Source organism: Cololabis saira, chromosome 13 (assembly GCF_033807715.1).
Source record: "Cololabis saira isolate AMF1-May2022 chromosome 13, fColSai1.1, whole genome shotgun sequence".
In the NCBI taxonomy this organism is placed as follows: domain Eukaryota; kingdom Metazoa; phylum Chordata; class Actinopteri; order Beloniformes; family Belonidae; genus Cololabis; species Cololabis saira.
The window spans coordinates 30005181-30077269 of NC_084599.1; the positions used below are offsets into that span (position 1 = coordinate 30005181).

The following is a 72089-nucleotide window of genomic DNA, read 5'->3' on the forward strand; positions in this document are numbered from 1 at the left end:
ATGTACATGCACCGTCCGCAACCTTCACACAACTAAAAATGAGTTTTTAGTGTTGCTGAAGTGCTGTGCAACCCATAAATACCTTATCTAATTCAAAATGATAGTTTTTTTTATATTTATTTTAATAAAACTATGTTTTCTTGGTGAACTCATTGTTGACACTTGTTAATGGTGTCAGACATCTTTTGGACTTGTGGGCTGGAAAGAGCTCCTTTTCTGTCATGAAGCATTGCCCAAAGCTTCTTTGCCAAAGCAGATGAGAAAGGAAGCATTTGATCTCCCCTTACCTCACATTTGAGAGAGTTAAACTTGAATGCTTCCTAAATACTTCCAGGTGATCTGATAAGATGGGCCCATCATGACCACATCAGCCCCTTTTCTAGCGTGGAAATTGTGAACCACCAACCGCAACAACAATTCTCTACATCACAGCAGCGGCTGTGCTGGAACCCTGCTGTCGGCTGCCACGGGGTGACAGGTTGCACCTCACATTTCTGTTTACTGCGCTGCATGCATCAAACACTGAAGTGTGTCTACACAACGATATATCTTCAGGGTTTTACCCCTTTCCTCTTTCTCATTAATAATAATAACCATGGCATTTTTAAATTATAGTGAATCATTTAGGCGTTATATGGTGACATAACAACACATACTGACAAAGCCACACGGTAATTTAAACTTCTGGAAACCTTTCAAGAGCAGGGGGACCCATTCTCGGAGGAGAGAAATATTTGTCACCAGCACATTATAAACACTGTTTTGCCATAATTGCTGCCCAGAGAGAGTGTGAAGTGGAGAGAACCTTGTTTGTTAGAGCGTTAACGTCCCCCAGGGGCCCTTTTCCCTCCCTGCGAGCGTCTTTAGAAAGCAAGCACGCAGCAGGGAGTTCCAAGACTAAATGCAAACAAGTCCATGCATCATTATTCAGGACTTCCTCCGGGTTTTTTTCATTTCATTTTAGAGGAAACAATGTCCAACATTTCTACCTTGAACATACTGAGTTGACTTTTTTTCTTCACCTTTTAGATACAGTCCGTATATCGGGCCTCATTTTTCTCCCTCTGTGTTGAATCAGAATATGCAAGAGTTCAGCTTTGCAAGAACTCATACAGCGAACCATCAGAACATCCTTCAGCTTGCGTGGCTACAAAGGATGAATGCTCTGGAAGTGTTCAAGGCCAAATTGAGAGATGAGAGAAATCTGTTGATTTGCTAATGGAGCAGGGCCGGCGGAGAATATGCCGTACCCTTTGAACAAAACACTCCTGATCTGACCTCTTTTTTTCTATAGACATGGCTTCTGTTCACAATTTTCCCTTTCCTTTTTTTTCCCCACACATACATATGTAGTCATCACTTTTAACCCAAATGTTCCAATTCTTCCGCTTCTTCAGTTGTTGCATCCTCAGCTCCTCTGAAGATGGAAGGACAAGCACATTGTACGCCCAAGGCAAATTTCCTTCAGGCGACAAAATTACATTTGGATACAAAACAGGCGCGCACGCTCCAAGTCTACATTTGTACGCGCGCGTCCTCTCACTGGTATACATTTTAGCATTCACATGCAGACAGACACTCGTGCAAATGGATGTGTTCAGAAAAGCTTGCAAATTCCACAACAATCCAAAAGGATTTGGGTTAATTTAGTAAATACAGGGTCAAAGCCACCACGAGAGCTGAGAGAAGGTGAGGGGAGTCTGCAAAAGCTTCAGTCTCACAGTGTGTTTTATTATGTGCACACGCACGTGTGTGTGAGGAAGAATCGCTGACTGGGTGAAGCGGAGAGTCCTGGAAGCAGCAGCAGCAGTCTAAACCCAGCCACACTCTCCAGAGATAGCGCTTCTTTCTCATTTGCTCTGGCCCTATTTTAATAATAGCTGTGCATAAGTAATTTCTAAAAGGCCAGGCAGGCACACTGGCATGGGTGGGGGGAAATTAAACTCATTTTATCTGTGAGCAGGTGGATTCCTATTTATCATTAACATGCATAGAATTTGCACAATGTTATTTCTTGCTGCTGCTACTGATGGCACGTCATCCAAATAATGTCAGAGGAGGGTCTCTGCCTTTTTTTTTTTCTTTTTTTTTTTTTGCTTATGCTGGAGTGAAATTCATAGATAAAGGTACTATGGCTTTTTTTTCTTGCAATTTTCTGCAAACGGAAACTAATTCTGGGAAGCTTCTTATTACAGTGCAGGCTCATTTGGTTTGCATTAAAAGAGGGACAGGAGCGACATTAGGATTTCTGCCAGATTTCCAGGAGATGCTTCAACATTCGCTCTTATATCATTAGTAACGCCCCACCCCCTCCCCTTCTTACAGAAGCCCTTTTCCTCTTTTAACTGGCATTAAACAATCTCAACTCATTATTGGCCCAATAATAAAACTGGAATATATTTGACTTCCTGATTTAGATCCTATCAAAATATTGGAATGTAAATGTGCAATTTTGAATGCATGATATGGAGGTTTAATCATTGCAGGATATTCCTCGTGTTATTTTAGCATAATTCATCTGCAGGATTATTTGTGATTTATTTAAAACTAGGATTGTGCTTTTTCATTTGTTTTGGATTGTTAATCTTTTTAGTACAGCATATTTACTGTTTGTAGCTGATCTCATTTTAAACCATTGACTTTGATATTTGCCTAAATGCTGCATTATTTAAGCGTGTAAAATGCGGTCTTATGTCATATGTTTATTGGAGCTGTCTTCAGATCTCTGCTAACTCTATTTGAGTTTGAAAAGTGGCACTTTAAAGTCTCAGTTTTGTCTGCTCAGCAGTCAAGAACACCACATTTGTCAGTTGAGTGTGATTTTAAAGAACTCACCATCAAATTATGACATTTATAATGCAGCAACAAGAAGTTTTTTTTTACAATTAATTGATAAACTTGCTGATCTAATCTCATCTTGTTTCTTGTTTTCTTTTTTTCCCAGACATTGTGCATAATAATCATAGACACATCAAATCAAAGTTAATTCTGACATTTAGCTAAAGAGCAAACATAATTTAACTTTTCATCTCCTCCTGTCACCTCTGCATCTGCGTTATTGTCATGTTGTGGAACAACATTGCGCGCCTCGCTTTACAGATGGGGATCATGGGAGATGCGTGTGCAGGAGGGATTAGACTCTCTGTGACCAGTCATTCACACCAGTGTTTACGGTGGCGAAGAGCGAGATGATGACGTTTGTCCCTGTCTCCTTTTCTCTCTCCTGACAAATAACAGCATGGCAGCTCATGGCAGCTCTGCAGCTCCTGACAGTCAGCCAAGCAGCCAAGCAGGCAGGCAGTCAGCCATTGTTTTGTAATGTGTTTCACTCTGCCAGCGCTGATCCTTTGCTAAGGTACTTACCACGCCATTGTTGTCTAAGTATGCTATTTTCTGGCTGGGCACCTCCACTATAGAATAGGGTGCTTTCCCCCTTTCTTTCTTTCTATTTTTTTTTTTTTTTTTCAAAAGAGAGGTTTGTTACAGTCACCGTCATACTAATCCTGGTGTGTGATATGTATATGTGTCAACACAGAGCAGAGAGGGGGAGAGAGGAGTCTTAACCCAGGAGAGAAATGGTGTGAATGGCAGAGGCAGATAGACAGACAAGTCCCATTCAGTCCCTGCTGTCCTCAGTGACACCAAATTACTGTTTATTAAAAGAAGACGAGCAACATGATGAGAATACTTTGGGAGTGTGATGTTTGATGTGCCACAAATGTGTACAGGCCCTATGTGTTTCAACAGAAATACTCACCGAACAGATCAACAGTGAACGTCAGACGGAGAGCGTAAAGGTGGACTCTGCTGCATGTTTGTAAACAGTAAGATATTTGGGGAAATATTGACCAGTTTGCTTCCTTGTGTAGATTTAGATTAGAACTTTGATACCACACACAAACATGATGTTAGTTTGGCACAAAAACTGGACACCAAGAGGAGAAGCCTGTCCATCTTGGCACAAAGCTCGTATTAATTGTTGAATTTAAATATTGTGTATAAATAAGAATGTAGACGAGTGCTGAATCACTTCTTTAACCAGAAACTTGTGTTATGCAACTGAATCTGTTCTGATCCACAACACCTTTTTTGCATTCCTCTGGTGATGTCAGAATTCCCCAAAGTATCAAGTAAGTCCTAAAATTTAGGAAAACAAGTGTAAAATGAAAGCAAATAATGCTTGACAGCATGTGGGTTCAGCACAGACTTGGAATAATAACAGATGATACTGTGATTTTCTTTTAGTGAAGTGTTTAGTTCAATGATGAATTTATGATGTCCTTAATAATGGTCCAAATGAGTCTTCAAACATAGCCTGAAAAAAAAAATCTAATTTCCAGATATAACACAAAGTCATCTCAGGGTCTTGCATTTGATAATATTAGCACCATTTCTTTCTGTTATGTGAAAAATCTACAAGCAATCTCCATTTTAATTAATCACCTTTCTAAAAACCTTTTATTTTCTCCTTTCTGGTTTGGTCTCCGTATTTCCCTTAGCCATCACGATGGTGGAACAGAAAATCTGTGGGAGCATTAATAAGCCTAATATAGAAATACATTTGAACCTTGGTCCTCCGCTAAGTAGATTATAAACATTTATTATTACATGTTATCGTAATATCCTGCACAGCATATTGCAAAACTTCTGTGGGCCAGTTTTTCTCCCTGTGCAGTGGAAGATCATAGTTAATTCAGCAGCGTTATGGTAATGCAGAGGTCCCTATCAGACCCAGCATCACACATACTAACAAGCTTAGTATAAGCCCGGCCTAGAATGGTATGAGGTTTGAATTTCTGGAACCAGCCCGGTCGCTGCAGCCAAATCTCACTTCAGCAGAAACCAGAGGGGTGATTCCTCTGCTTAAAAAATTAGTGCTAGTGCATATATTTTTCTGCAAGGAAAGGAGGTTTGATACCTCGTGAGGCAAAAATGCACTGTATGTAGAAAAAATATATATTTTAAGGATGGCAAAAATCGTCTTGAGAGGGCTAATCAGCTGGCAACTCTGAAAAGCCTCTAAGGTGCATTAAGAGATTTATACTCAGCGGAGAGGTAAAGCCTCACAACATTGTTGACTCATTTAAAGATGCCAACATCTCAACTTTGTGCACTGTTAACAAATGCACACATGTTAAGTTGGTGTACTCTGCACTTCTCCTGTCTCTGTAAATCGCAGTGTATCTGCCATAAGCATGTTATGCCCCAGGGCTCATCAGTACCATGTGATCCCAGGCAGAGCTGCCACTAAGAGACAACATGCTAAATCCTGTTTGTGAGACTTGACTGTGCTCAGCGCTCAGACTAATCTAACCACCCTCAACCTCCAGCACGAGGAGAGGAGCATCTGTCGATGCAGAGGGGAGCGGAACGGGGAAGAGGAAGAATGGAGGAGCTGGGAAACAGTCACACTTATCTTCATCCTCAGTTTAAGACAAGAGGGTAATTTGCAAATAGGAATAAAGGAGAGGATGTTTGCAATGCTTTGGAACTGCAATAACAGGAATATGATTCAAACTCAGTGCTGGCGTTCATGGAAGCACATGTGTTTTGTAGGAACAAAATTTAAATAATTAAACGTGAAAATGGATTATCTACTATTACTTCAATGCCAACTGCACAAGACAGCAAGACGGTTTTCATTTCTGATCTTCCAAGTGTCGGAACCTGCGCCTGCCAGATCCCTGCACAGGCTCCTGCAACCTTTCAGACCTGGAGCGACACACATCACATCAACATTGTGACCACATGTGAACTATCATTATTGATAAAAAAACGAACATAAGTAATGTTTCCTTTTACTTTATCTTTCTGGCACATACATTAGAGGGTTTTATGGAAAGGATTCTATTTGTGTCCTTTTTTTATGTAATTTTTATTATTTTCTTTTTTACTTTTATTAATTAATTTATTTTTCAAAAATAAAAGCCTTAGTTTTGAATGGGTTTAACTGCCAAATGAGTGGCACCTGTGAGTGCACATTAAAAATATTATATACATCTCTTAATGCACCTTTTACAGTCTTTTATCTTATAGTCTTTTGAAATGGAATCAACTCAGTCACACAATTGAGATTCATCAGGGCGCCAACACCTTATATATTCATAACTTCCTTTTTATTGCATTTTAAGACATGGTTATTGCCATTACTGCAGGGGCATAAACACCACCGAGGTCGAGAACACAGTGGCTATTTTCTGCTCATTCAGGTATTTGAAATAATATGAAATAATGTTTTCCAAAGTATAAGACAGCCGGATTCCCCTCATATTATATTATATTTTTGGTTCTCATACACAATCCCCATCTGAATCAAAACACATAAATATAAACAGAGCACAAAATGTCTTTTTCAAGCCATTTATTAGATTCTGTGTTAAATAAATATGTTTGCAGTAAAATATTTAAATGAATCATTCTTCAAAGCTAATGAACACAAACTACCTCTTTAAACAATAATCATGACAACACCCTATTACATTATGTCATTGTCTACATATATATTTTTTTTCTTTCAGTTTGGTTCAAAGAGCTTCTCCTGTAAATCTTTGAGTGCAAAAAACTTTGTCTATAGATACTGTACTTCATGCTGCATTACTTTGCTTTTTATCTTCTCTGTTTTCACAAAAGTTTCAGTTTTATTCAAGAAACTAAACAAAAAGCAAATGAGCATGACGGTCACTTGACTTTATCACTGGCAGAAAAATAAGAGGAGGATGAAGAAGAACTGGGGCTGACATGAAGTTAATATTTATCTCACTTTTATTCTCTTTCAGCTGTCTGTCTTTCCTTACTGCTCCTCGCTGTCCGTCTGTCTCCTCCTCTCTGTCTGTGTCTTTTCTTTCTCTCCAAATGATAATTCAGAACATCACAGATTTGGCACTTGTAGCAGGTCTCGGAGAAAAATTAATTAATGCAAACTCCAAGTGCTATCGAAATTATACATTTGGAGAGCGCGCAGATACAGAGAAAGAGAAGGAGAGAGATGTGAGGACGTTCTGGTCTCATTAAGAGAGCAGGCAGAGTGGAATTAGTCTGAATATAATGACAGGCCACACTATCTCATGTAAAAACAGCCCTGTTTTCCTCTCTCATTCATTGGCACTAGTAATTAGTTTTGGCCCTAAAACTGTCACCCTTTACTCTGTAAAAGGCAGATGTGATTTGAGGTGCAATTTAATCTTGCTTTAATGAAGAACTAATGGACGCATTGCAAATTACTTTCCCCCCCACACATCCTCGCTTCCCCTCCCTATGATTGAACATGGGCTGGGAAAAAAAAAAAAAAAAAATCTATTTCCTGCTTTTGAAAAGATCAAGAGTATCTTTGATAATGGTGAGAGCGTCACCGGCAGCTTCATTGCAGAGAGCCAACAAGCTCTTTTAGGGAGAATCACAATTCAGTGGAGAGGAGGCCACAATTAGCGACAAAGCAGGGCGAGTGCTGCGGGGCCTGAGCAGGCAGGAAGCCTCTCGGTGCACCAGGGTCCTTGTTAGGAACAGGCCCTGGAGGTGTCACACGCGAACAATGAGCTTTGATAAATTACCTCTTAGAAAAAGAAAAAAGGTGGACAACTAATTTTCAATTACACCTATAATGTATTACCAATTGGAGAGAGAAATTGGACATGTGTGGAGGAGAACAAACAGTCATATTCTCAATACTCCTCTTCCTGTTTGTGGTAGTGGCACTTTTCTGAAGGTCTGTGATGTCCAGAGTGTATTAGCTAGAAATTACAAGGTGTTTAAAATGGCAGCTTGCTGGTGATTTACCTTCACAGATACAGAAAAGGAAACACGGGGAGGAGCGAATAAACATCTCCTCCAAATGATATCAGGCCATTAACTTTTGATTTTTGTCGAAGGATAATCACGGACATAAAGACAAAATTTCCAATTTGTTGTTTTTTTTGGTTTTTTTTCCAAAGAATTTTGCACGGGCCTTTTTGAGAAGAGAGAGAAGAGGAGAGTTTGAAGTGGTGTGAACATGTGTGTGTGTGTGTGTGTGTGTGTGTTTGTGTGTGAGTGTGTGTGAACTGCCTGCCTGCAACTCTCTAAACCACTTAAGCGACACTGTGTTTCAAACTGGCATCGCTAACGGATGATGTTGTAGAGAATATATCAAGGCCAAATAATAGTCCTTGAAATGGGTGAAAGGGGATGTGAGAACTGAGGAGGGTCAGACATGTGGAACATGTGTATCTGTCGTTCTGTGTGTGTGTGTGCATGTATTTTACTACAGGCAGAGCAAAGCAGAATGCCTAATGGGAGTGGGCTTAACTCCTGCACACAGCCCCGCTACATATCTGATTACTGGAACCAGTAATTTTCTTTCCTTAAATAAGGAAGAAATTGGATAGGATGAATGAAATTTGGCTGTCATATTGCAATGATGGTGCAGCAGGGAGATTATGTGTTTCACATAATCGTTCATCATTTCCCAACCAGTGTTCGGGCTTAGCATAATGGAATTGGTAAACTGGTTTAAATCAGAACGTGAGGACAGACTATCAGGCAGACTGTGAGGGTGTGTGGTAATGTCTTCAGTGCAAGCGGAATATTTCCAGCATGGAGCTACACACACACACACATGCACACATGCACACACACACACACACACACACACACACACACACACACACACACACACACACACACACACACACACACACACACACACACACACACACACACACACACACACACACACACATGGAGTCCTACAAACACAACTGGGACATGTCATCTTCACCTCTGCTTCCTCACAGTATCAGAACACTGCAAAACGTGTTATGCAGTGTTCTGTTGTTACTGCTTTTCTTTATGTACCAAACCTGTTTACACTTGCACTGTTTTATTAATTTACATAGAAATTCATTGTCACTGTAATATTTTATTCAGTAGTGAACATTTTGGCAACTAAGCCATAGCTGCTGCGATGGAATTAAACAGAAACGTGTTATTCAATATAAACAATTTAACATAATTATATGAATATATAACACCCCATTAGTGATATTTTTGGTGGACTATTGACATTTGTGTTTCATTTACTGTTAAAATATCATAATGACTTTATTTTAATTGAGCATGACTGTTATTCCTTGCTTATTTATTTATTTTATTAACTTGTCTCTTCACTGGATTGTATTTGGGCACAGTGGGGAATTTAGAAGAAATAAATGTCACTGTTCCTTTTGTTTTCTTGCATGTGCACTGCTGTAAAGGCTCATAATAGAATAAAGATGAAAGAAAGGAAGAAAGTCATAATCATCATGGATATGTTTTAAATACATGTTTGTGTTTGTACGCTGTTTAATAATCTGATAAATATGTGCTGATTATTCTGTTATTTCATAGTAAAATGTAACAAGGCTTTTGTTCATCGTCACTACGCTAACCATACTCTTAAATGACGCCCACAAAATACTTAACTAAACTTCAGTTAATTTAGTTACTGTAATTAAACCAAATATTTAGTTAATGTAACTAATTATCAGATGTTCCAAGAGCACCGCACTCACTTTGAGAAAATATTTACTGCTGTATCCGTCGCTGTTTCCTATTTAATCTAAGAATTTTGGTTGTAGTTCTGGATAAATATTGTTTTATTATTTTATTATTTTATTTGAATGATTCCTTTGGGACTAGGTTTTCATTAGGAAATATTATAGTGCATGAATTCAGGTAAAGCCATGCCAAGTATTTCTTGTAAAGAATCAATCCGTTTTCATGACTGAGCAAAAGTTGTCATCGCATTTAGAACTTCATTTTATATATAAATGAAGACAGATAATAAAGATATGGCAAATATTTAGTTTAAACTATTGAACTGAAGAGTTCAGATTATTCCTTGTATAAATTCCAGGTATGAGTGCATTCTGTATGTTTACAGACCTGAATTTAACTTGATTTTTCTCACTGAGTCACTTAAATAATTTTGTCATGAAGCGCTGCAGTGCATCTCTGGTGGAGTCTGTTGGTGGTACCATAATGAATAAAATACCTGCTCTGTGAGCATTTCTACCCCCCTGAGAGTATCTATTGGCCACTAGGTGTCACAGTGGCTGTTTGAAAAAGAGGAGCCACCGCTTGCTTCCTGTTTGACTGTAATGAATTGTCTAATGCATTTGCCTTCCAAGCCTGAACAGTTTAAAAAAAAAAACTCAACATATTCCAACACATGTAAAAGATTGTGAATTTATTTTGCCTGTTGGGAGTCTAAATAAATGTCTCTAAGCCTGGCCCAGACTCACAACAGCATCCTGGGGGGCCAGCTGGAAAGCAACACCACCGGCACCCCACAGGCTCCAGGCCCCCTTGATCCACCACACTGGAAATATAGCATCATTCTCCTTTGACTCCCATGTTAAAATGTCCAACTTTACAGAAGAAATGAACATATTTACAACCTGGTTCAAAAAACACCAAACTTCACATCCATGACAACTGTGAGAGAGGGATTTTTCTTTTCTTTTTTTTTGTACCACATCAGGTTTATTATAAAGAAATATATTTCTGTCAACCTCTGAAAATAACGGCCAAAGTCATATTTTTCTCAAGTTTTTTAAATAACAAAAACAACTGAAGAAAATATTTGGTTTAGTTATTTCTGTTTTCTAATAAAACTTGAGAAAAATATAACTTATGCCATCATTTTTAGAGGGGGATGAATGGGGCACAGACTTGTGGTTGGCTGTCGTATTAACCGCTGGCAAACCATCATCATTTCCTCATCAGTCATCATCATGCTACAAAGCTTAGCAAAGCAATCAGCAGTTTGTACTGACCCAGTGTCGGCTAAATGCAGCGGCCATTTCTGATTGGGATGCTGAAATGTCAAACGGGATATTCTAAAGCAAATGTTTGCCAGCAGCTCTGCGGCTCCTCCGGCATGGATCGCCTGAAAGAGCTGGTAACCACGGCTAACTTTCGTTGCATAAAGTGAGTGTGTTGTAGTCAGCTTTCTGAGCCTGTTTGTTCTGTTTATTTCAACCTGATCTCACAAAAATCCGTGAAATGCCCACGACCCTCTTACCACTATTTTCCGTGGTACCAACACGGAAAGTGGTATAATTCCGTGTGAGCACCACGGATATTGTACCATGCAAAGTCAATGGGATCCGTGGTCGTGATATATACACGGATTATGACATTATTATTATTTATATATTATTCTTTGTTATAGTGGCTAAATTATGCATTTTTGTCGCGCAAGGTACTGTTTGTTACTGTCAGTTTGTAAAAGCATGTTTTTAACGCTGTTTTAAGAAGAAACAGGCGATATTTAAAGTTTCTCCCCTTTCGTCAACCACAGGGGATGATGATGATGATGATGATGATGCCATCTTAACCCTAAACCGGAAGGAGGTTACCAGAACTTTTTTTTTTTTTTTTTTTTAATTTTTTAAGATATGTTTGCATAACTTAAACACACAGAAATGTATTAGCACTATGATATATTATAAATTTGATCATCCATTTTAACTGTCAGTTTGTAAAAACACGTTTTTAACGCTGCTTTAGCAGTGTTTTATTGAGGTTTTAATGGGAGCACCACGGACTGTGAAGTCTGAAAGATCTGTTTTTACGTTATGCCACTGAACGCAACTCTTTCTGTCGGCGAAATAGAGCAGCAGGACAAAACGTTAATACTGCGGGTATACTGAACTAAATGCTCTTGTTTGGAAGTCACACCATATTAAAACAAATTATAAACCACAAATAACACTTCATAGAAACAAAATAGATCGAGGGATGAGGTCTGAAAGATCTGTTTTGAAACGTTGCTTAATACGTTACGGCATTGAACACAACCCTTCCTGTCGGCGAGATAGGCAGCAGGACAAAACGTTAAAATAGCACTAATAAATGCATATATTGATCTTTTCCATCACATACATCTACTCACAATATAAATATACATTTTATGGTCACACTTTGTCTGTTGAAAAATGAGCGGATATATGATTTCTGAACCCTAATGTCAACATCTTAACCCTAAACCGGAAGGAGGTTACAGAACTACAATTTGTGCCAAGTTACAATACACAGCATTGTGCTACGTCATAGCTTTTGTAGTTCCAATGAATTAGCGCTTATAAAACTGTGATCACGAACTTTGTAAGCTTATTATATGTTTTTAAGGGTGGGGAGCACGCCTGTCTGGTCTGATTTTGACTTTTGTATTGGTAAGAGGGTGAAATCATGTTTTTTATAGGTTTTGACCCTATTCAGTGGCGCCCCCTATTGGACTACTGTCGGGCATGATAGTAGAGGTGCAGAGCTTTCCAAAACTGTTCACCTCATGTCTCTAGCATATTTTTTTGTTGAACTACAGGCCTTCAAAAGTGTCACAGGTACAAGGTTCAAAGGGCACACCTGGGGAGCAGGAATTGCCCACAAATCTCATATTGACATATGTTGCTCCTGAGGTCAAGACCTTTCCAACGATGTCTTCACTGTTGTCCTACGACAAAGTTTGATTTTCTTGTTGGTACACATCATGGATGTTTGACTTGTATATTCAGACACCTATTTAAGGGCCAAGCTGGAAACAATCAGTCAAAATCTTTTAACGAGTATTTTGTGGCCAGATTTCTTTAAGATATTGATGATAGTATTATACACAGTCATACTATTCAATTTGGACCAGTTCTGAGTTTATTTTCCCCTTTAAATACTGATTGTTTCACCTTTTGAAAATTTCCCATTAACTTAACATGGCTATTTATAGACCCTTTATTTTTCTTCTTCTTCTTACTATTATCATTATTATCATTATTATTATTATTAGTTGTAGTAGTAGTAGTATACGGTAATTATTATGCTCGGGCAACCAAAAATATCCATCCAAAACAGATGACGTTGGAGCACTAGTATTCAGACTTGAATTATTAGCCATAAAAATAAAAAAAAAATGAATTCGGGGGCATCTGTCACGTGATCAGGATCCCCCCTCGTCACTCTATGACGTAGAGGGGACGCCCAGGGAATCCCCTGTGGTTGACGAAAGGGGAGAAACTTTAAATATCGCCTGTTTCTTCTTAAAACAGCGTTAAAAACATGCTTTTACAAACTGACAGTAAAAAACAGTACCTTGCGCGACAAAAACGCATAATTTAGCCACTATAACAAAGAATAATATATAAATAATAATAATGTCATAATCCGTGTAGATATATCATGACCACGGAACCCATTTCCTTTGCATAGTACTATATCCGCGGTGCTCCCATTAAAACCTCAATAAAACACTGCAAAAACAGCGTTAAAAACGTGTTTTTACAAACTGACAGTAACAAACAGTACCTTGCGCGACAAAAACGCATAATTTAGCCACTATAACAAAGAATAATATATAAATAATAATAATGTCATAATCCGTGTATATATCACGATCACGCATCCCATTGAATTTGCATAGTACTATATCCGTGGTGCTCCCATTAAAACCTCAATAAAACACTGCAAAAACAGCGTTAAAAACGTGTTTTTACAAAACAACAGTAACAAACAGTACCTTGCGCGACAAAAACGCATAATTTAGCCACTATAACAAAGAATAATATATAAATAATAATAATGTCATAATCCGTGTATATATCACGACCACGTATCCCATTGAATTTGCATAGTACTATATCCGTGGTGTTCCCATTAAAACCTCAATAAAACACTGCTGAAACAGCGTTAAAAACATGTTTTTACAAACTGACAGTAACAAACAGTACCTTGCGCGACAAAAACGCATAATTTAGCCACTATAACAAAGAATAATATATAAATAATAATAATGTCATAATCCGTGTATATATCACGACCACGGATCCCATTGACTTTGCATGGTACAATATCCGTGGTGCTCACACGGAATTATACCACTTTCCGTGTTGGGACCACGGAAAATAGTGGTAAGAGGTCGTGGGCATTTCACGGATTTTTGTGAGATCAGGTTGGTTTATTTTCAACATAGAGCCATGCAGAACTGTAGTGGTGCGTCTCCAGTGTCAAAGAAGGGAACAGGCTGGCCAACTCAAAACACATCTAAACTTCTCAATCTGATGATTTATTATCATTTTTCCAAATCAAATCCACAAAAGTCTCACTTTTTTTGAGAGCATAATTTCAAGGCTTAAACCCCCAGAGTCAAAACTACATTACTTATACGCAAAAGGTCACATTCAACTAACTAGACTCAGACTGCACCATTATCTAAAAACAGCTCAATGTACACAACACTTCATCAAACTGTAGAAAAAAATTGTGCTCTAAAATTAATCTACATGTTCATATACTTTTCCAAATAAGAGTAAATCAAATATTTTGACATTTCAAAAGAAATTCAACTAAAAACAAAGATGACTACACTAAAGAAAAACCCTCAATTTTTACTCAATAAGTCAATCAATGACAACAACATTCCCATCAAAACACCCATCAAATGTTTTCTATGGGTCAAAAGTCTGGACTCCAGGCAGGCCAGTGCTTTACCCAGACTATGTCATGTGAGTCCATGCTCATGTGATGGATACCTTATGTGGATTACCAGTGGCTTACTGAAATATGAAGAGCCTTCGCTGAAAAAGATGTTGTCTAGATGGGAGAAATATGTTGCTCTAATACCTCTATGTACTTTTCAGCATTGATGGTCCCTTGCCGGATGTGTAACTGCTGCACATAGCCACTAAAGCCAACTCATAGCATCAGAGATGCAGGCTTTTCAAACTAAGTGCTGATAACAAGCTGGACGGTCCCTCCCCTCTGTATAGTCTGCAGAACATGGCGTCTATGGTTACAAAAGGAATTTCAAAATGGATTTTCTATTTCGCCTCAGACCATTTGAAATACGCTTTGGCCCAGTCAAGATGGCAGTTTTTCTGGATCATGCTCATATATGATTTCCTCTTTGCATATAGATAGCGCTTTAAGCTGCTTTTGTGGATTGCACTGCAAGATGTGTTCACAGAGAGTGTTTTCTGGAAGTGTTTCTGAGCCCATGTAATGATTTTCAGTAGAATCATGTTTGTTTTTAATGCAGTATAGGACCTAAAGATCACAAACATTCAGTTTTGACCTTTGACCTTTTCCCCCTGCACACAGAGATTCCTCCCGAGTCTCTGAATCTTTTATATTATTCACTGTATATAATAATAATAATGATAATAGATTTTATTTATAGAGCACTCTTCATTCAGGGAATCTCAGAGAGATGGTGACCTTTTAAAATTTCTCTTCGAAGCTATTATTATTATTATTGTTAATATTATTATTAATTATTATTATTATTAGGCAAGGCAAGGCAAGTTTATTTGTATAGCACAATTTAAACACAAGGTAATTCAAAGTGCTTTACATCAACATTAAAAGCAGCAAGACACATTAAACAATATCTATCTTATGGATATCTGAAAAGCGGATATGTTTTGCAAATGGTCAAATTAGTGGTTTCTTTTTTTCTTTGTTTTGTTTTATTTCAAACCAACCAATTTGACAACAAATCGGGTACAAACAGAATAGCAATGTGCGTCGACAGCAATAATCTTACCGAACTCCTCAATTAAAAAAAAAAAACCCAACACATTCAAACACGTTCAAATTCTGGGACTGAATGCAGTGAAAACGATCCTAGTTTCAATGTAGGTCCCGACCAGGTCCCGACCAGGTCCCGACCAGGTCCCGACCAGGTCCCGACCAGATAGATAGAAAAATAGATCTTTATTTTCATTATCACCATGTACAACGAAATTAAAAGTGCTCTCCAGTCAGCGCATCATATAAAAAAATAAAACAACTGAAAAATAAATCAATAAAATGAAATAAAAACAAATAAGATAAATATATATATATATAGACACATTCACCCCTCCACTAGGGCTGGGCGATATGGACCAAAAGTCATATCTCGATATTTTCTAGCTGAATGGCGATACTCGATACATATCGATATTTTTTCTGTGACATAATTGAGGTTTCCCCCAAAGCATTATAGCATAGCATCTCTGTTAGCTTCATTTTTTTCAGTTTTTCAGTTTTAATACAAAGCCACGTGCCAAATGTCACACAGGTACCTTTATTAACAGAGGTCTGCACAATATCAAAATGTATAAAACAAATGAAATAAACATAAACTGCCTGCATATATAGAATAAAATGCTTCTTGAATAAAATAAAACAAATATCCTGCATAACAATTAAATTAAAATACACTGTGCTATTAATACAATGTAGACAGTAACAGGCAGACTTTTCCACTGAGGTTGACAGTTGTGCAAATAAAACATTTGTGCAAATCTCAAATAAAACATGTAAACAGATATTGCATCTCTTTGAGCAAATCTCAAATAATTACAACAAGTCAACTACTGTACATTTTACAGATTTTGTGCCAGGAAAACTAACCTGTCAACACTGTCAGGTTTCAGCACACAAAGGTACTTTTTTGCCAGCTCGAGGGGTCAGCGTTGATGTACAGTCAATTTGTTGCAAAATAAGCTATATCGATATAAACGATATTGTCTCGTACCATATCGCGATTTGAAAATGTGTATCGATATATATTAACAGAGGTGTCAAAAGTATTCACATTCATTACTCAGGTAGAAGTATAGATACTAGAGTTTAAAAATACTCCTGTAGAAGTGAAGTATCAACTCAAGTTTTTTACTCAAGTAAAAGTATAAAAGTACTGGTTTCAAAACTACTTAAAGCATAAAAGTAAAAGTAATGTAAGGGGGAAAAAAGCCATTAAGGACAAAAGCCATTGAAAATGAATGCATCTTAGTATAATGCAAATATATTAAAGAACCATATATGTGTACTATTGAGCATTAACATGTGTTTCAGAGAGCAGAAGATATGATGACTAGTTGCCTATATAAGTATTGTAATGGTGCAAAAAGTCAAACTTCAGAGGCATGTTATCATTTATCCTAACCTTTATTGGAATGTACATCCAAGTTTAGTTGCAGGAATCTGAGGGAACGGATGTAAGAACAAAACTGGACAAGAACATCTGTGCCACAACCACAACCAAATTCACTCAATCCGGATGGAGCAATTTAACTGGATAGTTTTTTTTTAAAGGCCGAAATGAAATAGAGTAACAAGGCTGTTTTTTAAAATGTAAGGAGTAAAAAGTACAGATAATTGCGTGAAAATGTAAGGAGTAAAAGTAAAAAGTCGTCTGAAAAATAATTACTCCAGTGAAGTATAGATAACCAAAATTTCTACTTAAGTAAGGTAACAAAGTATTTGTACTTCGTTACTTGACTCTGTATATTAAAATCTCGATATTTCCGCCCAGCCCTGCATACACCAACACCAGCAAACCATATGCTCAGCGTGGGATGGCTCCTGGTAGCCGACAGAGTACAGTTTCTTGCATTGATTTTGGTGTACACAAGATACATTACACCTCCAAAATACCCTTGTACTTGTCTAAATACTTTCAAAATGTAAAAGATGTTCACCACCATAACACTAGAGGCAGCTCCACAAATCACTTTCAGCCCAGGGTTAACTCCAAGAAAGGTTCAAATTCGTTTGCATCCTATACTACCAACATGTGGAATTCCTTACGGACAGCCATAAAAGAGAGCAAATCCCTAATCTCCTTCAAGTCTGCCCTAAAAAGCCACCTACAGGAGGCTGCTACTCGTAACTGGGAATAATCAAAGCCTGTACTGCACATCCCGCTGTTCCTTCTGATTATTGTTTCTTGTTTTTGTTTTTGTTTTTTTGTTTTGTTTTCTGCTTTTGTTTTGTATTACCTAGCTTATTCTATTTGTCTCATCACCTTTTTAGTCTCTCTCGGTGCAAAATAACAGTAATTCCCCCCTTTTCTTTTTTTTTACAATCTTCCCTACAAAGTACTGCTTCTTACCTGTATGATCAGCTCCCGATCAGGTCTCGATCAGCTCCCGATCAGCTCCCGATCAGCTCCCGATCAGCTCCCGATCAGCTCTCGATCAGCTCCCGATCAGCTCCCGATCAGCTCCCGATCAGCTCTCGACCGGTGTTGTGCCAAAAAGTGATTGCCTGCCAGAATCTGATTTCTTCTGATTTCTGGCCGCGGGAGCGCGCACAGCAGCCCGTTGAGCGATAGCACTAAAACGTCAGATTTTCAGATTATGAAGCTCAAGAATGAGATCAAGTCGTATTTAGGCAGAAACAACTTTTCATTAACTGTATTTGGCCTTCAATCAATTTTTGGCAGGTGAAAATGCCTATTTTGTGTTGTAATGGCCCTTTAAAAGAGTTAAAAGCAATCATGTGAGCTCTAGTGTTTATATTATGAAGCTCAAGAATGAGATCAAATCATATTTAGGTAGAAACAACCTTTCATTAATTGTATTTGGCCTTCAATCAATTTTTGGCACGACACCGGGTCCCGATCACCTCCCGATCAGCTCCCGATCCCCTCCCGACCAGGTCCGATGCTTAAGGAACACCTGTCGTCCCAGCATCCTTTGCGTGTCCAATATGGAAGAACTGGCGGTGGAGGTCCGTGGCTCTAACGGCGCTTATTACAAGGTAAATAGCGGGTTATAAACACAGTTTTGCGCATAATACTTCGTGGAAATAAAACGCGTATGAGTCTAAGTGTCGGAGAATGCGACTACATGCTCCAAACCTGCTCTGAATCCACCGAGCTGCTTGTTGTGAGCGTGAGTTAGCCACCGTTAGCAGGCTAATGCTAACGCTGGCTGCGACTCTTCGATCAGCGTTTGTTTTTCGGAGAAATGTGTCAAACTCCAAACACTACATTGACTTCTAAAACACAATTATGAACTGAAATTAACGCTGTTTGTTGATTATATTGTGTTTTTGTGGCGGCTTCTCGTAGCTTAAAGTTAAAGCTAAAGCCTGAATTATGGTTGTGTTAAATCGACGCAGACCTTACGCCGTAGGGCTACGGCGTAGGGTACGCGGCGACGCGCACCGTACGGTGCTACGCTACGCCGTAGGCTCTGCGTTGGTGTAACGCGGAACCATAAATTAGCCTGAACTCGCCACTAGTCAAACTGTTTATTTATGCTCCTATGTTACTTAAGTCTTGCCACCGCTTTTGAGGTTACATACATGATTTGGTTATGTAGTTAGTTTTTACGTGTGGTGTTTTTAGACAGCTTTGCGCGGACTGACGTGTCTATTATAACACAGCTGATCATGCCACAGCTATCTGTACTATGTTAGTGCGAGCCAGCTGCTGCTTGTCACTCCTGGACCAGATAACATGTCAGAGCAGGGTGGCACATATCGCACACTTAACATCTATTTATAGTCCTGCAACTGAAAGTGATATTTAAATCTTTCTCTCCTCTCTTCTTTCCTCAATTCCTCTCCTTTCCTCTTACCTTGGCATTTCTTGTTTCACTCAACTGTTCAGCTTACATTGATTGTTATTATTATTATTATTATTATTATTATTATTACATTTTAGGGCTGCAGCTATCGAATATTTTAGTAATCGAATATTCTACTGAAAATTCCATTGATTAATCGAGTAATCGGATAAAACATTTTTGTTTAGTTAAAGAGCAATTATAAATATACTTAAGATGTTAGATGTTAATTGACATCACTAAAACTAAATTATATAATACAATAGGTTCATGGCTGTGCATTTAAAAACCCTGAACTTACACCAGTTGACCAAATTCACTGCCTTCACTCAAAAAACTAAGGATCATACCAAGAAATTTTCTTATTTCTAACCTAAAAATGCCATAACACCTGATATCACACATAACTTAAAAGGTTAGGTTTTTTTCCCACGTGTTTCAATTGAACTTTCATTTGTGTCAAGCAAATTTTAAGTTCTAGTTACGTTTTAAGTTAGAGTTTTGGCAGTGTTCAAAATAAAATTATGAGCCCTGCTGTATTGAAGCACATTAGGCACCAGTGCTGCTTGTTTTATCCATGAATGACTACAGAGATAAAATGAAATGAAAATTACCCAGTTAGCTTTATTACGTTTTTATTTTTCTGACATTTTCTGCCTTTTCTTTTAGTTAAAACTGTAGTGGGAACAGAGGTTTATATACCGGGTAAAGGCTGATTTATGGTTCCGCGTTACAACAACGCAGAATGGTGCGCGTCGCTGCGTACCCTACGGCGTAGGCTACGGCGTAGGCTATGAGGATACGAGGATTTGAGCTGGTGAAATTAAACGAAAAAAAAAAAGAAATGAAACGATTCCTCGAGGCAGAGAAAATTCCTCGATAATTTTTTGTAATCGAATTACTCAAATTATTCGAGGAATCGTTTCAGCCCTACATTTCATAATGTAACCGTTTTCAATGTCAGGTTCAAAGATCACACTAATTTACTTTTTCTTAAGGCCTCTGCGTTAAAATTTTTTGATTTGGTAAAATTGAAAACTGCACTAATTATGTATAAAGCTAAAAACTATCTTCTTCCAAGTTTAATTCAAAAATTATTTCATGACAGGGAAGGTTGTAAAAGGTATGACTTAAGAGGAAAACTTAAATTGCAACAACAAAGTGTAAGTTCAACTCTTAAAAGTATGTGTGTTTCTGTTGGAGGGGTTATTCTGTGGAACAGTTTAGAAGATGGAATTAAACTTAGTCAAAGTGTCGGTCAATTTAAAAGCAAGTACAGAAAAGCAGTCTTTGAAATGTATAAAAGGGAAGGGGAGATAAACTGATGTAAAGAAATGATTGAGGGGAAGAGGGGCTTAAGGGAGTAACTTTGTGTTGTGGTTGTCTTTGTTATTGTGTTGGTGGGGGATGGAAATTAATAAGCTTTGCTTCTGCCATCCCCTTTTCAAACAGTGTTTGTTTTGTTTTGTTATAGTGTCTGTTGTTGGTATTGTTGTTTGTTCTGTTCAATGGTGTCCTGTAACTTTCTGTTCTTGTTTTGTAGTACGAGAGTTGTGGTTTTGTTGGTTTGAAATAAATAAAATGATTGATTGATTGATTGAACCTCATTGCTTTCCACTGTCTACTCAAAGGTGGTTTTATGAATGAGATTTCTGACTGTCCGACTGAGTCTTGAATTGTTGAGTTATGTGAATGTGCTCTTTGGGTGTATTGTTACATTGCTGAAATTTCTGTCACACAAGATGCTCACATAACTTTGATAAAAAGCTCTGTGGTCTGTCTTAGAAAGGAGGTTTCACAAACCACTTTAAGTTTTTAATTTCAATGCTGGTGGCATTGCAAGGCAAGTTTATTTGTATAGCACAATTCAACACAAGGTAATTCCAAGGGCTTTAGATCAACATTAAAAGCGGGAAGACACAATTAAACAGTAAATAACAAATACAATGATAAGAAAAGAGGTAAAATAATAAAAAGGTAAGGCAAGAATTTAATTTAAGAGTACGCTTCAGTAAACTGTAATGTTTTTTGCCCTGATTTAAAGGAGCTGCCAGTTTTGAAAATCCATGTATGATTGGTAGAATGTTGCCCATAAAGTTAGAATAAAACATTTTTTCTTACAACTGCTCATGAAATGATTGCAATACAAAGAGGAATGTTTCTAAAAACACAATTATTCTAACGCTATGGGCTACAGTAAAGATAAATACAAAAGAGAAGCTGAGCTTTCCTCCAGATTTCATATAAAATCATTTTGGATACGCACAATCCGGCTGGGATTTGTCTTTTGATGTGATTCAGTTTAATTTTAGTTAGAAAATATTTCAAGTACAGTGGTATTTTTATTTCTCTCTGATATGACGGTAAAATCCCAAAGACTGCATTGTAACTCGTGGGAATATGCTTTAGTCTGATCAAATGTGGGTAAAAAATTATATTTATTCACCAAATGAAAAAGAATACTGACAAATTGTCATGTTTGAGAAGCTGTAACCAGATTGTTTTGCACGCTTGCTTGTTAAGCAACTATCAATTGTGAAACCAAATTGTAACTAATCGTTTCAGTTATACACAAGGCTTTAAATCTTATATTAGAAATGCATTTAATTTTATTTTGTAATGAATTCATGTAATTAACATCTTATGGGGGGAAAAAAGAAGTCCCACGTCAACCCTGTGGTCAGATATTGAGATGTTGGGGGTTGATGGTTCCATTGAAATGTTTTCAATGGGCGTGACTCTCCTATTTGTGTAACCATATCTTGTCCTAAATGACTTCTTTTCAAAATAATAAAAAAAAGAACTCGACTTTGAAGAAAATGAACAAAAACATCTTGCCATTGTGGCTACCACTGTTGCGAAAATAGACAACAGAGGATGAAGATCTCAGATGATCATAATTATTCAGACGCAAAGCCCTTCTGTAATGCATAATAATTAAGTAGGGTTAAAGCACAACTACATAGCATTATTTAGGCCAAAAACAGCTGGAAAATACATTGTGCTGAGTTTAGATTGACTGGCTACATTACATCCATTGCTGCCAGAGATGTGCGAATATCCCTTTGTGAAAGCGTTAAAATGTTTCTGAAATATTTTGCAGTTTTTTTGAGTTTGACACATTTCCATTAAAGGCTTTTCTTTGCGATATTTAGGTTTGGTGCAAAGATAGTGGTAATGGAAAAGTGACTAGTGTAGCCCAAAAGACCCTGGAGAGACAAAAGTTATGTTGATATTGATATATCTTCCACTTTTTTTTTACCAGCACATCCAATTCATCCTTCCATTCCAAAACTGAGCTTTTTCTGTGTTTTAATTCTGACCTTTTTTTATCTGTGTATACAGTCCTTTGCACTCTTTCTACCTTTTGTCTTTGGATTGTCTTGTTCTTCCATTGGTTGATCATTGATATTTTGAGAACTCTGACGAGAAAATGCACATGTGAAACAAACCAGGAATCCACTCTGTCGAAGACATCTCTACTGGGCGTAATGGAGAAATTCACCAATGAAAAATGTAATAAATAAACAAACCTTATCTAGGTTCCACATCTTATTTACTATGGGTTTCTCATCCTCCCCTTCTACACAGACTCCAATCTACCACATATATATAGTACATAAAGTCAAATGGGTATCAAACTACCAGCCTTCTTAATAAAAGACAGGCACTGTACCATGCCTGCCCCAAAATAATATGGTGTAACTTTATTTTAGTAATCTGTTTGTGTCTGTCCTGCAGGGTCTTGTCAAAGATATCCACGATGACTCTCTCACCATTGCCTTTGAAAACAAGTAAGCCTCTGTTTTCACTGTTTATCTTATATTTCAGTTTAGGGCAAAGGTGAATGTGTAACATGTCATATTCAAAATTGCAAGGTAAATAAGATTTAATTTGTTTTAGCAAGCTATGACACTGGGATCTAATATTTCAGTTGGCAGCCAGAACGCCAGGTGCCCTTTGTTGATGTCAGATTGCCGCCACCTGCTGATGTCAAGAAGGAAATCGGGGAGGGTGAGGAGGTGGAGGTGAGACAAGCACATGTTGTCTATTTTTTTTTTTCCTTTGTCTTTATCCATCTTATTCCTCTTTTCTTATGTGCCTGTCTGTGCTTCTTATTTAACTTCTAACAGATCTTCTCCAGAGCCAATGAGCAGGAGCCTTGTGGTTGGTGGTTAGCTAAAGTCCGCATGATGAAGGGAGATGTATGTATAGTTTATTTATTATGAATTTATATCATACATAATGTTCAGTTAGTGTACAAAATTAATGAATTTAATGTGTTTGCACTCACTAATTCTGTTTGTATTTCCAGTTCTACGTGATTGAGTACGCGGCCTGTGATGCCACCTACAACGAGATAGTTACCTTTGAGCGTCTGCGTCCGGTCAACACCAACAAGGCCGTCACTAAGAACTCTTTTCACAAGTGCGCTGTTCCTATTCCTCAGGATTTACAAGAAGTGTATGTATAAGACTAATAATATCTATATAAGAAATGAACACCAACACAAGTAATTCTCTTTAGTGATGATGATACAATTGTTAATTGTATATGTTGTATTTTGCCTATGTTTAAGTTTAAGGTTCTTGAGCCAATTAGCCGTCAGATTTAGAGGTTAACAATTTGTGTCCATTAGAAAGTAAAAAATAATGTGATTTTCCCAATATTAAAGGTGCCAGAGTGAGAATGCGCACAAAGACTTCAAGAAAGCCGTGGGAGCTTGTCGAATTTCATTCTGCCCTGAGACCAGTCAGCTCCTGATCGTGGTAATGAAAACTCACTTTAATCTTTGGTGACATTTGAATATCCATAATATCTACAGTATGCTACTGTGTGGTAAACCCTTTTCCTACTCCATTTGTTTACAAAGTGGATGGTATTCTACTCTGTATAGCTAGCATCAACAAAAGGAGCTGATTTGCATATTTGAATAATTATTTTTCTCTTGCTGTTTTCTTATGTGTGTCAAGTCCACCAATGAGACAACAGTGAAGCGCGTGTCTTTGCTGAGTGATATGCACCTGAGGAGCCTCAGAACCAAGCTGCTTCTAATATCACGCAACCAGGAGGCCACAAAACACCTGGAGGTCAGTTGATAACAAGACAAGCCATATTCTTGTAGTTACCTAAAGGTTACCAAGTATACACTATGTTGTACCAAGGCAGTGCATGTAGTCTGCATTATTAGTATTTTAAAAGGTCAGTTATTCACCATGTTGACATGAGGAGCAGTTAATACCAACTGATGTGCATAATATACATACACACAATACTACTGTAAGTTACTTCATACATTTATTCAGGGGGTCAAAGTATTGGTTATTTTACCAAAAACACAACTAATAATTTTTTTATGAAAATAAAATAATATGAAATATTTTTTCTTGTGATGAAGCATCTGTGAGATTTGTAGTGTACTCAAATTATAATGGTGCTAAATTTAATCAGTGCTTATCTGACAACATTTGCAAAGGGGGTACGCTTCAGGTAAAATGTAAAACGTAAATGTTTAATGATTGCGATCTAAGTGCTTCAACTCTAGACTACTTTTTGAAATCCATCCATCCATCCATCCATCCATCCATCCATCCATCCATCCATCCATCCATCCATCCATCCATCCATCCATCCATCCATCCATCCATCCATCCATCCATCCATCCATCCATCCATCCATCCATCCATCCATCCATCCATCCATCCATCCATCCATCCATCCATCCATCCATCATGGGGTCTGTCTATCGCAGTTCATTGCCAGTGAAAGGCAGGGCTACATCCTGGACAAGTCGCATGTCCCTTTTTGAAAACCTTTTGAAAATGAATTAAAAAAACTATAATAATATTTTTTAGAGGTAATGCATAAATGATGTGTTTTATTTAAATCATTTATTAGTTATTGAATATTACTCTGGCAAGGATTGCTTGAAGTTTTCCAGTATTCCAATAAAGGCCGGCAGTGGTAACAGGTGGTTTGTTTGATGAATGCACTTCTGCCCCTTGATTGTTTTAAATGATATGTCCTTTATTTCTATCAAAATTATAAACAAAACAATAACCAAATCTATCCTACAACTTAATGAAAACAAAAGTTAACTTAATCTGATATTACAAGTCTAAAGAAGAGAACAAAAAATTATTTTACAAAAACCTCCTGTCATCACACCGGACATTTGACAGACAAAAGAAAAACTCCATCACGCCCCCCCGGTGTGTTCTTAACCATTTAAATAAATGGGAAGGTGTAAAAGTTACCAAACAAAAATTCAACATACAGTAAATGGCCACAACACTCCTCATTGACTCCGTCATACTTGAAAATTTCACTGGCTGCTTTTTTGTAACAAATGCCGACCGATCAAAATATAAATAAACATCTAGAATTTAAGATGAAAAGGTTCAACCAAATCTAAAGTGAGTATGAATGAATATTATATTCACAAGTTTGATAATCATGTTGTCTTTGTTTAGACCTCTAGGCAGCTGGTATCATCCTTCCAGGAGGAATTCACAGTGAGACTGGATCTGATGGGTCTGGCCATCGGCAGCCACGGTAGCAACATCCAGCAGGCACGGAAAGTTCCTGGTGTCACTGCCATCGAGTTGGATGAGGAGACGGGCACATTCAGGATTTATGGGGAGGTAAGTTTAAAAAAAAAAAAAAAAAAGTCAGTCCATTTTATTCTTATGGGTGAATGTGTGCACACGGGAAGAAGCTCCACAGATGGTTGAACTGAAGGACTACAAGAAATATCTCCTACTCCTTCAGGCTATATAAGATTTGAAATAAAAGATATTAACCCAAACTGAGTTTAGGAAATTCCCAGTTTTCATATAACTCTTAAGTGGCAGTACAATAAAAAGGCCTCTGTTGATAAAGAGTGTTTTCTGTTTAACAGCATCAGTTATACTTTGCAGATTTGTTAGGTGGAAATAAATTGACACATTTCTATAAAAACAATAATATCGAGAAATAGTGTGTACTTCTCTTCACATTCCTTTTGTGTATGCTATTTTCAGTGACAGCTCTTTGTGATTATATGAAGCTTTGTATTCTAACTACATGTTGAACATCCAGAACTGAACATGCAGAGTTGAATAATCGAAGACGTTAGTTCAATGTGTGTAAGTGTTTGTTTTTTTTTGTTTTTCAGACGGCTGAGGCTGTAAAGAAGGCCCGGAACTTTTTGGAGTTTCTGGAGGATTCTGTCCAGGTGCCCAGGAACCTTGTTGGTTTGTATAAAAAACATTATTCTCGAATAATTGTTGTAACATAATGACATTTATATTTAGTATTTATGTTATTATAACTTCAAACTAAAAGTCCAAAAACATCTGTAGGTTAATTTGGTCATTCAAAATTGTCCATAGGTGGTAATGGTTGCGTGCGTACGTGTGTGTGTGTGCGTGTGTTTCCCCGGGGTTGCATCAGGAAAGACATCGGATGTAAAACCTTTGCCATATCGATGTGCTGACCCGCTGTGGCGACCCCTCCTCTTAGAGGGAATAAGCTGAAATGGTAGTGAGAGAGAGCTTTCATACAAAACAAAAAGAGAGAGTTGCAGTGATTTATTTCAGCTCTGAAGTGCACACATTTTGACTTCAATTACTTTTGGTCACCACCTTCTGTCTCTGTGTTCTGTCTCTAGGCAAAGTGATCGGTAAGAATGGAAAAGTCATCCAGGAGATTGTGGATAAGTCCGGTGTGGTAAGGGTCAGGATTGAAGGAGACAATGACAACAAGCAGCCCAGACAAGAAGTAAGCCTGCTAATGCGACGTGCTCACAGCTTCTCGTAAAGTTGCCCTCAAAGAATTCATTAATGTCAAAATATGTGCTGGTCTTTTCTGATTATTTACACATTGTCAGTAGATTTAACCATCCCATACTAACATGCATTTTTTGTTTTTGCGATTTGTTGACACAGGGAATGGTCCCTTTCACCTTTGTTGGTACTAAGGAGAGTATTAGCAACGTTCAGGTCTTATTGGAGTACCATATCTCTTACCTGAATGTAAGGCTTCAAAATGTGTGTAAAGTTGGAGAAACGATTTTTGTGTGCCTGTGTGAGTGCGAGTGTGATCAATGTTTGTCATTGCTGGCCAGTTGCTTTCTTCAGCTGAATTCCAGTTTCAGTTTAGAGCTTGATCAGACCAACTTTAAATGCTTGTGTTATCTCAACACTGTTGCATGTACAAGGCTTTACTGACACCACTCTGCTAGCAGCATGCAAATAACGCATCATAAGCATTGCTAAACCAACAGGGTTGAAGGTAGGGGAGAACATTAAACATGTTTCTGTGAGAACGTATATTTTGGTGTCTACCAACACAAGAACTCTGATATAGCAGCCTTTCAATTGTTGATGGCCTCCGAGGCTGTGACTGATAACCGGATCAACTGTCTGTGGCTTAACTGCAAACAAGGGAAATGTAAGTATTTTCAGAATAAAATGGACAGTGAAGTATTTTTTCATCAGTTTGGTCATTAGTATGGGAGGTTGAGTTGCCATTTGTGTTGCTATTATCACTCGGCTCAGGTAACTACTGTATGTTTTTAGTAGTCCTTCAAAAGGTTTTGATTATCATTTTTTGTCCAAATTCAAATTTGTTTGAAGGCGGTACAATGATTTCAAAAGAAACACACTCTTCAGAAGAAGGGTAGGTGGTGGTGGTCTGAAGTAGTGGGTCAGTCCACCCCTCAAAACAAGACTGTTATAACCAGAGTTGTAAGTGCTTCTTCCTCAGGGAGGATGAGACATAATAATTATTTATATATTTATATTTATATAGCATCTATTGCAACATAAGTTGTCTCTATGTGCTATGTGAGACCCCTGAGCAATTATTACATAAACATAAAGAATGGCAGGTAAAAAAAACTCTCCTAGTGGGAGAAAAACCTTAAGCCAAACAGATGCAAAGAAAACTCCTGTTTAGGAGTGAAGAAACCTTGAGCAGGACCTGGTCTGGGCAGAGCAGGAAAAGAGAGAACAGACAGAGAGAATGAAGAACAGAGAAAGGAGAGATGCAGACACAATGGTTAGCAGAGACACAATGGCACAAAAAGAAAAATGAATATAACAGAATGGAAATGCATGTTGTAACAGCACAGACTCATGCATACTATGTCATGGCAAATGTTGGCCGTAGTCAGAGCAGTGGTCCAGCAGAATAATAGTGTTATTTTGTTTATTTATTGATTTTTTTTTTTAACATATATGTATGCATGACATTATGCATTTAATAGTTTCGTGTCCTGTGCTGTTTGCATGTTTTGTGTTGTGTTGGTGCTCTGTGTTTGTTTTGCATTTTGTGTGTGAAGGATATGATGGAGCTTCTTGCAGAGGGCCAGCAGCTAGAGGAAGAGCTGAGGCAGTATGTGGATTATGCACAGGGAAGCAGCCTAGCAAGATTCAAAATAAACAGCAGAAAGCGCTCTGGATGTGATATAGATGTGTGTATGATGACTGTGCATGTGTATCCTGTGATGACCCTAAAGAAAAAACAAAAAGAAATCACACATTTTCTTCTGCCATCTGTCATATTTTTCCTCTTGATTCTCACTGGTTTCCATGTCCCCGCTTTAGGAAGTTGAGCAGCTTCGTCTGGAGCGGATGCATATTGATGACCAGTTGCGTCAGATCACCCAGGGTCACCGGCCGGACAGGGAGAGAGGAGAGAGGGGGGATAGAGGAGGGGGACAAAATACAGACAACAGTGCTAATTCCTCCTCAACCTCCGTACATGGCAGCCGCTCCTACAACAGTCGAGGTCGTGGGCGCAGAGGCCATGGTTACAGTACTGGATATGGTAAATGTCTTTAAAATCAGACAAGATCAACTGACTTGTTTCAAGTCCTATCCGACTGTGCCACACGCACAAAAATTCAAAAGGAAATAGAGCAGGAGTTGAAATATGTGGTGTTTCCTTGCTTACTTGGCTACTATTTCTCTCTTTTTTTTGTGTGCGCTTGGATTCAGGCACCAACTCGGAGCATTCAAATGCTTCTGAAACTGATTCTGAACGGCGTGATGAGCTCAGTGATTGGTCCCTGGCTGGAGAGGATCAGGACAGGTAAACTTTGTTTCATAGTCTGCAAAGATGTTGAGTTTTTAAGGAAGCAGCTACTTTGTCTTTCCAGTTTTTTTTTTTTTTTTAATTCAATAGCTGTGATAAGCTGCTCTGTGTAAACTGTTCAGTGGATTTTGTTGTACTTGCAGGGAGAGGGAGAGAGGTTCTCGACCACAAAGAGATGGCCGCAGGAGACCAGGACCTGGCAGAGGTAGAGGAGGGCCTGGAGGGAGGGGCAGAGGAGGAAGAGGAGGATACAGCAACTATTCTGGTAAAATGCACTTTTTTTTGTGCCACTTGGAGAAGAACAGAGGCACGAGTGACTCTAGACAGAACCTTCTCATCTATCCTGCTGGTTGTGAATTGGATTGTAACTCTTCACCAGGCCCCCGGGATCATGATGACAACAACCCCTACGGAGCCTTGGAGACAAACACGGAGACAGACCAGACAGCTGATACGGATGCTAGTGAGTCCGTCTTGCCTGCAAACCGCCGTCGAAGGTCTCGACGACGCCGGACGGATGAGGACACAACGCTGATGGACGGGATGAGTGAATCTGACAATGCTTCAATGAGTGAAAATGGAATAGGTATGGAAATCAAATGGTTTGAGGTGTTTTTTGCAAGACTTTGACATTTAGGCACACAAACGCAAACATTTATCACAGATGTAAACTATTTTTGTTTGACAAAACTGTACTGAAAAAGATAGAACCTGCTATTTGTAGCTGTCAGAGCTGTGCAGCAGCATTTCCTGTTGTAAACACAAAAGGAGTTTGTGCAGTGCAATAACAGAGGATTTAAGGCCTCTTTCCTTCTCCCCGTGATCACCTAACGTCCCTAGACGACTCAGAAGCTAAACCTCAACGTCGCAATCGTAGCCGCCGTCGCCGCATCCGCCTGCCTGAAGAAAGGCAGCCAGGTAACCATGGCAACTGTCAGTGTGCCCTTCCCTGGCCATTAATGTTACTGGCATAATTAAAACAAGGGTGCTGTTGCCTCATGCTCGTTTGACATCAGCAATATTCTAAAGCTTTGACTTTTTTCTCACCATTTTTGGTTTCTAAACATGTTTTACACATGGCTTGTAGACAGTAATGGAAGTTTTATCTTCCTTTTCTTGCTTTTTTTCATGGATAAAGTTTCTTATTTACTAATTATTTAGCTGTATTGTTTTTGTGGTGTGAAGTTGTCACTGACATGAGCTGCAGTGTAATTTTGCTAAACCTCACCATAAATCATTTTTTTGTCATCTTATTGAGGCTAAAATGATCAAAAATTGCCTGCCAGAGTGGTTGCAGTTTTCTCTGGAGACTGGCCACGCTTTTTGCAGTTAATCATCTTGTTCGTGGTTGTGAAAATACATCACATTCCAAGTGCCACTTTTGTCTGTGTTCTACTAATTTGCATGAGTTGAAATCCTAATGAAGTTCTCGCCATTTTAGGACAATTTTGCTTGACATGACCCTGAGCCGCTACTGACACTACTGATACTCCTGTTGTGCATAATTTAAAGATTGGTTTTCTGTGTTATTTGTGCAGTGACTGTGGCGGACTACATATCCAGGGCTGAATCTCAGAGCAGACAGATGGCCGCCAAGGCCACTAAGAAGAGCAAGGATGTGGTCAGTACTCGCATGCTTTAACTTTACATTTCTTTTACGGTTATTGTATCTGGCTGTGACATGTTAAACTAGGATTTTATAATATCTTGATATTGTTGGTTATTTTGTTTGTTTCTCCTGACTTAGTAGGGGATTTTGTTTAACTGGCTCAGCAATACAATCTGTCCTTTGCCCTTAATTGTGCCCCTCTCTGTGTTCAGAGCCAGGTGGACGTTATTACCGAGCACAGCCCTCAGTCTGTCCCAGCGTCTACCAACGGTTCTAACAACGGCGTTTCCGACAGCGTAGACGACAAACCCACAGAAACCCCCGGGTCTCCCGCTGAGAGACCTGCCAATGTCTCCTACGAGGAGGACTCAGACCCGAAACCTGCTGTCAATGGACTCTCCTAGTCAGACACAAGCAAAGGAAATGGTTTCAAATATTTGAACTTTTTTGGCTGCGTTTGTTAAAAATCTCCATTTCTGTGGAGCAGCCTCGTAAGTTGATCTTGACTTTTAAACACAAGCACTCTTCTTTTTGTACTTAAATATTTGAAACCTACTCTGCTGCACAACATGTAGAGTTCTGAAACCTTAACCTCCCCTTTACATGTTTACCTGTACAACTATTCATTTTACTACAGTTCTTTTTCTTTTTACAATAGTTCTTCCTGTATGAGCTTGCCAAAGATAGTCAAACACTTACAGACATGTACGTAAACTGTACTTTTCAATCCACTCTTCACCAAGACGTCGGGGAGAGGCTGGACTAAATACAGTATTTTAAAAATGCAGACAGGGATTCCACTCAAACCCATACTGTGATATGAATGCAGCAGTTCTTTTTTATTAGTCAATATAGTATATCTCAGCAAAGTTGTAAAACAACATTTGGCCTTCATCAGGATGACTTCCAAGTTGCTTACACAATTTTTTTTTTTTTTTTTTTAGGATTTTTTGTGCATTTTAAATATTTTGTAAATTAAATGTTCTGCATGAGTGGCACCACAGTGCAGAAAGGTTTGCTGGAAACCCAAGTATAATTGACATACAAGTGATCAGCTGTTGTGCCTTGAGAGTAGATTCAACATGTTGCTGCCTGGGCTCTGCACACCACCTGAAATAACTTCACCTTTCTTTGTAACCGGTTTGCCCTCACCTGCCACAGTTAAAGTAGATAAAGTGTTATAAGGCTCTCTTTTAGAGCTCTAGGCAGGTGAAGGCAAATGGCCCAAATGCCCTAAAAGTATTTCAGAGCCATTTTTTCAAATCAGGTGTGTCTGCTCTTAATGTTATTGGGTGGGGAATCACATTGTCCTTTATATATACATATATCTGTTGAGGAGTTTGACTTTAGCTGCTTCTTGTTTTTCAATATGCAACCACTTTGGTCATAGAGGAAATGTTATTATAGCGTATCTGGAAAGGAAATAAGATTTGTTTTGTTTGCACTGAAGCATAACCGTTTGTCTGTTGAAGCTGATCGTAGTTGAGTCTGAATACTGGCCCGTTACTGTTTAGTGCTGGACAGAGATGTAGCCATCCGTGCTAGGGTTTCCTGGAAACATCTCAGTTACTAAACTTTGGACAGTTTCGTCTTGTATAGCAAAGGATCATGGGGGCTTTTTCTTTTTCACCAGAAGTCCAATCGAAATGAACTTTAATTTAGAATACGTTTGATCTGGTTTTTAGGTTATGCCCACTTTTACATGTCCTCAGTTGTAAAAATCCTGGAGAAAACAGGATTTCTGCTGCTGAAATGTTTCCAGAAAACCCCGTTGCGGTGACGATGATGTCATTTTCATGGTTCTTCCACACTGGCTGGCTGGAAACTGGTCACGACTGTTCCTTTAAGGAAGGAAATTTATTTGGATTATTTATTTTTAAAAAAGTGTACAGTATTTAAAAGAAAAAAAACACCTTTTTTTGTGTTCACACTATAACGTGATATCCAGAAGTTCTCTTAAGACAATTGACAAGTTGGACTACTGAGAGTTCTGACATCCCAAGTGTTTTTGTTGGGTTAACTACAGTGTAAGTTTATTTTATTTTTTTAAGGATTGTCTGGTTGGTTGATGTGCAATATGTTTTGTATGCAGGTAGTTTTAAATAAACTTGATCTTCTACATAGATCTAAAGCCCAGCGTGGTCTGGTTCACTTTTGACCTCAGTAGTTGTACAGATGTGCAGAATTTTGGAGGTTCTCCTAAACCAGTGGTTCCCAAACCCTTTTTTGATGGGCACCCCTTTGGTTTATATGAACATTTTGCTCTCCCCAAGGCACACACACCTCATAAACTACCACCTCTTTTCAATAAAACAACAAACAGCGTTTGCAGTGTAATTATTTCAAGTGTAACTGTTTTTATGGTGTAACTATTCTTTCCTGTGAGTGTAATGAGAGTAACGGTTTTCTTTTTCACTGTGTGACAATATTCAACATGGCTATCAATACGTTTTTCAAAAAATGCCTCCCAGTGCAAAATGCGTTTTAAAACATGAACTCCCAAACACCTGTCCATTATGCTCAGGCGGTTTTTAGTCTCTTGGAGCCCTAGACAAGAGTTCACAGCGAGGCCCTCCAACTCCAGTTCCTCCAACAGGATAGAAAAGCCTTAACCTCGGCCAGTTAGCGCTGGTGAAAAAAGCTGGACTTGACCACTGAACTAATGTGTATTAAAAGGTACTGTTGATGTCTAGTTTTACACCGAGGCTTGTTGCTGTAAGTTTAATGTTTGCTTAAAAAGCCCAATTCAACATGCACCTTAAAGCCACTACTAGGCCCAAATAACACATTTAGTAATAGACAAAAGGCTCTGACGAGATCAAAGTTAAATGTAAGAATTGGTTTTGTTGACATTTACAGAGTGTAAATGTCCAAATGCTGACAAGCACCCAACATAAAAACTGACAGCATAATTCACCTTTTCCCCAGTATGTGTGTATATTTATTCGTGTTGAAATGATATTAATTTAATAACCTGTGACTTTATAAAAAAGGCATATAGAACTGATGCAATTAAATAAAAAAAACATTTGCATTCCCAGTTTGAGCAGATCGACTTTATTTGAGAAGTTACGAAACTCAAGTGCTCCCTAAAGTCAGTCAGTGCAACAGCATGAACAAGAGCAGCGTGAAATCCCTTGTTTCTTCAAATGTTATTTCTTCACTTGGCCATCCATTAGGTCCTTGGCTTCGTTGATTTTTGCCGCTAAATAGGGGGATCCACCTACGACACAGAGTAATGCACAATGCTGAGGTTGAGGGCACTTTGAATAGTATGTTTCAGTAGAGTTAATACATCTTTCATACCAGCAAACCTTTAGTTTTGAAAAACATTTAACTGCCAGTTACTCCCTGACAGACACCTGTGATCCTGCAGAAATACTGATGGGAATTCTTCCTGCTGGAGTGATTCAAACATCAGCTTTTTATGATACCATAAGGACCGCTCTTATTTTGTTGTTTTGTCCAAGTTTGATCATTTTGATTTATTTATTCATTGTTTATTTTATGTGGACATCACAATTACATTGGACAGACCATGTACAGTTTTGAGTGTTTTAGTGCATGTGATAATTCACAACACTAATCCACTGCCGGCTTTTAAATTAATAAAGAGAGAAAGAAAATACAGTGTACAATGACATTACAACAGTAAAAGAGGCAGTTTTTTCCAGATTAAATACATAAACTACAAAGCAAAGGTAATATAGTTAAGCAATAAACCAATTAAAGCTAAGCACGTGAGCACTGTTTTGATTTTAGCCATTGAGTCCTTTGTTCAAACCATTACTGTTGGTCGCTAATTTTAAATTAATGTGTACAGAGTTCCAATGGTTTGCCTCCTTTACAGAAAAAGCAGACTGGCAGAATTAAGTCTTGTGCCTTGGGAAAGCTTTTGTTTGGTCTGTTTATAATGAATTTATTTTCTCTTTGCACCTTAGTGAAGATTAATAATAAACTTTCTACAGGATAATGATATAACTGCCACCTTTTACAAGAACTCAGAGACTGTTCCCCAAAGTTTGTGGTGAGACTTGTCAATAAATATGTATGTCATTAAAAAGTTGATAAATCAACAAAACGGAATGGTCTAAGACTTTTGCACAGTTTTGTATATATAGACAGAGTGACTAAGAGGTGATAGTTGTTAATGTTACCCAATAGCAGGTAATAGTATTAGCAGAACAGAAATGGCCGGCTGGATTTGTAATCGTTGCAGTTTGTCGTGTTAAGCATGTTCACACTCTGGCTCAGACATACAAGTATTTAAGGTGTTGAGGTATTTACAGCAAAACTTCGCCATGATAATGTGTTGAAAACTAACAAGAGTTTGCATGTTTGACTGGAAATGAAAGTCATGCGCATTCGTCACCCATAAACAATCATAAAACCCTTGTACCACATCTGTTTATTCTCAGGAAGAGCTTGTGATACTTAGCTTGTCTTTGTTTCTTTTGGAGTTATGCTGTAAAATGCTGCTCTAGAGGTACTAGAGACGGAAGAGCAACATAATATGACCACTTCAACCATATCTGGTAGAAACGACAATTTTACAGGAAAGTAATATATGGAAGTTTAATGTAATGGTTTGAGTTATATTTTAAATAAATCAAGTAAGAGCGTTTCACATGGTACATTTGTATTTACTATTCAATGATTTTCAGGGTTTTTTTTTTCTGAATTTTCAACATTTAGAAGCAAGACAACTTATGGAGACATGTTGAAGCCTCCACTTACCTCTATCTGGATGGTTAAGGATCATCAGTTTTCTGTGAGCTTCTCTGATTTTATTTTTGTTGGCTGTGGGACTGGTAGAAAGAAATTTAGTACAAGTGAGTGAATTATTGTTATAATTACCAGTGATAATAAAATTATTGTCGTAAGGTGAGACAAACAACAGTATAATGTGCAGCATAAACTTTAATCTATTAAACTCTGCATACCTGACACCTAGAACCAGGGTAGCTTCCCTCTTTGACATCTTTGGTTCAAATCCACCTTTGTAGTAGCCTCCTCCAAAAGCCTGCAATAAAACGCACAGGTGAATGGAGGTGGCACGATAAAAGAAGAAAAACCAGCTCATTGAACGTTGTGTCCATTACATCTTTTGTGAGCATGCTCTCCCTCTTACCGTCTTGGGGAAACTCTGAAGAGCCTGTTTCACTTGAGGCTCCATGTGCTTCATGGCCTGCATGGCGTAACGACCTGGTAGATGAAAAGACGGCGTAGTCGGACTGTCACTACCAAACTTTTCCTCGTCAATAAATCAGCAGATTATTTTATAAATTCCATGTTTTATCAAAGATACTGTGACAACTTTCATCCAAAGTTAATATTCTTACAAATACAACTCACTAGATAGCTCGCTTCACATAACTATGACTAAAATCCTCCATATAAACTGCTTGAAAAATGGTGGGCACTTCCAAAATAAAACTTGATTGATGATTTGTTGAGCCTACCTGTCTATTAAAGTTACCTAACTAGAGAAACCACGCACTGAATAGGAACAACCAATGCTGATTATTGTAACCTATAAACTTGCCACTCAGTACCTGTAAAATACGAACACAAGTCTGCGTTTCAACCACAAAGAGACTTGGAGCCTGACTAAATGGATTGTCGCATGTTTGTGACCTTGTGAATCTACAAAGTAACCCCCTGCTTTCTCACAAGAAATACAACTTCATTATTTTTTTTTAAAGGAATGTGTCATTTCCAGGACCTTTTTTTTTTTTTTTAAACACAACAGATCCCTAATGACATTGGCTTTATGTTAAGTGTAACCATTCTGCTACAGAAAAAATGTAGGGCCGATCAGCCTCCCTGATGTTACTTCATGATGGAGAAATATCTTTCTGTATTTCTCAGCATTAAATCTAAAACTCAATTTGCAGAAATGCCTTAACTTGCAAGGAACCTTAATACCTCACTGCTACCTGCAGTTACTCATTATTTGATCGCTCTGCAGTCCTTTGACAAACTAAGTTCCTTCAAATTTTTTACATCTCATTGCAGGGCACCTGCTGACATTTTTCTGCATCTCAGTTTCTCTGTTTTCATTTACAGCTGAGTCACTCAGGCGTTCTGCCTGCAACTCTCCACTGAAAATAATATCGCTGCTGAAGATCTTGTGGTTTGAGAAAGGAATAAGTATATAACATATTTCTTATCTGCTGCACTAAATTTCCTTCCATGGAGTTTGTGGTCTTCAACGTTGTCCGTTTCTTTGTGTTTCGTTGCAGCACACCTGTGACATGAAAACTGTCTTCCACAATCTCATCTTAGTAGAAGAGATTGGCTGTTTCTCAGCCAGTTTTAAGTCTCATAAACAGCTGTTTCTGTTTCAGATAATGGAGGTGTTTCAACCTAAATATGAAGTTGATGGTCATCAGCACCATGTTTGGTATAAATTATTAATAATACACCCGACTACAATCCACAGATCCCTTACTTTGTGCAAGTATGATTATGAGTATTTTTTTCTATTTTGAAGGAAAAGGGTGGTCACAAGGGTGGTAGTCTAGTGGCTACAGAGGTGGGCTTCGGTCTGGAGAACCCGGTTTAAGCCCCGGAATGGCAACCATGGTGTGTGTCTCACTCATGGCGCCTGAGATCTCTGGGGGGGGTGCGAAACTTTGTCTGCTTTGAGGATATGCAGTTGTAAAAATTATATTTGTGCATGTTAAATAAATAATAATAACACACCTAATGGAATACTGTAATCCAAGTCTGTATAAACCCATGCAGTATTTTAAAATTACCAAAATATATTTCCAAGTTATTTAGCAGGATAAAAACTTAATAACTTATTATTATATCATTATTCAACATTGAATGATACTACTACTCTGACAGGTTGTTAAACGAAAAATGTTAAAAATGTTTGCGCTCATATTAAAAGAGACATTTTTCAGAAATTATTTTATGTCCTTGCAATTATTTTCTGTGCGTACTTTATACATTGGTGACACAAAATGAAGGTGAGAAAGACAAAGTCATATGTACACAGGGTAAACCAAAGAGAAATGTATCACAAAAACATAATTAATGTCCATTTTTTCAATTAAAGATTTGTAACGAATCACTTTACTCTTTTGGTGCCAGTACGTACGGGTCAGGGGGCCCGGCTGGTTTTAGACACAAGTAGGGGGGGCTCCAAGGAAAAAGGGTTGGGAACCACTGTGCTAAATGACAGTAATAGTAGTGGTGGTAGTAGTAATTATTGATATGATTTGGATTTTTCCTCAATTTGCCTGCTTTGCACATTTATGCACCCCCCTCTTATAGTTATGTGTGATAGTTATCTTGCATTCAGACTTGAAAGAGCCCCTCGCTGAAATCCTTCTGTGTATGTCATAGTAAACCATTTCAGAAATATTCTTTTATTGATAATGACCCCTACTGACCTGCAAACCCAGCAGCTGCCAGACCCAGTCCCACTGCCACCATGGAGCTTGCCTGCAGAAATGAATGGGGGAAAAAACAAGACGGTATTATAACGACATAGCTTTCAGCATAAATGCTTTGCGTTGTCATAACCGTGCTTCTACGTGTAATTCAAAAAGCTGCTGGTGTTTATCACAGAAGCACCGATGAGCTGGTTGGTTAAAGTATGATTTAAATTGTGTGCCAGGTCTGATCCTGCTGTTCTGACTCACGGTAGGAAAGCTAACGTTAGCTTAGCCTTTTAAATGATCAATATCGACATGTTTGGAAGCCCCACGAGCACGGGGCCGATTTCAAACTGTCATCACATATACTAATAAATAATATTTTTAGACGTACCATGTCTCGATGTTATGGTCCTCTTCTGTAAAAGATCAACATAACTTTTGACCTCTCATGTTTTTGAAGCTTGAGTGTCCATGTGTTTATGCCGGAAAATGAGGACAGGTGTCGTAAACCCACTGGAGCCCCGCCCCCTGCCCCCAGACAGCCAATCAAAGCTGTCTGTATGTAGCCACGCCCCTTACGTCACTCAAGCGGACCCATCCTCCCACAGATCTCCATGACGGCAAGATAATGGTATTTATGGAAGTAAGTCAAATTAAGTTGTTAATTAAGTCATGGTGTGGTAGTTTTAAACCAAACAGCCCGGTTATGACAGGGAAATAAGCGTGTCCTGAGCTTATTTATCTTCAAAGTAAATGTGTTTAGTACTAGTTTTATTTTAAGGCTTAAATCAGGGGTTACATGACTGTCTCAAGCCAGGCCCAATCAGGATTAGGTTTGCTGTTTAAAAAACAGTCTTACAACAAGACGACTTAAACATATTTTCTTTTCTTAAAAAAAACCCCAGAAAAACTAAATACTTTGGTGAATTTGCCTCTGTATTTAACTATTGATAATAGATGTAAATATGGCACCATTGCAAAGGTGTAAATATGCTGGTTTATCTTCATCAGGCAGAAACATGTTTTTTCTCCACTCCTTGGTCATTTTTCATTTCAAACCTATGATTTACCCTCAAAACTTTTAGGAAATATCTTGCCATCTGGTACTAGTAACAAAACCGAAATGCATTGTTGGACATGTAATTATGCTTCATTTATATGTCTGAAATTGTAAATAATTGTTTTATAAGTAGATGATTGTTTTTGCATGTTCTGCAAAAATAAAAAAAATACTTAAGCCTTAAGCTAAACCAAGATGCAAAATACATTTCTATACATAGTCGTCTTTAATTTTCAATTTTGTTTGGTGGTTTTAGAAGACTTTTTTAAATATGATTTTCATGGGTGCTATTATTACAAGTTGGGAACATTTTAACAAGTGATGATAACTTTGGTTCTCTTTCTCTCTTTGGGTCTGTTCCAGTTGGTTTACCAAATATGTACTGCATGCTCTTCTTTGTCTTTACCAGTAACAGAGCCCTTGTCTAATCTTAGACATTTTCTTAGGCTTTATTAAAAAATGTTGTTGACCTGAAACACCAACTTTTAGCCATCATTTTACAGTGGCTGTTCATTTATTCAAATTAACATTTTAGAGATAAGTAATAATTACTGCCAAGAAGAAATTATCTTTGAAAGTTTTAGTCTGCATTTGCTAAGAGGTTATTTGACCGACCCACAAACCATTTGAGCTGTCTCAGGTTTGAATTGCGCCTTCTCCACTCAGCGTTTTTCATAACTATCCATAGATGTACAGCAGAAATAAGATTAGAGCTCATAGAGGGTTGTTTAAGAACAGTCCAAAGTTTCTTCTTCTTCTGTTTTTCTATCTGTCATCCTTAGGTACTTTTAGCTCTGTGTTTTGCACCATTGTCTTGATGGAGAACCCGGGACCTCTCAGGATGAGCTTGCTGACGCTAGGCAGTATGTTTCACTCCAGGAGGCCTTGAAAGTATCGAGATTATATTGTGGCCTGCACAGATTCAAATACTCCTGCGCCAGATGCAACATCCCCAAATCATAACTGAGGGTATTCTTCCAAAAATGCATGGCTTGTCAACATGTAGTTTAGCAAATTCAAATTGGTCTTTTTTCTCTTTTAATCTTCTAGTCCTAATCTTTCATTGATCTCGTTCAAAATTGTACAGATGATGCAGTGAGAGGGATGTAATTTGACCACTAAGTTTATCTTGAATATGTTTGTTTTTAGCTATTTTCCTTGGCTTTTTATTTACCATCCACAATATCCTTCTCATCAATATGTTTTGGCGACCGCATAATTCTTGTTTGTGTTCCTGTGGTTTTAACAGGAACACAAACCTACTTAGAGGTGGTGTATACAGTAGCAGGAGTGTCAAATTTCAGTCCTTGAGGGCCGCTGTCCTGCATGTTTTAGACTAGTGTTTCCCAACCCTGGTCTTTGGGGCAGAATGTCCTGCGTGTTTTATGTTTCCCTGCTTCAGCACACCCTGATACAAAAAAGGTTTGTATCATCCGCAAATAAAATACAATTTAGTTTACAGGAAACATTGCAAATATCATTAATATACAGTATAATACTGAGCCTTGTGGTACCCCACATGTCACCATCCTTTGCTCAGACTTTTCATTATTTATCTGAACGTATTGATAATGGTCTTCTAAATAATTTTGATCCATGCCTCTGCGACCCCCTTAAAACCATATCTTTCAAGTTTATTTAATAATAATGTGTGATCAAGGGTGTCAAAAGCCTTCTTTAAATCAATGAAAACCCCAACTGTATATTCGTTATTATCAGTATTTGTCGAAATATTGTCAATCAGTTCCATAACTGCCATTGTGGTAGAACGATTTGTTCTAAAACCATATTGCTGGTCACTCAAAAGGTGATGTTTTTCTTTGAAATCCTCCAGTCTGTGTGCAAATAATGTCTTGAGTATTTTAGAAAATTGAGTAAGTAGAGAAATTGGTCGATAGTTAGAGAAGTTGTGCCTATTACCATTTTTAAAGATAGGGATGACCTTTGCAATTTTCATTTTTTTGGGAAATAGGTCTTTTTGAAGTGACTGATTACAGATATATGTTAATGGTTTTGCTATGGATGAAATTATATTTCTTATTAAGTTCATATCGATGTCATTATGACCAGTTGACTTTTTATTTTTTAAATTGTTTACTACTTCAATCAATTCATTCTCGTCCACTTTAGTCAAAAATATATTATTTGGGTTAATATCAATATTCTTTTCACTGACATCACCTTTAATTTTCGGGTCAGAAATTTGTATGATTGTGGTTCATTTGTTTTTGTATTTTTTTATATTTGTTTTCTGCATACTTAGTTCTATGTTTTAGAAATTGCTTGTACAATGCATTTTTCTTTTTACATTGTCTAACCCTTTGGTGATCTAGGGCTTCTCATCATCACAATGTTTGTCAAATAACAACATAAAGATGTTGATGAATTCATCATATGCCTTGTTTGGATCTTGATGAGAATACACCTGATACCAATTGTGTTTGGATAAATCCTTTTTAGAGCCCCCAGGTTTTTACGAATCCATTTAGTACTTCCAGTTTTAGTTGTCATCCGGGTTCCATTCTGTACAATTAAAAAGACCGGAAGATGGTCCGATGGTACGTCATTCACAAGTATGCCACTTGTGACTTTACTCCCAATATCATTCGAAAAATGATAAATAAAAAAATATTATCTATCAATGTGGCACTATTGATTGATATTCTAGTTGGTTTTCTCCACAAGCCGGCACGGGAGAACGGGGAGAACGCGCATGCAGCGTCATTTGATGTCAAATCCGCAGGACAGCGCGGGAAATTCGGCCCCACAATTGCAGCACACAGCCTGTTCAAGGCAAAGGAGAGATACGCTAGAGGGCTCATTCTTTTTGGTTTGGAACGCTTCATCTGACATTATTACTAGAAAACGTAAAACGTATACAATTTTTTTTCATAAATCCTGCCTCAATCCTGCCTCATGCTCCTTTAAAAGCTAAAGTTGGAAAATGTATTCTGTTTCATGATTCCTACCCTTATATTGATGAAATATGTTAAGGATAGTCCTCAGTTATCAGATTAACTTCAACAATGCTTCCTTTTTTTCAATTTTGCTTTGATATCAACTGTAGGAATGAGGTAATTTAAATAGCATGGGACAGCCACAGAGTTTCTCCTCTGTAGAATAAACAAATCCAGGTTTACTCTCATTTAAGGGCTAATCAACTCTGCTTTTGGGGTTAATGCACCTCTGGTTTCTTTGTTGTAACTACTGTGGTAAAGGAGGTTACATGGCACACCTTCATTATGAGGGAAGCTATGTAGGTAACTATGGTTCTGTGAGTTACTTGATGACTGCCAGTCACACAGGTCACTCAGTTCCTCCTAGGTAGGAGAAGATCTTGTGAAACCAGATGTTGTCCTCCACATGGGATTTATAGCAGAAGCGCAACGGTAGCTGACGGAGGGCGAAAAGACATATCAACTTTGTTTACTGCCACTGGCAGTCATGAGGGAACTAAACAGAACAACTGGTTCCCCAAGCACATTAATGACACTTAAACTCCATTGCAACTTGAACCTGTGCAGAGGCTGAATGTACTCAAAGTAGACACCTGTGTGCACAAGACCTTTGAGTTATTATTGGATTTTTTTCTCTCACCTGAGCCACTGAGTCAAATCATTGCAAGGCTGAACAACAAAAGCATCTTCTAATTGAGCATAAATAAAAATGCAGTTGCCTTTTAATGGTATGACTTACACATGTGCTTTTCCTGCTTTGACATGGCAACATATTTGCTCTGGAAAAAGGGTCACTTCCCTCATGAGGATCATATGCACCCTCAAAAGCCATTTTCACACACAATTGCTAGAAAATGCGTGGAGAATGTGAAGAATTGAGTCCAGACTTTCTCTGCATTTGCAATTCACACATGCCCTTCGCAGTAGGAGATTGTCCATGTGAGATGCTTAGAAAATTTAGTGGCACCTGGGTACGACATGAAGGAGGCAAAAAGAAATTTCAGTCTTTTGTTTGAGGATTTTGATAATGGCAAATGAGGTGCTGCAGTCACAAATGTCACTTTACCATTTTTCTGGAGTTGTTATAGATTTTAGCTGGGTAAAATGTATGAGAGGTTCCTAGTAAGTGTTTTTCAAATTTTCATGTTGAAGTTATAATATTAAGTGATGATTTAAAATGAAAATTTTTATAGTCATACTAAGTCAAGTGGGGATTTATTTGCTGTCTATTTATGAATTAAAGTCAGATGATGCTAATTGCCATCACAGTTTACCTATTGCTCAAGTCAACATTAGAGGAGTTGTAAGCTATGTATTGTTAAATATATTATATATGCATGTTTACCAAATGAATGAGCTGCTGACATGATCATATGGGCAATGTTAACATGTTAAATGACATGTGTGGGCTTCTGCAGAGAGCATGACATACCAACAGGCCTTTATGCTGCAGTGGCATGCAGCTCTGTCACGTCTAAAGTCTGCTACTTTGCCATCATATACAGAAACAGCCCAGCTCAGGGTGTGCACATCTGTAGACTGTCTGTGAGGAGCAATTTAAACCAGAACATGTCCTGCTGCGTTTCTCCTACCATCGGACTGAAGCGCAGCAGCAGCTAACACAATGGGACAGTGAAGGGCCTAATTATTGCCCCTATCATTTGCATAATTACAATGTTATTTTTTTCCTTTTTTCTGAAGCAGGAGCAGTATAGAAATTGTAAATTGTAGTGGACTGGCTGTCTCTCCTTGGTGGAAGTCAGATTTAAATAGAAAGTGCCTGTTTTGCTGGCCAGACTGCCAGGCTGAGGCAAGAGGTCCCAATCAGCCTGCCTCACAGGCAGCACATTCAATAGGATTTAAAAAGCCAACTGTGTAGAGAAATGAAAGTTTTGCCCCCCCAAATCATATGGAATTACAGTGCTGGTTGCATATGGGGGGCAGTGGCAGGCACAAAAGCCCACAGGAAGCTGCTATTTCTGTGTGTTTTATTAACCCAACCAAGCAATTTAATTCTTTTGTTCGGGGGAGTTCTACTTCATTGATTAACAAAAGCGGGGATATAATTTTTTCAGCCCCTTTTGAAAAGCCTGAAATGTCAAGCCTTTTAAAGGAGATTATTCTGCCTGTGTGCGATGAATAGAGCCCAGAGTAACCTTTTGTCTACAATTAAATATTCCAGCATAAATATAAAAGAAAATCAGAGATGGGGAAGATTGAGTCAGGAGAGATTGGAGAGGTAGATCCTCTGCCCGATAGTGGCAACAGCCTGGCTCTAATTAGATATGCCAGGCGGGCTGTGAGCAGTCACTCTCCACAGCACGCAGAGCGAGGAGGCAGCCTGAGAGAGGAGGACAGAGGAAACCTATCTGCTCATCTGTGTGTCCAGCGCCTTCCTCTGGGCATCCACAAGGTATTTCAGGAGACTTTGTTTTGATTTGTTTTGCACTGCTATTTGTTTTCCTGATTTCTTTGTCGCCAGAAAGAAAGAGTCTAAAAGGCAATACCTTCAGGGAACTGCATAAGCAGATACAACTGAATGGAAAAAGTTGTGAGATTGTTTATGATTCTGAGAATTGATTAGGAATGACAATGACACACTTTAGGGACGTCAACGTTTCTTTTTCTTCCTACTCAGGAGTTACAGTTGTGGTTGCACTGAGGAGACAAAGAAAGATGATATTAAGTTTTTGTGTTTTGTGACTTGCAGTTGGACTTGGCATTTGCTTTGTGCTCTCATGAGACTGAAATATAGGAGAACCCTGCAGTCTGCATGCTTTTGAAAGAAAAATCCAGCATTGCAATGTTGCTGTAGAAACTCGTGGTGCTTGAAGGTTTTTCATCAGTTGATCAGAAGTTGCTGAAAGATGACCATCTGGACTTTGATCAATCTCCCACATCTTAGTTTTTTCAGAAATGATTAAATGCTGACCCTCAATTTTAAACGAGTCTGCTGGATGAGTTGGTATCAGTGCTGGTCTGTTTGAATCCAGTTTTGACCTGTCATTGGAGTATTTCCCTGACCAATCATTTTCTGGAGCGACTCCAGGAGAGCAGCTCATCTCTGTCAGTGGGCGTGGTGCTCGTCTCTCTCTGACATGATGTGTTCACGCATTGGAGGCTTTATGAAACATGCTTATGGATGATTTTTTCCCACATTGATCATGTTTAAACAAGAGTTATATTCAGTCTGGACTCTATATTTCTGTTATTTCTTTAGTGACATGGACATTAATGTGCTCATCATTCTCCGACACTGTTGTTCATGTTACTGCAGGAGAAGTTTAATCAGGGCTGGAATTATCTTTCTTTACTTCAACATTAGTTAAGATTCAAATCTCAACTCCTTTTGTACCAATGTATTAAGCTCAGGATGATACATTCTCATACATCTGCCTTATGACAAATTACTTCTTTTTTTTTAATTTTACTCACTCAATTTACTTTTATTATGTTTATTTTTTAAATTATATTTCGACATTGAAGAACCTTCTGGCCAGTAATCTTATTCAACTTAAAACTAAAGCGAGGTATCTAAATATCCAGCAAGGCTTCACCAAAAATATTGAACACTTGATCATTTTATTATTAAAAGCATAACTTAAAACCGTGATTCCCAACCCCCGGTCCCCGGACCGGTACCGGTCCGTAGAGCCGTTACTACCGGGCCGTGGAATGGCTTGTGTTCCGATCATAATTAGGGCTGCAATGATTCGCCGACGTTGTCGACAAAAAAGCGATAATCAAAATTGTCACCAGACGTTTTTTTCCCAATGGAGTGAGGCATCTCACTTCACTTCACCTCATACAATCTCTGCCGAGAGCAGCCCTGCACGACAGGGTCTCAGCAGCTTTTCTTTTTTTTGCGTCTCAGCGCAGTTGCGGGTAATAAAACTTGGCACTGGGGGTTCTAGGATTTTTCTGAAACAGGGGCCATTATGGGGCCAAATGTAACCTTCAGGGGCCAACAGTATTAAGCCCCTTTCACATAGAGGGCGCAAAGCGGGACCGCCGCCGGCTTTCCCATTCATTGTGTATGTGCTGCCGCAGCGCAAGAGTGGACCGCTCTGCTGGCGAGCTTGGCGGCGCGCGAGAGGCCACCTGCCACGGGCGTTTCACCTGCCTGCGTCTGAATTGAACATTTTTTAATTTCATCGCGCTGTGAGGGCATCTCGGTGCGACCAATAGGAGAGAAGGTGGTTGTCATCCTGCTGAGGACCCACTCCCCAACAGGCTGTCAAACTGCTCCCTGTTCAATCTGAAGTAGACCTGGTCATCATGGAGCTGTAGCTCCAACGAGCCTGGATTCCCCCAAATCTTCTCAAGTCTTCTCATGAGGATTTCATGGACCCCCCTTGCTGCTGCTGCTCGTCTCCTCCTCAGAAGAACTAAAGCCAGCATCCCCCCTGAAATAAAAACGGTCCAAATCATCCCCCCCCCTGAAATAAAAACGGTCCAAATCATCCCCCCCTGAAATAAAAACGGTCAGAATCATCCCCCCCCCTGAAATAAAAACGGTCCAAATCATCCCCCCCCTGAAATAAAAACGGTCCAAATCATCCCCCCCTGAAATAAAAACGGTCAGAATCATCCCCCCCCCCTGAAATAAAAACGGTCCAAATCATCCCCCCTGAAATAAAAACGGTCCAAATCATCCCCCCTGAAATAAAAACGGTCCAAATCATCCCCCCCTGAAATAAAAACGGTCCAAATCATCCCCCCTGAAATAAAAACGGTCCAAATCATCCCCCCCTGAAATAAAAACGGTCAGAATTATCCCCCTGAAATAAAAACGGTCCAAATCATCCCCCCCTGAAATAAAAACGGTCAGAATCATCCCCCCCCTGAAATAAAAAAAGTCGAAATCATCCCCCCTGTAAAACTGCCATCCCTCCTTTCCATCCCTTATGTCATTTCATCAATGAATGTGGTTTTACTGCTATTTCAACATTTGGAGTCATCACCAGAAAAATAACTCATTTGACAATTTTCACCTGTTTCAAGTCAATTTTCACTTGAAATAAGTAGGAAAATCTGCCAGTGGAACAAGATTTATCTTCTCATTACAAGCAAAAAAATCTCAGATTTTTCTACTTATTTCAAGTGAAAATCTTTGAAAAAAAATTGTTGTTTTTTATTTACTTTTTGTATGAACAGCAGCAAAGTTGAATAAAATATCTATTTTTCATTGAAGTACCCATCTTTCTCGTGTTTATTATCATTTGCCACATAATTAAAGCAACCTCATACTAAATTTAAGAAAACAATTTTTGCATTTTTTTGTCATATAATTTCATCCAAAACTTGTATAAATCGAAATGTGTTTCTTTGAGTGGCAGCCCTGTCATGGCTTGGCGGACAATAAGTTCTGGTACCCGACCGGACTGAACAGCGCCATGCACAGGTGCTGTATGCAGGTTAGGTACAGTCTGCTGCAGAGATGAGCGGACCTCAGCAAACCTCCATGAGCCGTTTCTTTACTGGTTGTTCGAGTAAAAGAAATGGTGATGAACAAGTAGAAAATCCTACCAAAAAGAAAAGCAAAAGCTTTAATCGCAAGTACGACATTATGTATATAAAATACGGATTTGTTGCAACGGGCGATTTGGAGGCGCCAAACCCACTATGTATTTTATGTGGAGAAACGCTCGCCAACGAAGCAATGAAGCCATCCAAGCTTCAAAGACACTTAAATACAAAACATCCTTCTCTCAAAGACAAACCAGTGGATTTTTTGGAAAGGAAAAAACGTGAGTTACATTTGCAGAAGCAAGTTTTAAAGGCCACAACATCAGCTAACGTAGCTGATGATAGCCTGCATTTTAAAATGCATAGTTTTTTTCTAAAATGTTTATTAAAATTGACATAAATTGTCAACCGGTCCCTGAGCTTTTTGTTTATACTTCTGCTGGTCCTTGGCTCAAAAAAGGTTGGGAACCCCTGACTTAAAACACTTAATTGCAGTTAAAGAAAACCTGAGTTTTAAACTTTCTGCATCCGTAGCGCATGTGTACTCTGTCCTGCTGCTATGAAATCGTAACACAACCAGAAAGTGAGAAAATGTATATGCCAACATGCTGCAGGGAAATGTTTTGGTTTTCTTTCTGACTGCAGGAGGAAACACAGGCTGGTAAAAGGTAAAAAGCAGTGAGCTGCAGCTGGAGAATGTGAATTCATTAATCTCTTAGCTTTAGTTGGTGTGAAGCTGTGCTTGGCTGTTACCTGCCTTGACTCTTTACAACTGCTCTCTCCTTTGTTTTTTTTGCTAGAAATTAGTGTTTTGTTTTTGAGTCATGGTATTTATTCATTGGAAACACTCCTACAGGATAAAAATTTACATATAGTAAGGGATGTTAAAACAAAAAAAACAACCCAAAATCTAATTATCACTAAGTCATATATTTAGTGAAAACAACATTGTATAACAACATGTGATATTACAGTGTCATGAATTTTTGAATCCAAACTAAGCCAAAATGCAAAGGCTGTTTATAAATAAACAAAGTGAAAGTTTGCTGCTTCCGTAGGAATAAAGACGTGTTGATGGTCCATACTGGTTAAAAACACTGGTCTGAAGCCAGACCAGTTTTATACCAAGTGTGTGTTGTACATCACTGCCCCATTCCCTGGTTAAGTGATGTAATGTATGTATTTATGTATCTTGAGGTTGTGTGTGGCGTACGGGGGTGAAAACAAGTTTCCTTGCAAAGGACAAATAAAGCTGAATCTGAATCTAAGTGTTCTTAAAATGGATTTGATATTTATGTTTTAGTAATCAAGTTTGAGTCTGTGTAAGTCATCCAAAGAAGTATTCACTTGACATTTGATCCCTTGGAAATATGTTGATGTACTACTATTCCTGGAACTTTGCCAGATGTCCCTTTACACATACTTAGAACCAATCTCTAAGTGCGAGCTACCCTGCGTATATTGCTTACCTCTGCCTTTTTCCGCACATGTGATAATCCCAGACTAAGCTCCACGAGGGTGAATAAAGAAAGAAAACTCCTCACTGGGTTCCCCCTCCTATCAATGTAGGAGCTACTTGGTCCTTCAAAGTAATGAAAATAATGACAGTTTACACCGGGCATGCATGCACTCCAAGGCTTCCACCACATATACATAAACCTCTTGTCATCTTTATCCCAGCAGCCTGTTTTCATCGCTGAGGGCTTTATCAGAGCTCTGGGGGGGTGATTGAAGGAGGCGGCAGTAATGACTGCAGTTCAAGAGGTCTCAACCTTGTTATGGTAACTAAACTTTGAGGTCAGAAGCCTCAACGGAGGTCTGCTCTGACTGCGGATGATGCATGATAACAGCACATGAATGGTATTTTATAATTTCAATAGTTTAAATCTAAATTAATTCAGAGAATGAATGTTTTTTGGGCAGTTTTCAACCCTGCCAGATATAGAACTGGAGGGTTTCCTTTGTGTGTTCAAACCTCCTTTTGAAACATAACTTGAATGTTGTTTTTTTTTTTTTTTTTTTTTTAACAGAATTCTGATTAATTAATTGCTCTTGTGTATTTTATTTGTATTTATCTTTTCACTTCTTTAAATTCATAAAACTGATCACAGAGAAGAGATGTGCTAGTTGTATAACAAATTTGAGTGTGGCATTTAATAAATAAAGTAAAGTTAGAAGTTCTCGGTGAGACTTTTTAAACACTTTTATGACTTTCTTACTGTGGTCCTGAAAAATATATATCAATCATCTGCACACGATTTTGATGCAGTGCCAGGAATTTGTGATTATCAATCTAAATGTAACAACATAATTACTTTGAGTTGCCAGATTTTTGTTGAAAGAAAGGAAAATAAGGTGAAAACAAACAAACAAACGCATTTTGCATTGGACAATGACTTTTCTGTACAGTTGATGCACCGTAAACACTTGGTTAATGCAAATGATATGACCTGAGGAGAGATCATCGCAACTGGGACAGGTTTTATTTGTGATCATCAAAGCGTCCACATGAGCCTCATTTAAGTATTCTAGTTTTCTGTTTTCCTAAGAAATAAAGTGTGTTTTCTGTTTTTACATTTCCGGATTCACGTGCATATAGACAGATTTTGCAGGTTGTTTGACAGACTGTACAGTATATAGACAGACTGACATCTGCAGACAGTCAGAGCACATGTACAAATCTGCCATAATGCTGATTTTGACTTTTGTCAAAGAGGACTGCTAGCTGGACAGAAAGGAAACAAGAATTATTTAATCAAACAGCTCTCCTTCCATATCCAGATTTGACTGCAGCCACATAAAGCTGGCCACATAATCCTTTTATCAAACCCTGGGATGGGGTGCTCTTATTGGAAACGCCCGGAGAGAGAAATAATATTAAGGTCATTTCTATCTGCAGTTTATTTTTCCCTTTTAAAAAAAGAAACTTCAGTTTTCCATTTTTATCTCAAGAAAATAATTACTTCAGGTTTGTTGGGCGGAGACCGAAGTGCTGATTATGAAATCTCTCTGCCCACTGAGGGCAATCTCTCCCCTCATCAGTAATAAAATCAAACTGTCCTCATTAAATAATGATAATATAAAAAAGAGCACCTTTGGGAAGGTGGGTTTATACTCCACTGTGGCCAGGCAGGTTGGAGGGAAAATGTAATGTGGGTCAGCTCGTCGTGTTAATATCTCTACTGGCAGATATGGGAGCTGTGAGAGCAGCTCTTCGGTCTTGTCAGCATTTTACTGCTTTATATCTCCGGCTGGTGTGCAGCTCAGGGTTTCTGATGGGCTGAAACAATACCATTTAATGCAGAAAATACAAAACTGTCTTCCTCCATAGTTTTCCTCTTGGTGGTAGTTTAACTTTTAATGCAGTCTGTTGTATTTATATTTCTAGAGGTGTACAGTTCAGAAAAGCAGAGGAGCTTTGGGTTTTTAGATCTACTGTCGTCTACATGCACCTCTGTAAAGAATGACATCATAGAGGTTCAGGATACGCTTTCATATCAATAAATATGATGGTTGTGCTTCCTAGCGCATGCATCATATGTAACCACCAAACCTGCAAATATTATGTTTTCAGTTTAAAACCTAATTTTAAACACAAAATGCTGGATAAATGCTGTTTACTCAGATCAGGCAATGAAATCAGTGACTAATTGAGCTTGTAGGTGGATAACGTTTTGGAGAAAATTAATTGCAAGAGGATGTCTGACCTGCAAGAGGAATAATGTATAATGTGGACATCAAAACAAACTTTATATTGCACTCTTGAAAGAAAAATTACCCAAAACAGAAGAAAATACAGTAAGTAATTGACAGTCCAAATAAATTCATTCCGATCTGAATCTAGTTTAATGAAGTTGATCTATAATTCAGTTAATTTTCAAAGTCACACAGCAGTTCAAATAAAAGCAGCTAAGACATTGAAGAGATCGTATCAAATTGTCACTTCTGAGCATGAAAGAGGTGAATGGATAATCCTCTATTAGAACCTATTAGAATCTATTAGAATCCTAAACCGGGTCGGGGCGTGAGAGGACTTATGCCAACAAACATAGAGGGATTACTTTGTCATGAGGCTAAATATAGTGAAAAAACACAAGGTTAGAAACAGCAATGTTAGAATAGACATGTAAGGAAGTGGGGTGAGGAAAGTGCACGAAAGGTGCCCCAGCAATCACGGCTTATATCAGCGTCACTGAAGAGATGGCCAAGAGGCGCCAGATCCAGCCAGCAACCACAGAAACCACAAGTTAAGCCTGCAGCCTGAGACCCGGAGGCCATGGATCAGTGTTATGGATATATCGTGTTGCTTCGGGTTCAAAGCTTTATAGCAATACAGTTCGGTGACACCATTGTGCAGCAACCACCATTGTAACTGTCATGTAATGAGCGTTCATTAGCAACAATAGCCGATTTACTAATCTAGAAGAAATCTGCATCGTATAGTATTCTTTTATGTGTGACACTTTCAAAGTGCAGGTGGTGAGGCAATACATTTGTCCTGAGTTCTTGTGGCTTATATGACCTCCAGTGTGACTGGGTCACACACTACAAGATCTGACAATGACCAGGTTACCCATCTGTAGGGCGATATTTTACTGTTCACGATAAACCGTCAAAAAAATTCCTCACGATAAGAATTTGTCATCTCGCGATAAAAACGATAAATTCCTGTTGATGACGTTTTTGTGTAAAGCTGATTTATGGAAGGAAGGAAGGAAGGAAGGAAAGAAGGAAGGAAGGAAGGAAGGAAGGAAGGAAGGAAGGAAGGAAGGAAGGAAGGAAGGAAGGAAGGAAGGAAGGAAGGAAGGAAGGAAGGAAGGAAGGAAGGAAGGAAGGAAGGAAAGAAAGAAGGGAGAAAAGAGGAAGGGAAGAAGGAAGGAGAGAGCAGGAGGAAATAAGGAAGGAAGGAAGGAAGGAAGGAAGGAAGGAAGGAAGGAAAGGGGAGAAGGAAGGGAGAAAACAAGGAAAAGAGGAAGGAATGGAGAAAAGAGGAACGGAAGAAGGAAGGAGAGAGCAGGAAGAAAGAAGGAAGGAAGGAAGGAAGGAAGGAAGGAAGGAAGGAAGGAAGGAAGGAAGGAAGGAAGGAAGGAAGGAAGGAAGGAAGGAAGGAAGGAAGGAAGGAAGGAAGGAAGGAAGGAAGGAAGGAAGGAAAGGAGGAAGGAAGGGAGAAAAGAGGAAGGGAAGAAGGAAGGAGAGAGCAGGAAGAAAGAAGGAAGGAAGGAAGGAAGGAAGGAAGGAAGGAAGGAAGGAAGGAAGGAAGGAAGGAAGGAAGGAAGGAAGGAAGGAAGGAAGGAAGGAAGGAAGGAAGGAAGGAAGGAAGGAAGGAAGGAAGGAAGGAAGGAAATGAGCCTGAAAGAAAGAAAGAAAGAAAGAAAGAAAGAAAGAAAGAAAGAAAGAAAGAAAGAAAGAAAGAAAGAAAGAAAGAAAGAAAGAAAGAAAGAAAGAAAGAAAGAAAGAAGGATACATTCCCGTTGATGACGTTTTTGTGTAACAAACATGGCGGATCTGAGAGCGAGATAGATTTATAGTTGAAAAGGTGGAGTTGAATTGGTATTTTTTTTATCGTCATTTTTATCGTTATCGGAATAAATGCCAGAAATTATCGAGATACATTTTTTAGTCCATACCGCCCATCCCTACCCATCTGGTCCCCATCCTCCATCCTCCACCTGGGAAGTGAGTTGAAACCTTTTTTTTTTTTTTTTTTAATGAACCAAGGGATGAAACAGCAGCACTGCTTACCACACCACTTACCACCTCTATGGAGCTGTGATTTTTATGAAGCCACAAATATTTTGTGTTAGAGGTCAAATTTAACAAACTTAAACAATTCTTTAGAAGCCACTTTGTCCACTCTTTGGAAATGAGTAACTTGTTCATTCCTTAACTTTAGTATTATAGTTGCTCAATACATAAATTGCATCTTTGCAATGAGAGAATGTTGCATTAAAATACAAGCTTTGGCCTTTCAAAGATGTCTTGTGGCCAGCTCACCTCAGCAATGGGTATCATTTTATCACACTGATGGAAGGAGGAAGCCTTTGACCTTGAAAATGAAGTTTAGGAATCAACGGATCCTCCCCCATTAGACTTTCTGACCACAGCGAGCATGAAGGACCCAGAATAACCCTCGATCTGAGTGGACTGTAGCACGTTATGATCTGGTAATGGAATAACAAGTCATAGTTCAATCACTGTTCACTCTTCACTGGTACACACCTGTGTGTGTGTGTGTGTTTTAGTGTTTGAGAGAAAGCGATTGCTACAGAAGTATGTCTGCATGTGTCTGACTGAGTGCATGTTTGTCCAGCAACCTGTAATTATCCTCCTGTGGAAAACAAGTACAGACTGAGCGTTACATTGTGAAAACAGCATTACAGCCTGTGACAGGAGAGAAAGCTTGATACGTCTGGATGCATGTTTCCACATTCAGTCTTAGTTTTTTTTATTTGAGCTGGATGCATGCATATATTTATTAGTGAGTGTAATGTTGTGCCTGATGCCTTTAATTTCCTTCCTGTTTGTTCGGTTGAATATGCGACCTTGTTGTCTTGTCCTGTTGTGGGCCCGGGGCAGGTGGTTGTTAATATGACAACACGCACATAAGCAAACACCATGAAAGAAACATGGAAAACGGGTAGGCAGACATTTCTTTCACAGAGTTCTCCGTGTCAGCCGTGTGAGAAAAGCCGGCAAACCAATAATTTTGTCAAGTTCTTTTTTTAGTGGAGCGGCTGAAGCATCTTTGGATTGCCACATGTATAAAGGCAACCCATACAAAGCCTTTCACTGCACTGAATGAACACGCCATCTGTGGGGCTTTCTTATTTCCTCCTCTCTTTTCTTCCTCTCCTTTTTCAAGCCTTGTAATCAAATTTGAGCAAAATCAAATGGCGGGAGGATAGAAGGAGAGCAGTGGTGGGGAGGAGGGTTCAATGAAAGTACCTTTTGTTGGTCTGAAACGAGCAAGTAATTTACAAAATGCCCTCCCTTTGTGTAGGGGGCTAAGGGAAGAAAGAAATCAGTAGCTTTTAGAAGCTAGGCCTTGCGCTGCGACGGGCAAGATAATGAAAGCCGTCTTGTGTTTGTTGGCTAGAGAGCATCTCAAAGGCAGACCGGGCCCCGGCTCAGGGTTAGCTTGGCTGCTAGAAAAAAAAAAGAAAAGAAAGAAAGAAAGAAACAAAAAAACACAGCACACTTCTCTGTATGTGTGTGTGTTTGTGTGTTTGGCAAAGAGCGAGAAAACAGGACTGCTGTGCCCGGCTACTCTTGGCAGAGGCACTCTGAGGAAGAGACAGAGATGTCGATATGGAGAGAAGGGGAAGGAAATGGCTTCAGCTTCACAGAACGCTCCTGATCACCTCTTACCTGTCGTCCTGCTGCAGGCACATCTGGCTGGCCCTGCATTCACAGGTGGCAACACCTCCATGGAGGAATCTGGAGCAGAGAGGAAGATGAGGAGGAGGAGAAGGAGGAGGAGGAGGGGGGGAAGAAACCTGGAGGGATCATTGTGTTGAAGGATTATGAGGTAGAGAAGAGTCTAGCTGGCTTGTCTTATCCTTTACTTCCACATCTCGGAGTTGAATGCTAAAGAAGCTGCAGCCTTTACCTGCCTGGATCTGCTACATCATCACCTGGTGACACCTGGGAAGATTCCTGCATCGCTAAAGGTCAGATCACTTGCAATAATATACAAACTCAATCTATGTGCACTGAGTTGATTATAACTCATTAGTTGTCCATACTAGGCAACTTAATCCAGCTGAAGACAATACAAATGTCGGATGATGTGTGCAAGCTGCTGGTAGTCAGAGCAGTGACAGTTGGTTACACACTTAACAGCAGTTATATTAATTTAAATAATATTTGTAATATTTGTTTTTTTTAATATAGACTTTCTCTGTTTCTGGCCTACAGAGTGATGGACTGATACCTGAAGTCTTGTCCTGCAATACAGAGACCGGTGAGTTCTGACACAGTTCTTTTTCTTATTTGTGCTTCCTGCACACACTCTGCCAAGCTGCTCCTCAGTATCTGTGGTGTATCTCTTTTGCATTTATCTATCTATATTGTCACGATCTTTTAAGGTGCTCAAACAAGGGTTGTACCCTATATTTATTTAAAACTCATGTGATCCACCTGAACTTCCTTGTCATGCTGTGGCCTTTATGTAGAGGTTAACAATCTTGCATTTCCAGAAAATACCTCATTTTTATACTTAGTTTTTTTAATACTCTGAGTATTTATTTAGTTTACAACAAGAGAAATATTCCTATTTAATGTTTTTTCTTTGGTTTTAATATGAGAAGCATTTTCATCACTGTTAACGAGCTGCAGGTTCAAAGTCTGTTTCAGCCAAACAGAGAAGATTCTTTGTGTTAGTAGTGAATAATGTGCTGGTGTGAATTACTGCGATAACATGTTATCACCAAATCTGTATTTCTGCTGCGCTAAACCATGTCAGCCAGCGGTGGGGCAGGATTGATCCTTAAATCAACCTTGAAAGTTACCACATTGAGGTCACTGGTGGCTGGAGGTCCTTTGGTGAAAAAACCGAGTTACTGGTCAGCTGAGGACGAATATTTGAATTCAACAGAAATAATAGCAGTTCAGCCTATGAAAGAACAGCTGACTGTTTTTGTTGGAGTCGCTGAAAAAAGTATGAGAGGTGGCTTAAAAATTACTTTTGAATATCAATATAACAAATGCTACTCACAGGTGGTATTTGTTTGATGTATAATGACAGTATTTCATCACAGATCACTCCTTGTCTCTTCTTAGCAAAATAATGATCATGTAATAGCGGTTATTTTATTAAAAAATTAGACTATTATTTTAATTAAGGATAGTTTTCATTTTATGCTGTATTGCTTCTTTGTATGTACGTAGAAGGTTAAAGTATTAGTTATACTTCTTACTAGTTATACTAGTTAATAGAACTTCAATAAACTCTTATATCAATACCTATTAACACAATTTTAAGCCAAGAATCAAAGTATCAAGACTTGAACTGTTGCTATCATGAAGATGCAAACCAGGTTACAAGCTGTCTCAGCAAAATCACAGAGGTTGCTGAAAAGATTAGAAATAATTCATTCGAGTTCAAAAGTTAACACATAATACCTTTGCTCCACCGCAATTTGAACTACTGAAATTATTATATTTTTGCCATAGCATGGGAAAAAGACTAGCTCACACGCTTACAAACAGCGCGTGCACGTGTAAGCGGGGCAAACGACACAGCAGCAGAAACCAGAGTTTATTGCAGAAGCAGACGTCGACAGTTAGCAGCACGGCTACTTGCAACTATTTATTTATCTCCGTATCCTTCCTTTCAGTGATCTCGGTATAGGGACAAAACCCCAGCCGCAGAAGTCAGGGTTTCTTTAAAGAGAAACCAAGTGCTGCAGAGGTGATTGACTCTGTGATCTCTTTTTATAGCAGCCATTGCAGCCATCATTTCCTGTAAGAAAAAGACGGCCCACTATGAATCATTGGGAGATTAGTCTTGATCTCTCAAATGGAAATTTCTACAAATGCTTATGCAAAAAAATCAATAAAGCGTTTTGCTGAATGTCTTCTGTAACTTTTAGCTGTAGTATGAATTTCTCTCAAAATTCTGAATTGATGCAAAATTCTTAGTGAACGTGGTCCCACTGTGGTTTTGAGTGGTTCGCCTTTAGGCTAGCTGAAATTCAACCATAGCTGAGTTACACAAGAATATCCATGCATGGATAAAGTTGGTGGTAGTCTGTATTGACAACAACAACCAAAGATACCCAACATAAATTTTAAATAGCACAATTTTATTTCATTTATCATTATTTATTCTGTGCTTACAAACTCAGGTAGCAGTCACTACCAACAGGTATTTTTGCCCCTCACAAAGTAAAGGCATGCAGATTGAGGCTGAACAGTCCAGGGAAAATATCTGCTACAAATATTTCTGAAAAAAATATTGTAATTTGCAATTATCAAACTTAGATTTCTCGCATGTTGGAGCATTTATACCACATTGACATATATAAATTATAATATACTTTATAGACATGCCCCTCCTTGAACCGCCACCCTACTATTGTGGAGGGGTTTGTGTTGCCCGAGTAATCCTAGGAGCTACAGTATGTTGTCGGGGGCATTACGCCCCTGGTAGGGTCTCCCATGGCAAACAGGTCCTGGGTGACAGGCCAGACTAAGAGCGGTTCAGAAGCTTATCATGGTTAACAAAAAATCAAGGACCGTTACGTCGCCTGGATCGGCGTCACCGGGACCCCTCCCTGGAGCCAGGCCTGTGGTTGGGGCTCGAAGGCGAGTGCCTGGTGGCCGGGTCTTTGCCCATGGGACCTGGCCGGGCTCAGCCTGAAATGGCGACGTGGGCCCGCCTTCCCGTAGGCCCACCACCTGCAGGAAGGACCGTGATAAGCTGGTGCATTGTGGACTGGGTAGCAGTCGTGGCGGTGTGCCTCGACGACCCAATCCCTGGACCAAAACCCTCTCAGTAGGGACATGGAATGTCACCTCGCTGGGGCGGAAGGAGCCGGAGCTTGTGAGGTTGAGAGATACCGGCTAGAGATAGTCGGGCTCACCTCCACACATAGCTTGGGCTCTGGAACCCAGCTCTTTGAAGGGGGCTGGACCCTCCACTACTCTGGAGTTGCCCAGGGTGAGCTGGTGTGGGCTTGTTTATAGCCCCTCAGCTCAGTCGCCATGTGTTGGAGTTTACCCCGGTGAATGAGAGGGTCGCTTCCCTGCACCTTAGGGTCGGAAAAAGGTCTCTCACTGTTGTTTATGCCTACGGGCCGAACAGCAGTGCGGAGTACCCGGCCTTCTTGGAGTCCCTGGGAGGAGTATTTGAGTGTGCTCCAACTGGGGACTCTATTGTTCTACTGGGGGACTTCAACGCTCACGTGGGCAATGACAGTGATACCTGGAGAGGCGTGATTGGGAGGAACGGCCTCCCCGATCTGAACCCGAGCGGTGCTTTGTTGTTGGACTTCTGTGCTAGCCACGGTTTGTCCATAACGAACACCATGTTCAGGCATAAGGGTGTCCATTAGTGCACGTGGCACCAGGACACCCTAGGCCGGAGGTCAATGATCGACTTTTTTGTCGTTTCATCTGACCTTCGGCCGCATGTCTTGGACACTCGGGTGAAGAGAGGGGCTGAGCTTTCAACTGATCACCACCTGGTGGTGAGTTGGATGCGCTGGCGGAGGAGGAGGTTGGACAGACCGGGCAGACCCAAACTATTGTGGGGGTCTGTTGGGAACGTCTGGCTGAGCCCTCTGTCAGGGACTCTTCAACTCTCACCTCCAAGAGAACTTCTCTCGGATCCCGGGGCAGGCGGGGGACATTGAGTCCGAGTGGACCATGTTCTCTGCCTCCATTGTCGACGCAGCGGCTCGAAGTTGTGGACGCAAGGTCTCTGGTGCCTGTCGTGGCGACAATCCTAGAACCCGGTGGTGGACACCAGAAGTAAAGGATGCTGTCAGACTGAAGAAGGAGTCCTATCGGGCTATGTTAGCCTCTGGGACTCCTGACGCAGTAGATAGGTACCGGCAGGCCAAGCAAGCCGCAGCTCGGGCAGTCCTGGAGGCAAAAACTTGAGTCTGGGAGGAGTTCGGTGAGGGCGACTTTCGGTCGGCCTCGAGGAAATTCTTGCGGACCGTTTGGCGCCTCAGAAGGGGGAAGCAGTACTCTGCCGGCACCGTTTATGGTGTGGGTGGGGAGCTGTTGACCTCGACTGGGGACATCATCGGACGGTGGAAAGAATACTTCGAGGATCTCCTCAATCCGACTGACATGCCTTCCATTGAGGAACCAGAGAGTGTGGACTCGGGGACGTGCTCATCCATCACCCAAGCCGAGGTCACTGAGGTGGTTCGTAAGCTCCTCAGTGGCAGGACACCGGGGGTGGATGAGATTCACCCTGAGTACCTCAAGTCTCTGGATGTCGTAGGGCTGTCATGGTTGACACACCTCTGCGACATTGCCTGGAGGAAGGGGACAGTACCGCTGGAGTGGCAAACCGGGGTGGTGGACCCTCTTTTTAAAAAGGGGGACCGGAGAGTGTGTTCCAACTATAGGGGGATCACACTTCTCAGCCTCCCCGGGAAAGTCTACGCCAGGGTACTGGAGAGGAGAATACGGATGATAGTTGAACTTCGGATTCAGGAGGAACAAAGCGGTTTTCATCCCGGTCGTGGAACACTGGACCAGCTCTATACCCTCCGCAGGGTGCTTGAGGGTTCATGGGAATTTGCCCAACCAGTCTATATGTGCTTTGTGGATCTGGAGAAGGCATTTGACCGTGTCCCTCGCTCCATTCTGTGGGGGGTGCTCAGTGAGTATGGGGTCCGGGGCCCTCTATTAAGGGCTGTCCGGTCTCTGTATGATCGGAGCAGGAGTCTGGTTCGCATTGCCGGCAGTAAGTCAGACTTGTTCCCGGTGCATGATGGACTCCGGCAGGGCTGCCCTTTGTCACCGGTCCTGTTCATAATTTTTATGGACAGGATTTCTAGGCGTAGCCAGGGGCCGGAGGGGATCCGGTTCGGGAACCTCAAGATTTCATCTCTGCTTTTTGCGGATGATGTTGTCCTGTTGGCTTCATCGGACCGGGACCTTCAGCATGTGCTGGGGCGGTTTGAGGCCGAGTGCGACGCGGCAGGGATGAGAATCAGCACCTCGAAGGAGGAGTTATGTATGTAAAGTATGTCGGGGTCTTGTTCACGAGTGAGGGAACGATGGAGTGTGAGATTGACAGACGGATTGGTGCAGCGTCAGCAGTTATGCTGTTGGTGTACCGGACCGTCGTGGTGAAAAAGGAGCTGAGGCGAAAGGCGAAGCTCTTGATTTACCGGTCAATCTACGCACCTACCCTCACCTATGGTCATGAACTTTGGGTAGTGACCAAAAGGACAAGATCGCGGATACAAGCGGCCGAGATGAGTTTCCTCCGCAGGGTGGCTGGACGCTCCCTTAGAGATAGGGTGAGGAGTTCGGTCACCCGGGAGGAGCTCGGAGTCGAGCCGCTGCTCCTTCACATTGAGAGGAGTCAGCTGAGGTGGCTTGGGCATCAGTATCGGATGCCTCCTGGACGCCTCCCAAGGGAGGTGTTCTAGGCATGTCCCACCGGGAGGAGACCCCGGGGAAGACCCAGGACACGCTGCAGAGACGTCTCTCGGCTGGCCTGGGAACGCCTCGGATTCCCCTCGGAAGAGCTGGAGGAAGTGTCTGGGGTGAAGGAAGTCTGGGCATCTCTGCTGAGACTGCTGCCCCGCGACCCGGTTCCGGATAAGCGGCGGAAGATGGATGGACGGATGGATGGATGGATGGATGGATGGATGGATGGATGGATGGATGGATGGATGGATGGATGGATGGATGGATGGATGGATGGATGGATGGATGGACCTAATGTCTTAGAGGTTATATGTATTTATAACTTTAAATTACTGATGAATAAGTGATAAATGTGAAAAGTGATTTTAAAAATGTTGTTAGAGGTAGAATAAGTGATTTCTAGATGGCATCCAATCTGTTGATATTTGAAACTAAGCATTAACTTTAACATCAACAAAACAAACTTTACCAAACCTACTCCCTGCCCTCCACTTCATGTACCCTCTTCCTGTTGGCAATTTGGTGGAGCAATGTTTGTTGTGGTTTGGGGGGATGCTGACCCAACTCTGTTAGTATACAGATTCCAGGGTTGTGTATGTGTATGATTTTTTTGTATTTTTTTATTTTGTCACACAGTTTATTCGCGACATAGGCCTCTTGATTGCTGAACTTACCTTTTAAGTTGAAGGCTGTTTTACTTTAAACGTTCTGTCAAAAGTCTAAAACTGAACTTGCCTAACTCTGCAGGAATTGAAGTTCGGCTTGCTTTAACTGACTTTCAGTGTTCCTCCTCACTTTCCTTTTCAAATTAAGTGAACAGTCAACAAGCAAGCAACATTCAAATGAGATGATTTCTCTGTTGGCATACTGAAATGTCAGAATTTGCACTGGAACAAAAATTATGGATGGGACTCAGAAGAAACTGACTGGGTAATGAGCTATCTCGGTGTTGCCACATTGTAACAGGCGGTCTGAGCCCGTCTGGAGGGTTGCAGTCACTTAGTCACAAGGCATGCATCGCTGCTTTAATTGTTACTAGCAAATTGAACCCCCCCCAACAAAACAGCCCCCCCTCAGCCCTGGTGCACCTGTGTGGGTATGTGTTTGTGTGTGTGAACAAGTACATGTGTGAATGTGATAGACAGGAGTTAGAAAGTAATTTAATGCTTCTTCTCCATCAATGCTAAAAGTTTTTTATCTATAAATCTTTCTTTCTCAGTTTGCAGGGATTTTCTGTTTGTGTTCCCTTTTTTTCATTAATTAATTCAAAAGTCAAATCAATGCTGCCTTTAACTTCATATATTGTATAAAAACTATTGAAGCTTTAGCAGTTTGTCGGCCTTGTCTTTATTATTATTAAACAGGAGCTACCCACACATCAAAACATCATACTGATAATTAGTTCTCAGCTGATCAGTTTTAGAGTCAGAGTTAACAGTAAAAATGAGCGCCATGTACTGATTAAATATTATCCATGCAATAGCGGAGTGTGATACTCTTTCATCTGATACACCTTTCTTCCTGGAAATGATGAAAGTCATGACAAGAGCATAAAAGAAGAAAAAAACAGCAACACGTTTTATAAAATCCAAGGCGGGAGACTACAGCCGAGTTTTTAATTTGATAACCTAAATGTGACGTTAACTGTGGTTGTCATCAGTTTGCAGGTATTTTTGCTCACCGCATCAACAAAAACACAAGTGAACATAAATCCATTTAACAATCTCCAAGTTCCTTTAAGTGGTCCACTAAAGCGGGAGAAATAAGCCAGCATGCACTGCAGCTGGGTCTCTGCCACATGAAATACAATAATTATCAATACACCTGTGGTTTTCCTGACGCTTGAGGCACGTCACATGAAAAAGCTGATTAACTGACAGCAGCTTCTTTCTATTTGAATCTGTCATGATACATTACTCACCGCCTCACACTGGGTCTTGATGTATTTGAGTGTATTTATAAATGATTAGGCATGTAAACATACATTTTCATCATCAATTTCAGCTCCTTCTTGTTATTCTTTGCAGTCTTCTCAGCAGCTCACATTATACTGAATATGACCAGCAGAAGCTCTGTCTCCATTAAACCACATGGGTTATTAATGTCAGTTAGGTTAGCAGTGTGGTGACCCGTACGGCTCCCCGAGGACCCTCTCATAACTGTTAATGGGCTGTTAAAGTAGTGGGCGGGGCCTGGACCGCTCAGGACTGGATGCTTGGGTCTCACCGCCAATTACAGCTCATTGAGCAGGAGCGGTCGAGGGCTGATTCCATCTGTAATCTGCGTGTGTGCGTATTAGTGCACCTGTGCGTTTATGTGTGTGTGAAAGCGCGTGTGTGCATCTGTCAGTCAGGATCCTCTTCCATTCATCTAGCTGTGTGTAGACAGTCATTAACAGCAGCAGCCAGTCATTAAGCCTGTCATTTCCTCTGACTGCCAGCTAACCGACTGATTTGGACAGTGTCTGTACTTAACCCGTGAACTCTGATTGTCTGGTTTGCTCCCCGTGAGGAGGGTGTGTGGTTTTTTTCTGTGGACCAGCTGTTTTCAATGTTTTTTTTCTTAATCAATAGGCCTATACAGTCTACAGAATGAAATAATGAAAGTAGACATACAGTACTTAATGGTTTATGTGAACATATGCTAACATAGAAGTGAATAGCCATGAAACGGTTGAATTACTGAACTTTCTGGGCTTCAAAGCTGTTTCATTCCTACCAAACAATCATATATCAGTAAAGTTGTAAAATACTTCATTCTCAAAGCTCCAAAATGATCACATACCTAAATTAGCATTATTTTGGCTAGACTTTCTGATTAATTTAATTTTTCATACAAATAATTAGCCCGCCTCGGGACGCCATTGGATAGTCAACCAATCAGATGAGGGAAGCGTGGAACATAGGTACTTGACTATTTGTTGATCTGATGTGCTATTATCAATTCTTTGACCTTGTGTTTTGTTTGGTTTTTCTTTGTTATATTTTTGAATACTGACTCTTGGATGCTGCAACCTTCTGCGATTGGTTTGGTACATTCTGTACCCGTGGAAATGCTTTTGAATGGGTGCGGTAACGGGGACAGAGAATTTTGATTGGGTATAGATGACCAGGCTACAATTATCCACCCATTTTCTATACCACATAATTCCTGGTCAGCGTTACAGGGATGTGCTGGAGTGTCTCTGGACAGAATGCAGGTGGACACCCTAAACACGTTGCCAGTCCATCAAAGGTGCTCACATTCACTCTGGAAATTTAGAATCATCACTTAACCTAACATGCATGTTTTAGGACTGGGAGGAAGCCAGCGTACGTGTAGAAAATCCACATAAGCACAGGAAGAAGATAATTTAGATAATTCTTTACCTATTTTGTGATCTTAATTTATATTCTTCCTAATACTGCAGAAAATGTTTTAAGGGATCATGAATATCTTCCACCAAAATCATCAAGAGTCTGTGTTTCCATACATCTAGACTGGCTCACCTGTGTAGTGGCTATAGCCAGACACATTCTCTCTTCTTTCCATTAAACCAATTTGCTTTAGTACAAAAAAATGCATTTCTTTTGGGTTATCAGAGAAAACAAAGAAGACACACTGACCAAAGTCTGTGTGAGTCTTGTATTTGCCCCAGAGGGACTGGAAATGTTTCACTGTTGAAGATCATGAAATCACATGATTACTAATCACTTCTGGCGCACTGAACTGTATGTAAGGAACTTGCGGATGAAAGAATAATGACTTATACTACAGAAAATGACCCATAATACATCTCAACATCCACAGCTAACAATCTCGTTTTGCCATGGGCCTAGCACTTCACAACATAAACCTCATGGGAAATGTGTTGACCTCAAGAGAACAAATCATGCCACGTTACCTGAAAACAACACATACCAACAAGATGTTTAAAAGGAAGAATGGTGGAAAGAAAAAAAGAATCATTGAAAATCTGAACGATATCTGTGATATAGGCTTTTTATAGGGTGTTATAAACTACCATTCGGCTTGCCAGAACCTTTCCTTCCCAAGTTCTGTTTTCTTATTTTTATACTTTTATTTTTTGTACTGAAACTGTCAAATATGAGGCGTTATGTTGACCCCCCTCCCTTTTTTGAATAATTTAATTCAATGATCACACAGTGTAAGTGTGCTGTTTTGCTGTCCATCTGTTTTTATATTTATTGAAAATCCTCACTGGGCAGTTCAGTCATGAAAAGATAGCCGCTCCTTTTGATTGTAAAGTCACCTTTTTTTGCAGCAACATTTTCTGGGATCTCATAATGTGAAAACTCTGTGTAAAAAAATAATGTATGTTAACCCTGAGTGAAATCTTAAACAGGTGTGTAGTGATCCATTCATTTAAATATCCTCTAATACCTTCTGACTTCTCCACAGCTCGGATTAACCTTCCACTACTTTGTCTTAGCTGCAACTTCTAGGGGGTCCCTGGAAGCCCCTTGAAGCACTGCTAGCAGCGATAGAGGCAGAAATTAGGCAGCTTTCTGCCCCAAAGCTGCTGCATTAAGACAGCCCTCACCTTGGCCCGTGGGAGTGGCATTAGTAATATAGGTAATCCAAGAGTCAGGGAAGTCAACGAGTCAGACTTCTGCTTCTCTTTGTCTTCTCAAGATAAGGTAATAAGGATACAGAGGGTTAACGGGAAGTTTGGTGGTCGTGGACTTGAGTCTCAGGTGCCACATGTAATATGACCAGTGGATATCTCAGTAAATACGCACTGTCTGGTAGACAAGAGGGAATCACAAGGGTATTGTCTTAAGAGGATCAGGCAATGAGAAGCTTAAAAAGCTGTATCAGTGGGGAAAGATGGAGAGACTTGCATAGTAATACCTGCTATCTGGATGTGATGCCTTAGCTTGGCCCTTGAGCAAGGTAGGCAGTGTTAATATTCCCTTTTGTCTTGTTCTGATAAGCTAATGAGGGTTATAGCAATGAGTGATAGGAGTGTTAAGAGCTGCATTAATGAGAAAAGAAGACCAAGGGCCAGTCAAGGTGCTGAACCTCCTGGTTAGAGACTGTATGGCAGCTTTAGTTCCAGGCTCTGGTTTAAATATCTGGTTGTTTTATTCTGATAAAGAGGACAGGTAACCAAAGAAAGTGAGGTTAAAGTTGTAACTCTTAAACAGAAAGACTGATGCTCACAGGACTTGTTATTAGTTGCTTAAATTGTTATGATAGTCCAATGCAAATGCAGCAGATCTTTTATTTTCAAGACCACACTTCGCTGTTGACAGAGTATCCTATATAATCCTTCGGACACAATGAACACAATCGATTCCTCTGGTTGTAAATGCCCAAACACGGTTTCTTGTTTAATCAGGGACCTTGGCAGACTTAGACGAAATGTCTTTCCGGATTGCTTTTATTCTGTTGTTGTTCTGTGCATAGACGTGTTTACAGCTGAATAGGTGAAGGTAATTCTGTTGTCACTGAAACGACGGTTGTACTTAGATTGACAGATGCCAGTTTGTTTGTGATACACTGAGACTTGGTTTACCTGTAAACAAACAGTGTTGTAAATAATTCTGGTGTATTATTCTTGGAATTGGGTCTGGCTGCAACCCATTTCAGTTTGCTGCTGGATTGTCTGCATGCTAGATCATTGCTGTGACGCTCCGGCAACTGTATGACTGAATGTTATTCCAAAAACATATCACATGAAAAAAAGATTGGTTTTATTTTCTCTCTTTTATCTGACCATCATATCATGACCTTTTTTTTTGTACCAGCTTCCATTTTTATTAGTTTTTTTTTTCTACTATCCAAGCCACAAAAATCTTGTCATCTAAAATGAAAATAAAACCATAAATGCAATACTCGGCATGTCTATTAAAGCTTTTTTTTCTAAATCAAAATAGAACACATAAAACAATTAACTGCTTTTGCTAATTTTGAATTTGATAACAGCCATCTCAAAGTTAGGAGATTGGCAACACAGAGACTGAAAAATAAATGACACTGAAAATGACAACCTGGAGAAACATGTTGCAACTAATAAGGTTGTCCTTGGAAATGGAAATGGAAATTAAGACTGGCACAAATCTGTTCACCAATCTGTGAAAAATAAAATTGTGAAACAATTTTACAAAAACATTTATTTGCGTTCAATTACAAAGACCTATTATGTACAATAAAATATATCTGTAGGTTGGGAACAAGGTCAAAAGTCAGTAGTGAAAACCAGTGAGCCTCAGGCTCTAAGATGGTGCTGCAAAAATACAACACATCCCCACAAAAATATACAAAAAACAACAAAAAAATAAAAATAGAGGGAAACACTTCCAAATATTTAATTGTCACAGTCACAGTTTGCTGTGCAAATCACAAATTCAGGTTAAATCTATCATAAAGAAGCCACATGTGAACATGATCCATAAACATTACCATCTTGTCAGAGGTAGTGAGAAAGCAGTCCAGTTGTCAAACTAATAGAAATTTTAAATTCTTTTAGGAAACCATGGACACTGTATCCTTCAGACTAAAGAGGAACAGGAACATCCATCTTATTATCTCTGCTCAATTCAAAAGAAGGCTTTTCTGATGTGGTGCATTAATCCCTTGAATTAGCAATTTGAACATCTGGAAAGGCAACAACAATACTTAAAGATAGATACAGGTTTTACACCAACATATGCTCTCATCCAGACCATGTCTCTTTTCCAGAAAGTCTTGCATCTTTCAGCAAGGCAATACTAAGCTGCACCCATTACAAAAGCAAGTCTCCATAGGAGAAAAGTGCAAGTGCTGAACTGGCCTGACTGCAGGTCTTTCACCAAATGACAAATTTTGGAGCATCATGAAAAATGAAAAATGCGGCCCAGGACTATTGAGGCGGTTAACTCTAATATCAATTCTGTCGAGTGGACTATTATCTGTTTCTTTCCCTTTCTACACTTTTCTGTGTTTATTGAAGCATAAATAATATATATAAAAAAACAAGTATTGTTTTATTTGTGTGTGCACTGCTAAAAGATAACAAACTGAAAAACACCAATAGATCCTGTTGACGTGTTGATGCGTTTACGTGTTTGTGCGTGGCTCTGTGACAAATGATGCAGATTAAGAAGCTAAATGGACAGCAATACAATACAAAACCTGAGGACAAGAAGCACGAACAACTGGAGGTGAACATAAATGGTTACATGAATATGCAAACAATGAAGGATATTGTGATGCAAATAAAAATATAAAACCACGAAGAATTTTCAAAAATGGCTTTGTGTTCCACACTTTCAAATCATAATTGCAGAAGGATATGACAAAACAGCTTTTTACTGACCAAATGCCTCTCTGCACTGCTTTACAGCTCCAGTTACACTGATACCATATTACAATATATTTTTTTCTTTCCTTTCACGATTCCTACTTAGAAATAGTACTTGTGATGGCATACCAGCTGTGAGTCTGAAAAGACCTATACCTACTATTGATTGGAAAATATATGTTGGAGCGTACAACTGCATGCACGTGTGTATTAGCCATTAGTTTTTCGTGAGGCTAGTGTGTGCAAGGCGCTTGATGGCTCAAGGCTTCGCGGCTGTCTTATACACACACGCAGAGCCGCACACACATCGACTGGCACCCTGCTTTGCTTTCAGAGCCATTACTGTCAAACAGCTGTTAGCACGTCAAGAGAAGTGGTGTTGATGGCATGGAGTGAAGGAGGAGAGCGGCTGCAGGATAAATGGTCAGGGCCAATAGATAGATAGATAGATGGCTGGATAATTGGATGTAGTGGAAAGTGGGAGGTGTGTGAGGGATGAAGTAGTGGATGGATGAATGGCAGGATGGAGGAAGGGAAGTGTGGAGGAGAGGGGGTAGAGGTGTGTGGGGTGAAGGCCTGGGCTGCGGCCTCTTTAAGTGAAGACAGATTGATGTGGGTGTCAGAGAGGACTCCAGAGAGGAACAGCCATTTATTTGACAGTCAATTATGAGATAGACCTAGTGGCCTTGCAGCACAACAGCAGTTGCTTTCACAAAGAACGCATGTTGGTTTCAACCACTGGCTTGGCATCCAAGGGTGTAAAAATTAAATAAGGGCCTAATAAAAAAAATGATGGATTCAGTTTGCAGAGTTTTTGTTCCTATGGTCTGTATTTCATGGTGCTGCCTCATTGGGCCTTGTTGTCTTTAGCTAGATTGGCTGATAGTAGAGTTGTAGAAAAAGTAAAACTCCTAGACAGAATTAGCATCTCATTGCTCCTCATTAAAGGAGTTTGAAAGTTTATTAATCCATGTCTGGAACATTAGAAACCCAAGGACTCAGTTTTATTAGAGTATAGTTTATATTTTTTCACTGACACTTGACTCTTTGGCTGTACTTTGCCAAGTGTTAAAAGCAAAATGTTTGTCTTTCTGCAAAGTCAGTTTACAGGTATTAGCTGGGCATTAATTGACAATTCATCACAATTGGTATCAAGTTAAAGATACAGTAATAGCTTTTAATGTGTGGAGTTTTGCCCTTTAAAATGTACGTATGTGATTTACTGTTGATAGAGCTCAGCTTGTGGAGTGTCAATGTTTAAAGGAATAGTCATTTTGGAAACACAAGATTAAACTTTGTTCAGTAATCTATCATCTTATGTATGGATTTTTAATTGTAATCTAACAAGAATATAGACGAGAATTATTAAAATTCACACCAGTATTCCAACCATTTACCTCAGATTTAACAATTTAGATATGTTGCAAAGTGTCATTAATGGTTCATGCTTACATGATAGTGTATCTAAGTTTACAACTGAGCAGTTGTTTGGAGATATGAAAAGGAAACATTTTTTCAGCATGTTTTGAATGTACCAATGATTGGTTGCTATATAACATAATAAGTGTAAGTTTATTTCCTTTAACTTAAATGTCAAAGATCCTGTCTTTTAATTGCTGTATGTTTACTGGAAAAGAAGCTAAAGTAATTGCATATTTGGACAAAATGCTGCAGATATGGATGGAACACCTTTCCCTTCAATATGCCTCTGCTCAAAATCTGCTTTACAATATTCTTGTAGGCATTTAGTGTCTATAATTTTTTTTTAAATCCTCAGTTTAGCATGTCTCCAAAAACATCTCAATAAAACAATATTTTTTTTGCAGCAGGCCTTTCAGGCAAAGTTGATTTTAAAGTACACTGAGAGAGGATGAGGAAGTTTTTGAGGGGGTGTCGGAGTGATGCAGGCAAGGTCAGTGGAGTTGTGTTTCTATTGGCTGCCTGTGAGCCTTGTGGATGTGGCCTCATGTGTTCTATTCAGCGTTTAGCCTTGAGCTGAGATGCTACACACATGAGGTGTGGGGAAAAGAAAGAAAGGGGAAAAAAACATATTCAATGTGATAACCGCCACCTGGAACAGATGCATGAATAAATGTACCACACAACCCTTTAATTTCTCCATAAATCATATAAAGAACACATGAGAATAAAGATATGTGGCAAGGGGAGAAAACAACTCAAATGTTTGGAACACCAAAACATACAAAACTCTGTTTTGGTGTCTTGCCGAAAGGGAGTGTTGCATGTATCTAACACATCAGACAAAAATCTGTTTGTATGTCGTCAGCTTGGTTGAGATCTGCTCTATGTAAAGATTAAAGCATATGAGTGAAGAAATACCTGTATTTGTATTTGATTCTACATGTTTTTATCCCAGCAGTTTTTCTACCTTTGCTGCCCTTTTTTCCCGATACACTTCACATATCAGTGGAACCTTTTAATGTAGTTTATCATACAACTTTTAAATGTTGCACCATAGCTATCAGAAACCACACGCAAGACTATTTTCTGCACTGTTTACACATACTTTAGGTGATTTGGAAAATGAAAACCCAGGAATACACTGTGAGGCTCTGTCCATGGTGCTGAAAACAAGGCGGACCCCATCCAGACAATGAGTGGATATGGAGCCAGTATGTTGCACAAAGATCATTATAAAGATTGTCTTCTACGGAGTCAACACCAGTGATGCTTCATCTGGCGTTTACAGTCTGGTTGCTGCAAATGTGAAATCTTTAGTTTGCTGCTCTTCATTATGAATTTTATCAAGAACAAAGTTGTCACAGATATGTCATGACGGGCAGGAGGGCATTGGTTGACTTTTGTCCGTCTGAATTGGTGAACTTGACATTAATTGTTAGATGTGAGTGTTTGCCTCACAATAACTTTTTCACAATTACAAAATAAATATATAAAATAACTATGAATGAATAGGTGGTATTTTTCTGATATTTTCTGTTGATCTTAACCGTGGCTGAAATGAGTTTCCTCTGAAGGATAGCTGTACTCTCCCTTAGATATGAGGTTAAGAGCTACGCCATTCGGGAGTAGAGTAGAGTGGAGTCTCCTCCTTCACATTGACAGAAGCCAGTTGAGGTGGTTTAGGCATCTGGTTGGGATGCCTCCTGGAAGCTAAATGTGTATTGAGCATGTCCAAATGAGTGGTATATGTTGTATAGGTTTTTCTGAGTGGAGGCCCTGGGGAAGATGTAGTATATATTGGAGAGATTATGTCACTTGGCTGCTGCGGAACATCTTGATATTCCATCGGAAGAGCTGGAGGATGTGGCCGTTGTCAGCAAGGACTAGGTCTCTTTGCTAAGGCTGCTGCCCACATGACTTGGATTCGTGGAAGATAATGAGTCGATGGATGGATGGATAACAGTTTATCTTATGTTTTGATGTTTGATACATTTAATACAATGGTATTACACTTTTTTCCTCTAAATCATGTTTTAAATATTTTGATGAGCAAAGAGTTTTTCAACCTAACAATGAAGGTCTTTTTTATTCAGCACCAACAAGAAAGACAGATATGTTTGTCGAAACAGCAACCATATGTTACGTGACAGTTTTGTTTCAATCAGATGTTAATGCACTTTATGTATTTTTAGCATGATCATATCCACCAAAAAGTTCATACATTTGGTATCTGGGAGTTGGCAGCAACTTCACATCTTCATATTCCTTCTTCTATTTCCATACACAGCCTTATTTCCTAACTGTACAATGTTATTTATTTTTTAATCAAACAGGAAAA

The 72089-nt window shown here is 39.4% G+C and overlaps 2 protein-coding genes across 7 annotated transcripts; one reads left to right on the forward strand and one right to left on the reverse strand.

Annotated features, from left to right (window-relative positions):
• The first annotated feature begins 18456 nt into the window (after positions 1 to 18456).
• On the forward strand, positions 18457 to 33172 carry fxr1 (FMR1 autosomal homolog 1). 6 transcript variants are annotated; one of them, XM_061738615.1, is made up of 18 exons: positions 18457 to 18534; positions 23088 to 23140; positions 23281 to 23374; positions 23480 to 23551; positions 23662 to 23810; positions 24022 to 24115; positions 24320 to 24436; positions 25821 to 25991; positions 26504 to 26582; positions 26999 to 27108; positions 27270 to 27377; positions 28938 to 29160; positions 29331 to 29424; positions 29571 to 29692; positions 29807 to 30013; positions 30268 to 30345; positions 30966 to 31048; positions 31249 to 33172. In XM_061738615.1, the coding sequence occupies exons 1-18, from the start codon at positions 18484 to 18486 to the stop codon at positions 31438 to 31440; spliced, it is 2097 nt and encodes a 698-aa protein (XP_061594599.1). In that variant the 5' UTR covers positions 18457 to 18483; the 3' UTR covers positions 31441 to 33172. The 6 variants fall into 6 exon arrangements, with proteins under 6 accessions (XP_061594599.1, XP_061594601.1, XP_061594600.1 ...); XM_061738617.1 differs by having other exon boundaries at positions 27270 to 27362; XM_061738616.1 differs by having other exon boundaries at positions 27276 to 27377.
• A 905-nt stretch (positions 33173 to 34077) lies between these two features.
• On the reverse strand, positions 34078 to 38940 carry dnajc19 (DnaJ (Hsp40) homolog, subfamily C, member 19). The gene is made up of 6 exons (XM_061738622.1): positions 38825 to 38940; positions 38446 to 38497; positions 36168 to 36241; positions 35980 to 36059; positions 35774 to 35844; positions 34078 to 34259 (listed from the first exon to the last, which is right to left on the reverse strand). The coding sequence occupies exons 1-6, from the start codon at positions 38825 to 38827 to the stop codon at positions 34189 to 34191; spliced, it is 351 nt and encodes a 116-aa protein (XP_061594606.1). The 5' UTR covers positions 38828 to 38940; the 3' UTR covers positions 34078 to 34188.
• Positions 38941 to 72089: the final 33149 nt, after the last annotated feature.

Bases quoted from the DNA above. Each gene is read 5' to 3' on its own strand.
- dnajc19 (XM_061738622.1), bottom strand. The intron at 36,242-38,445 runs GTCAGTAGGGGT...TTCATCTACCAG, and splicing joins GGCAGCTGCTGGGTTTGCAG to GTCGTTACGCCATGCAGGCC. The intron at 36,060-36,167 runs GTAAGAGGGAGA...GTTTTATTGCAG, and splicing joins TTCAGAGTTTCCCCAAGACG to GCTTTTGGAGGAGGCTACTA.
- fxr1 (XM_061738615.1), top strand. From the start codon at position 18,484: ATGGAAGAACTGGCGGTGGAGGTCCGTGGCTCTAACGGCGCTTATTAC. The intron at 24,437-25,820 runs GTCAGTTGATAA...GTCTTTGTTTAG, and splicing joins AGGCCACAAAACACCTGGAG to ACCTCTAGGCAGCTGGTATC. The intron at 27,109-27,269 runs GTAAGCCTGCTA...TGCGATTTGTTG, and splicing joins ACAAGCAGCCCAGACAAGAA to ACACAGGGAATGGTCCCTTT.